This window comes from Lactuca saligna, chromosome 3 (genome assembly GCF_052625555.1).
Source record: "Lactuca saligna cultivar CGN05327 chromosome 3, ASM5262555v1, whole genome shotgun sequence".
In the NCBI taxonomy this organism is placed as follows: domain Eukaryota; kingdom Viridiplantae; phylum Streptophyta; class Magnoliopsida; order Asterales; family Asteraceae; genus Lactuca; species Lactuca saligna.
Genome location: NC_136419.1, coordinates 225,583,334 through 225,655,422, shown reverse-complemented (window position 1 = coordinate 225,655,422; position 72,089 = coordinate 225,583,334). Strand labels below are relative to the sequence as shown.

Genomic DNA, 72,089 nt, shown 5'->3' with positions numbered 1-72,089 from the left:
TTCGGGTGACTATCCGAGGGTCGTTTCAATATTAGTTATATCTCGTATATACGTGTATAGACATAAAGGTATTTCCATATACATGCTTATCAAACACATCATTAGTAAGTTACCATCGGGGTGACGCGGGATCATACTACTACGATTTCTAGATCATCGAGTCAGTTCATTCATGAGTCAATATTCATTACTAAGAGAACATATACAATGATACAAGAACAAGTAATATTTTATTACAAACACACGAATACTTTAACAATTGTGATCCACTGTATGGGTTCATGTCTTAATTGTCATGACCCGGGTTGTAGTCAGAGTCTCTTGGAGGGAGAGCGTTGAGTTTGCGTATAGATCTATACTGGATTGACTATCCTACACCTTTCTGTTAGCTACAGTGGGACCGGCAGGTCTACGGGTGCCAAACGTCATAACCTATTTTTCGACTATACGTTGTCGATGTTACCAGTCAATAGTATGGTGCAACTTATCACACGATACCTTAATATAAACCCGGTTTAAGGTAGTTAGTACCACAGTAGTTCATATAAAAAGAAACTATCGTACTACAAGAATTTACCCATTACATTTTGGTGATAGCCTCACCTAAACTTAAATGTACAAACTATATTTTGTTAAATGATAGTTACACTTGGGAAATTTCACACTTTTACATCAAACGAGCATACAAACTGTTAAGCCTTGGTAAAGGGCTACTTTTTTTTTTACTTTAAACAGAAAATATAGGTTTTTCTGAGAGATTCAAACGTTTACAAACACTTACATACATTTACAACTCATACTTGCGACAGGTTCAAAATGTTTTTGATAAACGAACCTCGACACTAAAATACTTATGAATTCACCAGCTTAATGCTGACAAACTCTTTCAAAATAACTTGTATTCTCAGGTCATCAGTAGACAGGTACCGATGCTAGCTTTTGAGAAGATGGAGCGCTTTCAAGTCTCATCATACTATTTTGATATACATTATATTTTTTGGTGTCTAAAACTGTACGGAACACACTTGTATTAAAATGTTTATATTTAATGCAATGGATGATGTTGTTTGCTTATTTACAATTACTGTGTTGTGATACTACACATGACGTCCTCCGCCCCAGAATGTTTCCGCCATTCTTGGTTCTGGGGTGTGACAGATTGGTATCAGAGCGTTGTTTATAGTGAAGCAAGTATATCAACCCATAAAAGATATACTAAACTATAAACCCATTTGGGATTAAAACACTCTGACCAGGAGTTTATACTTTAAATAGTTAATTAAATATACTAGTCTGCATTCATGCTAAAACCGGTGTCACAATGACAAAAACAAAAGTATTACCATTGTTAAATATCACAGGTAAGCTAGGGGATGTATGGTCAGTCCTGGGAATGGCATAGCCTGATCAACTATGCTGGTCCGAGGAGTGATTAGCATATGCCCTAGAATAGTTGTGATGTGTTAACAAGTCTAAAAACTTACCAACGATGCCACAAAAAGATCGGTGGAACTTAAACTTAAAATACTATAGGCGTATTTTGTGCTATTAACTACATACATACTATATCTTTATACCTCTCTTCTCACGTAGATTTAAATGGCTGGATTCCGTCACGACAACCCGTACTTTCCAAATGAAGGCAACATAGGAAGGCTCGAAGCAGAGTCTGACGATGAACACCAAATTCCGTTGGATGATCATCAAGCTGAAGGCTTCTCAGATAGATCAGACTCTGAGCCTGAAGTCAACAACCTACCACTCGTAGGTCAACCCCCGAACAACAACCCTCGACCAACTTTTCCAGATCCTACTCCCCTATGGGCAAACCACTTGAACCGTTGGAGTGAAGAACAGGGTCAACCCTTACCATACTTTGGGGATCGAAGCTTTCACAACGTCAGAAATGGTGGCTCTGCTGACCGAGCCCTGCCCATCATTATCCGCAGGATAGCTCGTAATGTCGAGCAAGGTAGAGCAGCCATCAACCGAGTCATGGAAATTGATGCCAACTCAGGTGTCAACACAGTCCGCATCCGCCGTCTTGAAGAAGACATGGAACGGACTCGGAGAACCAATGAAACCCTACAGCAACATCTGGTTGCCTCTCAAGCTGAAGTCATGGAACTCCGAACTCGCCAAGGTGCTCATAAACAACACCTTCAAGAGATGGACCGTCAAATGAGAGACCTTAGAGTCCTCCTAAGGAATATTCGTCGCCGTTAGATGATGTCTAGTACATCATTATCTTTTGGGTTAAAGATTTGCCTTTAACATATATGCTCTAAGTAGCACTTGTATGTAAAATATTCCTAACTCTCAGTACTCTAAGTAGGAATCTAAGAACTGTCAAACTTTTCTATGTGGTATGATGTAAGACCTACTGTTAGGTCAATTTTCATTAAGCTCATTACATCAGTAATACCAGTATTATTGAAATCTATCTAAATTGTGGGAAAAATCTATACATTTGTGTTTTCCTACTAACATTTTTTTTGTTGTGATTTCAAACACTCATACAACTGTTGGGCTATGGTTATTTAGTCCATGTATCACTCTCACGTTGCTTACAAATTGATTCTTACCATTTTCTTACCTTTATAAACTTATAGCTGAAGGATGCCTCCTCGCAAATCTCCCAGGAATAATCCTGCACCACCACCTCCACCGCCTCCGGTCATCGATACTGCAGCCCTAAATGCTGCCGTAGCTGCAACAGTGGCAACTGCCATGGCTCAGTATCACTCTTCTGATGCCAGCAGAGGTGGAACCCCGGTGGAATCAATTCCAGTTGAAACCCCTGTGCGCTCGAAAGAGTGCTCTTACAAGGATTTCACCAACTGCAAGCCGAAGTCCTTTCATGGGACCGGCGGAGTCATTGCTCTCTCGCAATGGTTCGAGAAGACTGAAGCGGTCTTCGAAATATGTTCATGCCCTGCTGCGAGCAAAGTGAAATACGCCGCATGCACTTTTGAAGGAAAGGCCCTAACGTGGTGGAACGACCACGTTAAATCTCTAACTCTTGTCGTAGCCAACGACATAGGCTGGGAAACGATGAAAGACCTCATGATTGAGGAATATTGCCCGAGGGGCGAGATCCAGAAACTAGAGCAGGAACTGTGGAGCCTGACCATGAAGGGCACCAATATTGTTGCTTACACCGCCAGATTCAGCGAACTGGTGGCCCTCTGCCCCAATATGGTTCCCACTGAGGGGAAAAAGATCGAAAGGTACATATGGGGGCTTGTACCTCCTTATCAGGGGAATGTCCTAGCATCAAACCCCGCTACCTTCGACAGTGCCAAACAGTTGGCACAACGACTCATTGACCATGGAGTCAAAACCCCTGAAATCACAACCACCCTAGCCATCCTGGAACTCTCCAAACCCGCTGATACGAAACGGAAATACTGGGATGAAAAGAAGAAACAACAGGCGGCCAGGAAGCAGCAAATTGTGGCGATACATGCCGCAATAACCCCTGCTGCTACAACTACTCCGGTGGGTGGGTATGCTGGAAGATCGCCCAAGTGCAAGAAATGCAACTACCACCACAATGGCCCCTGCCAGGAAATGCAGTGCTCTAACTGCCACAGGAGAGGACACACAGTCCGTTTCTGTAAATCTCAGGCGAGACCGATCGCCCAAGTCCCCGGCTCTGGCGCGAGCCCGACATGCTATGGATGTGGCGAAACAGGCCACTATAAAAGGGACTGCCCCAAGACGAAAAACGCTGGCGGAACAGGGAGGGTACTAGCGATAGGCCACGGAGAGGCAGTAGCTGACCCGACAGTAGTAACTGGTACGTTCCTCCTCGATGACTCCTATGCATGCATGCTATTCGATAGTGGAGCGGAGCGAAGCTTCGTAAACCATAAATTCACTCGCATGCTTGCTCAACCACCGCACGCACTCAAAGAACTATTCACGGTGGAAATGGCTAATGGAAAAACCGAAAGTACGAGTAGCATATACCTAGGTTGTACCCTAACTTTAGATAACCATTCATTCCCAATCGACCTCATGCCAGTCTCAATAAAAAGTTTCGACGTTATCATCGGCATGGATTGGTTAAGCCTTCATCACGCCGACATCATGTGCTATGAGAAAGCAGTCCGTCTAAACCTCCCGTCAAATGAAACTCTTATAGTCTACGGCGACAAACCTGGTACGAGTCTTCGCATTATATCAAGTATTCAAGCACAGAAATATCTGTGCAAAGAATACCATGCATTCCTTGCTCACGTCGTCGACACAAGCCTTGAAACGAAAGAGCTAAAGAACATTCCGGTAGTGAGCGACTTTCCCGACATTTTTCCAGAAGAACTACCCGGGTTACCTCCGCAACGACAGGTCGAGTTCAGAATCGACTTGGTCCCAGGAGCTACTCTAGTAGCCAAGTCGCCCTACCGTTTAGCACCAGCTGAGATGCAGGAACTCTCTGGTCAACTTAACGAACTGCTCAGCAAAGGCTTTATAAGACCAAATTTCTCACCTTGGGGAGCACCGGTCTTGTTCGTTAAGAAGAAAGACGGATCATTCCGTATGTGTATTGACTACAGAGAACTCAACAAACTGACGGTCAAGAATCGCTACCCGCTGCCTCGCATAGACGACCTATTCGACCAACTGCAAGGGGCGAACTATTTTTCCAAGATTGATCTGAGGTCCGGATATCACCAGTTACGAGTACTAGAGGAGGATGTTCCAAAGACAGCCTTCCGAACCCGTTACGGACACTACGAGTTCGTGGTGATGCCATTCGGATTGACCAATGCGCCAGCAGTCTTCATGGATCTGATGAATAGAGTATGCCAACCTTATTTGGATCAGTTCGTCATCGTTTTCATTGACGACATCCTGATCTACTCCAGAAGTAAGAAAGAGCTTGGTGATCACCTACGACAAGTTCTAGAGACGTTACGAAAGGAGAAGCTTTATGCGAAGTTTTCGAAATGTGAATTTTGGATCCGGAGGGTCGAATTCTTAGGACACGTGGTGAGCGAAAAAGGAATCCACGTGGACCCATCCAAAATTAGAGCCATTGAGAACTGGTCAGCACCTAAGACACCGACAGAAATTCGTCAATTTCTAGGTCTTGCTGGCTACTACCGCAGATTCATTCAGAACTTCTCCCGAATAGCGAAACCTCTTACAACCCTGACCCAGAAAGGCATGACCTTTGACTGGGAAGAGAAACAAGAAGAAGCGTTCCAAACACTCAAACGAGCCTTGTGCACCGCACCAATACTATCCCTGCCCGAAGGAATAGAAGACTTCGTAGTCTATTGCGATGCATCGAATCAAGGGCTCGGATGTGTCCTGATGCAGCGAGGTAAGGTCATCGCCTATGCCTCGAGACAGTTGAAGACACACGAGGTTAACTACACGACCCATGACCTTGAACTAGGAGCAGTGGTGTTTGCTCTGAAGATCTGGAGACATTACTTATATGGAACGAAGAGCACTATCTTTACCGACCACAAGAGTTTACAACACATTTTCGATCAAAAGGAGCTCAATATGAGACAACGAAGGTGGGTCGAGCTACTCAGTGATTACGAATGCGATATTCGTTATCATCCGGGTAAAGCCAACGTAGTAGCAGACGCCCTGAGTCGGAAGGAATATTCTGGTCGAAAAATCAAGTCATTGTCAATAACCATCCATTCACACTTGTCTAAACAAATTCAGACGGCCCAACTCGAAGCCATGAAACCTGAAAATGTGACGAGTGAATCCCTCAGAGGAATAGACAAGAATCTAGAAGCCAAGGGTGACGGAACCTTATATTTCATGGATCGGATCTGGACACCGAAACACGGTGGTTTCCGAGACTTGGTCATGACCGAGGCGCACAACACTCGGTATTCCGTCCACCCAGGTTCAGATAAGATGTATCTGGATCTTAAAAAGCTATACTGGTGGCCTAATATGAAAGCAGAGATTGCTACCTTCGTGAGTAAATGCCTTACTTGCGCAAAGGTTAAGGTCAAGTATCAGAAACCCTCTGGTTTATTGCAACAACCCGAGATCCCGGAATGGAAGTGGGAGCGGATCACTATGGATTTCATAACCAAGTTGCCCAAGACGATGGGTGGACTTGACACCATATGGGTCATCGTCGATAGATTGACCAAGTCTGCACACTTCCTACCTATCAAAGAAACCGACAAGATGGAGAAACTGACCAGGACATACATTAGGGAAATCGTACGGCTACATGGTGTGCCTATATCTATTATCTCCGATAGAGATAGTAGGTTTACCTCAAGATTTTGGCAATCACTACAACATTCCCTGGGAACAAGGCTAGACCTGAGTACAGCCTACCATCCTCAGACCGACGGACAGAGTGAGAGAACCATCCAAACTCTGGAAGATACGTTGCGAGCCTGCGTGATTGACTTTGGGAAGGCATGGGATACTCATTTACCCCTTGTCGAGTTTTCCTATAATAACAGTTATCACACGAGCATCAAGGCTGCTCCATTTGAAGCCCACTACGGCCGAAAGTGCAGATCCCCTCTGTGCTGGGCTGAGGTTGGTGATACCCAACTAGCAAAGGGGCAAGCTTCCGACGTTACTCTTACCGGTCCGGAAATCATCCGGGAAACGACAGAGAAAATCGTTCAAATCCGTGAACGATTGAAAGCCTCTAGAGACCGACAGAAGAGCTACGCAGATAAACGAAGGAAACCTTTGGAATTTCAGGTGGGAGACCGAGTCCTTCTCAAGGTCTCACCCTGGAAGGGCTTGATACGTTTCGGCAAGCGTGGGAAGCTAAATCTGAGGTACATAGGGCCTTTCGAGATTCTTGCAAGAGTCGGCCCTGTAGCTTACAAACTCGATCTACCAGGCGTACTTCGTAACGTACATTCTACATTCCACGTATCTAACTTGAAAAAGTGTATATCCGGCGAGACTCTCGTAATTCCACTCGACGAAATCGAGATCAACGAGAGCCTCAATTTTGTGGAGGAACCAGTGGAAATCATGGACCGTGAGGTCAAGAGAACAAAACAAAGTCGCATACCCATCGTGAAGGTTCGCTGGAACGCTAAGCGGGGACCTGAATTCACATGGGAACGCGAAGATCAGATGCAACGCAAGTACCCACATCTGTTTCCCTAGTCCACGAGTGTTCTCTTACTTAGAATTTCGGGACGAAATTCCCTCTAACGGGGGGATGATGTGACAACCCGATATTTCAACTCTTTGTAATGACCTAATAGGTCAAGTTTTGTAAACATCTTTGAGTTACTAAAATTAACTTTGATAATAAAATGTCCAAAAAGTTTATGTTTAAATTCTTCCATGTTTAGATATCATCAAACCATGATCGTATGTAAAAAGAACGCCCAAATCCGACTTTGTATATTGAAGTTATGATATTTCAAGTACAGCTTAGCAACAAACGGCTAAAAACTCGAAACGGAGATCGAGCGACATTTGGCCGGAATGACCTAACGAGAATCGAAGGTCTCGAAAATGGTATTTCAACGGTAAAAAGTCTGGCAAAAACCGATGTCAGATAAATAAGTTATGAATTTTTAAAGAAATTCCTTAATTACGTCATTTAATAAATAAATAATAAAAATAATTTCGGAATTTGCCAACGAAATCTAAACGAAAGTTGTAGATCGTAGTCTCACCTTCGCGGGGATATAAAGAACGTCGAAAACGGAGTTCGTATGAAGGAGATATAAATTTTTGAAGTTTGATAAATAATTTATATATAAATTTTATTCAAATTTCGGTATTATCCGAAGAGGAGTCAGCCTAGGGCCGAGGTACGCGCCGCGTACGCTCGTACGCCCCGCATACTCGAATGAAGGGTCTCGGGTCATCCATGTCGCCCTATGCGAAGCTACCGACCCGTCCCATCCGACCCGTCCCATCCGACCCGTCCCATCCGAAGTGCGTAAGCGATGACGTATGGGTACGCGCTGCGTACGCCCGTACGCCCCGCGTTCGGAGGCGGTTCAGCACCCCTATAAAAGGGATGCGAGCCTTTCCGAAAATGTTGTTCATTTCCTCTCTTTCTCTCCCGATCTTGCCTCGATTTCCGTGCCCGTTCAAACCCGAAGCTCTGGTCTTTTTGCTCAAGTCCCGAGGGTCGATTTTACTCCCGAGATTCCCGAGAATCCCGAGAAAAATCCGTTTCGCGAGACGAAACTCTGCCCAGTTTTCGAGCTCGCTATCTTCGAATTTCCAAGTGAGTTCATACCCCTTAATCAACTGTTTTAATTATTCTAAATACTTTTAAATGCTTTATGGGGGGGAATACAAGTTAAACACTTATAGTTATTATTTCGGTCACATGTGACGGCGTTAATCACATGTGATTAATAACCAAGAAACCAATGATTTTATCACCGTTCAAACGGTTTTACTCCAAAATGTTTTACAAACTCTTTTATTTATCAAATGCTTTATTGTAAACTTGGTTTTACTACTTATAAATTTGCATGCCTATATATGTATAGCTGTATAAATAATGTTTAAAGGGCTTAGGAAAGCCACCTATCCTATTTCCTTTTCCTCGATTTGGATGTGGTATGGTGGAATTTCGGGTGACTATCCGAGGGTCGTTTCAATATTAGTTATATGTCGTATATACGTGTATAGACATAAAGGTATTTCCATATACATGCTTATCAAACACATCATTAGTAAGTTACCATCGGGGTGACGCGGGATCATACTACTACGATTTCTAGATCATTGAGTCAGTTCATTCATGAGTCAATATTCATTACTAAGAGAACATATACAACGATACAAGAACAAGTAATATTTTATTACAAACACACGAATACTTTAACAATTGTGATCCACTGTATGGGTTCATGTCTTAATTGTCATGACCCGGGTTGTAGCCAGAGTCTCTTGGAGGGAGAGCGTTGAGTTTGCGTATAGATCTATACTGGATTGACTATCCTACACCTTTCTGTTAGCTACAGTGGGACCGGCAGGTCTACGGGTGCCAAACGTCAAAACCTATTTTTCGATTATACGTTGTCGATGTTACCAGTCAATAGTATGGTGCAACTTATCACACGATACCTTAATATAAACCCGGTTTAAGGTAGTTAGTACCACAGTAGTTCATATAAAACGAAAGTACCGTACTACAAGAATTTACCCATTACATTTTGGTGATAGCCTCACCTAAACTTAAATGTACAAACTATATTTTGTTAAATGATAGTTACACTTGGGAAAGTTCACACTTTTACATCAAACGAGCATACAAACTGTTAAGCCTTGGTAAAGGGCTACTTTTTTTACTTTAAACAGAAAATATAGGTTTTTCTAAGAGATTCAAACGTTTACAAACACTTACATACATTTACAACTCATACTTGCGACAGGTTCAAAACGTTTTTGATAAACGAACCTCGACACTAAAATACTTATGAATTCACCAGCTTAATGCTGACAAACTCTTTCAAAATAACTTGTATTCTCAGGTCATCAGTAGACAGGTACCGATGCTAGCTTTTGAGAAGATGGAGCGCTTTCAAGTCTCATCATACTATTTTGATATACATTATATTTTTTGGTGTCTAAAACTGTACGGAACACACTTGTATTAAAATGTTTATATTTAATGCAATGGATGATGTTGTTTGCTTATTTACAATTACTGTGTTGTGATACTACACATGACGTCCTCCGCCCCAGAATGTTTCCGCCATTCTTGGTTCTGGGGTGTGACATATTTCATGGGGTTCCAAACCCATCGGCTGCAATTCTTGATAAATTTCATCACCTGTTAACTCATGATGGTAAGCTCTTTTAAAGATTTTGTTACCTTCCGTCATAGCATTAGGCACATCACATAAAACATTCATAATCTTTGTTTCAATTGTTTCAAGTTCAGGTTGAGGCTAAGGCTCAACTTCCTTTTCTTCTTCATCTATGAGTTTTCTTTTTTTAGGTTTACACTTTTTCGTACTTGAATTTTGTTCAGGCGTAGGACATACCACTTGAATGTCATCTTCATCATCTATACGTTGGTTCTCCAGTGTAACATCATTACTTGCTAATAAATCATCAACCTCTGAAATACTTTCTATTTTGATGTTCGTAGTCTTATTAAACCTAGCATTTCTCTCCTTTTTTGTTTTAACATATTCTCCTGAAGCTCTATCTCTTGAAAAATACCAGCATTTGTTTAAAGTGGGCCACCTTTTTTGTCTTCAGTGTAACTGCTTCAAGCTTTGACTGTTTAAAAACCCCACAATAAATTAAAATTATTATTAATAACATAATATAAAAGTAAACTAAATACAACCTTGGATGAACACTAACTTTAATTAAGTTATCCCAAACCTGCTCATCTGCTTCAATTAGTTGGGTATCAGCATTCCAAACGAACCTACTCAAGGAAATCCTATTCAACATATCATACCATTGTGAAAAACCAGATTTCAAAGTTTTCAAACGATTTTTTAGGTGACTTTTAGTTAAATTCATGTTAAGTTTCTTATTGAGCTCCTAACTGTATTCGCATATGCTTGAAGCCTATTTCCATGAAGCCAATTTCCTTTTTCTTGTTGTTGTACCATTGCATCAACAAATGCAGCATCCATATGTTCTGTCCAGTTCAAGAGTGACTTCTTACCGGTATTTACAAAAGGTTATTGCTTGTTCATTATTGGATTCTACATAACATAAAAAGAAACATACATTATTATGAAAAGAACATAGTTATAAAGTGTACAAGTTATAAAAAATAACATTAAAAATTTAAATAACACAAATAAATTCACAAAACAATGTTCAATACAAAACCAAATTGCAAATGATGTAATATAACGAAATACTCTTAAACTATGTTGACATATTTATTTCATTGTTTGGATTCAATAAGTAATTAGTCCACATTTGATTTGCAGTTGAGTTCCTCAGTTGCTCTGCCATGCTGTTACCCTCATGCCCACCACTTGAATTATGTCTCACTTCCTCTGTTGGTGTACTTAACACCTCCTGTAATACCTCATCTTCAAGATCATTGTCATGATCTCCGACTATCAAAAATTTATGTAAGATACAACATGCCAAAAAAATGTCTGATTGTGTTTCACAAGAATAAAAAGGTTCCTGTGTACTTCTAATGATAGGGAACCTTCTTTTTAGAACACCAAATGCCCTTTCTATAGCATTACGTAATGATACGTGACGAAGATTGAACAACTCTCTAGCATTTTGTGGTGCCATAGTGGAATATTCTTTTAAATGATACCTAACACCTCTATATGGTGCCATTAATATAGTTGAGTGAGGCAAACCCATGTCTACTATAGCGCCCTATAATTAAATTGTAATTAGGTTTTTAATAATAATTTAAACAAAAAAAATGAAAAGTTGGTACTAGAAATTACCATTTGGAATTACTAGTTTATCATCTCTATTGAGGGCATTCTTCAGTATCCTTGAGTTTGATGCAGTACCCTTCCAATCGGTTAAAAGATACGTAAACTTTAAATCAAATGAACAAGCAGCTAAGATATTTATTGTTGGGTAACCCTTGCGGCCACGATACCTAGGGCATCTTTATTAAGTACTTTGACACGAACATGTGTACCATCAATTGCCCATACACAGTTCTTGAAGTAAGGAAAGGATCTCCTTTTCTCTTGAATTTCTTTGGAGACAACATCACCTTGTGGTTTTTGAATATAAAGACATTCTAATGCTATAATCGAGCGTAAAACTCTATGGAAGCACTTACTCGATGTGGATGTCGAGCCCGATACATCCAAGAGACAAATGTATTTCTCAAATGATTACCTACAATGTGAAAAAATCTTGCAACTTTCTCTTTAACACACATTCGTTGAGTAGGTCAAAGACCACCATCACGCCGTAAGATAACACATAGATTCTTGAAAGCTTGCACACTCATACGGATAAGCTCACGACATTGACTACCATTTGAAAGGTTATGTAACAACTCTTCCCGCACACGTCGACATTTCAAAAGAGTTTCTCTAGTAGGTAAATTAGGATCATTGTTGATGGTAATTTTGTGTTGTGCCAAAATAGCCATCAACAAGCAAATTAGATGAAGAACTTGCATTTGTCTTGATTTAAGAATATGAGCGGGTGAAGGAAGGTCATTATCTATTGAAAGCAATGTGAACTATTTTATGTACAAAATGTGAAGGATTATAAAGAGGGCATCCTAACAGCAGCAAAAACTGTTGGATTAATGTCTAAGTCCATAACTATAATTGGTAAGACTTGACCCGACCCGGCATGGTCCATTTGGGTTGCATACCATCATGCACTTGGATAGACTAAATGAGAGAAATAAAACACTTATGGTTATTAATATATTATAAGTTCTAGTATATTAATAATAAGAATAATGAGATTATTTAATTAGTATTGATCAAGAATTAATCTAGGATTAATTAAGTGATCAAAAGAAGACTAATTAAATATATGGGTTGATTGTGTAAATCATCCATACTTGTATAGTGGGCTAATGCTCCATGGATTATCTAGTTGGGCTAAAACCCATATGATGCTCCATGGATGCTCCATGGTGTATTTGAACCCATGGATCCAAGGAAATGGAAAGTCATGACAATTAGGGTTTACCCTAATTGTATAACTATATAAGCATCTTATTCTTGAGGAAAATCAGCCACTAGTGAGAATAAGAAAGGGCTAGCCGATTTCATGAAGTGTAGAATTCTCTCTAAGTTATTCTAAGTGTTTTGATGATTGTGAACCATTTGAGGTGTCACACTTGGGGCACTAGGCACTCAAGCTTCATGAAGACAAGCACCATCAAAGAGGTATGTATTCTATCTTGTTATATTGATAGTTTTGTATGCTAGTTTAGGATAATACCTTGGATATTCATATTTGCATGTATAATAGAGAAAACATAGATCCAAGGTATTTAGGGTTGCATGTACACTTAGGAGTGTTAGAATGCTCATAACCCAACAATGGTATCAGAGACTAGGCTTGTTTTCTTGTTATACTTGCAATAGAAGCTGAAAAATAGAGTTTTGTTGCTGTCTACCCAGCAGACTCGCCGAGTCCATGAAGGGACTCGACGAGTCCAAGGCAAAATGAATCCAACTCGCTGAGTTGTGTTCATGCACTCGACGAGTTGGACCCCAGACAACATACTTTCGAGGTTTTTGGCTAGAAATGGACTAAGAACATTACCCTAAGTTGTTTTTGAACTAATAAACTTGTTTTTTTGATGTGGTAATGTTCATGCTAATCCATTTTCAAAGATAGTTGTCAATAGATTCATGTTTTGTATTAGTTTAAAGGTTAGACTAATTACATGAAAAAGTTTGATTTGAATTATCTTGTTCTTATGAGTTGCTTAGATTAATAGAAAAGTTGAATGAAATAGTTGTTTTCAATCCAAATTAATCTAAGAGTTGATTCTAAAATGTGTTTTTGTAACTTGTCCTCAAGTTATATGAAAAGTCACATTTAAGTTTCATAAAACTCATAAAAATTGGCAAAGGTTACAAAAAATGAAGAGTCTAGTTCTAATTAATTGGAGTTATGACTCCATAATTTGTCCTCAAGTTATGGAGGACCAAGAGTCTCTTCATTAAATAAATAAATAAAATATGTAACCATAATTAAATCCATAAGTTATAAATATAAAGAAAAGTTAATTCTTTTATTAGATTAAAGTCTTCCGTAAGTTATGGAACTTGAAGAGTTTTTGGGTTCAAACTACTTTAAACACATAAGTTATGGAATTAATTAGTTTTGAATAGTTTCAAAACTTGCCCTCAAGTTTTGGAATTTGTAAAGTTTTCTCTTATGAATACTTTAATTCCAAGTTAGCCCTTAGAATTTTAAAAGTTAAAATTCAACCCTTATACTTTATAATATTATAAGTTAATAATATATATATATATATATATATATATATATATATATATATATATATATATATATATATATATATGTATAAGAGTAAAGTCGGTCTTACCGCTAGTACGCCTCATTCACGAAGCTGGTCTATAAGGTGGGTATAAGGTTGTTGCCTATAAAATGGCAACTTAATGGGTGTCCACTCTCACCCACCGCTTGCTTGACTAGTGGAGGGTCGTTAGCCGAACGGGTTTGACAGGACTATAATTCTCCCTTCATTAAAAGTATTAATGATAAATACTAAGTAACTAAACTCTTAATAATTCCCAATCTTAGTTACTTAGGAAAATGTGAATAAGGTGCTAATCCATGAAATTACACTCTGCACTTTGTTTAAGTCGGTTAGTGGAGCGTGTGTGGCTAACCGGCACACTAACTCGTATTTAACAAGGTAGGCAAAGGGTAACTTAATGTTTATCATAGTATCGATGGAGCGTGTGTGGTTAACCGGCACATCGATTAAGGGGTAAACACTTAAGGGTACCAAGTAATTTGCATGGTTACTTCACACCTTGTTTTGTGATCCTCGGCATCCCAGTCACAAAACCTAAAGGGCACACTCGAGATTGAAACATGCCATTGAACAGTTCAATGAATCTCAAAAAGATCTAAGAGTTTCAAATCCAATTAAAACCTAATAATACATTTCGTTTATCTTGGTGGAAATTGGTGAATCATCATTCACCTACCTTCAAATTGTTTTATAGCTTGGATTACGACATACCTCTTCTAAGTTATAAAATAGTTTGTTGGGTCCTAGCCTTAATATTTCATATTGGGTGTCATATTAAAGACTTTAAGATCAACTATCTTGAATATCTCCCAAAACATGTCGGGTTTAGACATTTATGATCTTCCCAAATCTCTTGAAACAAACTTTCCTAAATGAAGATGATGTCCCTTGGAAATCATACTTCTTTCTCCTCCTCCAATTATTCTCCCTAACCCACAAGTTCTTGAAAAGTTTAAGGTCACTCAAGCCCTATTGGCAAGGCAAGGTCTAGGTGTGATCACATCTTGGAGATGTAGTCACATATTGACAAGCCGGGAGAGAAGGGTGTCAAAGTCTTGAGAAAGTTGGTGGTTCAACTACTTTCTAAGTCACATAGTGAGTTCTTTTGGAACACCTATGAAACAGACTATGACAAGACCCTTAATGATCTTATTTATTTGTTAAGATCCACTTCCTCAAAACTTGATGGACATTGACAATAGTGACACAGGAAATCCAGAAAAACATTCATTTCCCAATGGAAAGGGATCGGCCATAGTCAATTCGGTTGACCAAATGGTAAAGAGAAAAGCTAAGTCTGTGATAGTCCCGTGTACCATTATCAAAGGGTCCATATGTTTATATTGCCAAAGGAAGGGTCATTAGTTGCTAAGCTGCCTAATTTACCTAAGGATGTTAAAGTCAATAAGTTTGACTCTACTTCAGGTAAAGTCCACTATCTAACTCTGTTAAGTTTCTATTCTGAGATTCCTGATACATGATGTGACTGGGTCACATGGTAATGTTTTAAGAATCAAAGAAAAGTAAAGGAACTTAAAGAAAGAACATGTTGAATCTGATCGCATAGATGGATTTCTATCGCGTAGTTTGAAAAATCGGATTCTTGAGCTAATTCTTAGGAGTTATGAGATATTGCTAAGGAATAGATAACAAGTTTTCATATGGGTTGTAAGGATAAGTTTTTCCACATAGTTTTAAAATAAAAGAAAATTTTTGATTTTATTTATTTTAAAATATCCTTACAATGGCATTTGAGGAAAAAAAATTGTTGCTTATATGATTCCATTAATAGCAAGAGTGGAAATATGAAATTGATTCCTTCATTTGTGGTAATGTCTAAATTTACCAAATAAGGAAAGATTCTCATCACCAAGTCTCAATTGGACCGAAACTTGGAATCATGCAAGTTGTATAGCATGATGAATGAGAACTTTCAAGTATTGGAAAAATTAAGACTAACTACTTGTTCACATGGATGTGTGAGTCAAGTAATGGACTAAAGGATCGAGTACATAGTCATGTGCACTAATTAAGTCCACCACAAAAGATGTAAGGGTATTCGTCATAGTTTACTAAAGCTCGGTAAATATGATTATACTTACAAGCTTAAGTGTAACTCTGAGACATTGGAAAAGGCTCCAATGCATGGCAGAGCGAATAAAAAGAATCAAATTAGGCAGAAGGATAAAAGTTCCTCAAATCTGAAAAGATGGGAGAGTACTTTAGTATCAGTTTTGTGATCATCTTAATGATTAAGAAACCATATCAAAATTAGTTCTCTAAGGAAGTCTTAGTGCATTCTTATGACTAAGAAGAAGGGATCTTGAATTGTTGAAATGGTTAAATCAAGAAGATGAGTCATACTTCGTTCCAATACAAGTCTTAGAGTCATACTCCAAGATTATTATTTGAGTGACATGTCTTTAAGAAGGTTTAACAACACTTATCAAATGTAAGAGTAAAAGTTTTCTACTCTTGTACATTTGAAATTGGTAAGTTGTGGTGTTTTGGATAAAACAAAGACCAAGTAAGGCCAATTGTGTGAAGTGTTTGTCTTGATTAGAATCCACACTATCTCTTGGATGATTGACAACGGAGTCTTATAGGTCAAGAGGACAGTGGGAGTCTTAAAGGTCTTGAAAGTCTCAAGAACCAATCAAGAATGAAACCTGAAGTTCCTCACTAGCACACAACTTGAGGTTTATAACCTATCGTGTTGACATATTCTGTGCCCATTCCAGTTAAAGTTAGCTTTGCATATGAGTTCTTAGAGTTCTCAATGTGTTGCACAACAACTTGGAAGCAATGGTGGGCCCTTGAGCTGCCAAGTGGCAAGAAGTTAAGATTGAGTTCAGTCCATATGAGTTCGGATTTGTCATTGTCCTTGTCTTGTGATTATGGTTTTGACAATTTACATGGATAAGAACACATACACCATTAAATCTAAGTGTCATAAGGTTTCTCTCCGATTCATGAAAATGATGGTGAGGAAACACTTTCACTAAGTAGGTTTTAGTTAGATAGCAATTGTGATATTTGCATTCTCAAAGTCGTTAGTGGAGCGTGTGTGGTTTACCGGCACACTAACCTGGACTTGTGAGAAGTGGCAAAAAGGTCTAACCATTATGATTACGGCATCCCTCTTCATAATTGATTAGACACACATGTGAGCTATCTAAGAGAGGTGTATGATTTTGATAAAGTTCTATCAAAACAATCTAGTATCAGAAATCTGAACTTTGGTAAGAAAGTCAATAAAGTATTGATTTCTAGAAGTCCAGCTGATTTCTGAGTACATGTCAATGCTAGTGGGAGCATAAGTGTTATGCTAATAATCATCATGTTAGTGGGAGCATGATAATTATGATAAGTATTGCAAGTTAGCAATGTTAATTATAGAAATCGAAAGTTTTCAATTGGGAAAAGTTGTTTTGCTATATTTAAGGGAGAGGAAATTATACTTCATCTCAAATCTATAAGCTTAGATCGTGAGGTTTTAATCATTTAGTCAAGGAAATATATACGAATTTCATGTTGGAATAGCTCAACATAAGGAAATTCTGTATATGAGTCCATTATTTGCGTTCTAAAATTCTATTATGATTACGACATCCCTTTTCATAATCTGAATTATGAGAACTTGGCAAATACAATTGGAAATGTTATAGCAAAAGACTGGTTTAGTCTTTATGTGAGACATCATGAATCGTGTCCCATATGCTTCGGATATAGGATCGATTACATGTGCTATATTCATCCTTTCTAAAAGTTTCCAAATGCCTGGGGCATTAAGAAGGGAAAAGGTTTAGAACTGGATATGACTAAAAGAATTAAACAATTATCGAGGACAATCTAAGGTTTACCAAAGATTGGTTGCTCAAGGACAGTTGGAAGTATAGTGATAATTCTGGAAGGACCATATTGACATAATCTGTAAGGAGGCAACTCTTGTTCAGAAGTGATAGTCAAAATGAATCTGGAAATGTTTCAAAGTTAGAAATTTCAATCTGTGTAAGATTAAGGAAACTTAATGCAAGAAGGATGTTTCCAAGGAATTGATCTCCTTTGGAATACTTTGTAATGATTTTTGCCAAGTCTTTATGACTTTGTGCATAATCATTACAAGAGGATCAATGCATATAAGTTTAGAATCTAACAGATTTTAGTAAATGACATGAATTTGGAATTCTTGTATTTACAGTAAGGATTTGGGAGTGTGAAAAGAAAATCATTGAAGTTATGTTCAATTGATCTAGTTCACAAAGTAAAGATCATAGACAAACATAGTATGCATACTTGGTGTCTGGCATGACTAGTGTTTAGAAAACATAGTGTACATGCTTGGAGCATGGGACAACTATTGTTTTAAATTCAAGAATAAAGTTGATAGCTGAAACAGTATACAATGAATAATGTGTAATCATATGGTGATAAATAAAAGGTGTTTTATTTATAGGTTTTGATACCATATTGGATTTAATTATTCTTGTGTTTCATTTAGCATGTTTTGACTTCCAGAATAAACTAGGTTATTCTTCCGGAATGACTAAGTTATTCAAACCATCCACAGTCGGTCATATGTTGGAAGTAGATATGAATTAAGACTGTCATGGGTTGGCTTGTAGAGGTCTAAGTTATTGGACAAAGGGCTACAACACTCATGAGTGCTCATAAGTTCTGAGTATTGGATTCAACCCACGCTCATTGGAATCACTTCATGGATTTTATCACGAGTGATCATGAGATGATAATATCTTATATTCTTCAAACCTAGAGATATGAGTTGTTACTATGAGTTGATAGTACATTGATTTCACGAAAACGCATTGGTAACTCGATGTTATAAAACGTGTCTTTGTGTATGATTCAACAAGTAGTAGAACAAGCCATATGAGTCGAAGTTTATCCATTCCTTTTACCTTCGGGATAAAAGCGATATCTGTGGGCCCCTCGATCATTTGATGATGACAAATGGAAGTGCTCGGCCGGGACAGGACTGATTTGATTTGTTCAATTAGTCAGTCGTCATAAATCGGAAATAGGGAAACAACTAATGGACAGAGAGAATGATTATAATCCATGTCTCAGTCCATATGATATCTAGAATGGAGGAATATATGATCCCTTATCTAATGAACAAGTCATTGACGAGATCAGAGTTCATCGACAAGGTCAGAGTTCGACAGAAGCTTTTGAGAGCTACGATTGCCAGTTGGTTCCTGAAGTCATACGCAATAATAGTTTTAGACTTATCCAAGTGGGAGACTGTTGGATTAAGGTCTAAGTCCATAACTATAATTGGTAAGACTTGACCTGACCCGGCATGGTCCATTTGGGTTGCATACCATCATGCACTTGGATAGACTAAATGAGAGAAATAAAACACTTATGGTTATTAATATATTATAAGTTCTAGTATATTAATAATAAGAATAATGAGATTATTTAATTAGTATTGATCAAGAATTAATCTAGGATTAATTGAGTGATCAAAAGAAGACTAATTAAATATATGGGTTGATTGTGTAAATCATCCATACTTGTATAGTGGGCTAATGCTCCATGGATTATCTAGTTGGGCCAAAACCCATATGATGCTCCATGGATGCTCCATGGTGTATTTGAACCCATGGATCCAAGGAAATGGAAAGTCATGACAATTAGGGTTTACCCTAATTGTATAACTATATAAGCATCTTATTCTTGAGGAAAATCAGCCACTAGTGAGAATAAGAAAGGGCTAGCCGATTTCATGAAGTGTAGAATTCTCTCTAAGTTATTCTAAGTGTTTTGATGATTGTGAACCATTTGAGGTGTCACACTTGGGGCACTAGGCACTCAAGCTTCATGAAGACAAGCACCATCAAAGAGGTATGTATTCTATCTTGTTATATTGATAGTTTTGTATGCTAGTTTAGGATAATACCTTGGATATTCATATTTGCATGTATAATAGAGAAAACATAGATCCAAGGTATTTAGGGTTGCATGTACACTTAGGAGTGTTAGAATGCTCATAACCCAACAAAAACATCCACACACCCAAAATAAAAGCAAGGGCAAAATAGTCCAATAGGAAAGATCTTGAAATATAATAAAATAACCTATGCTTAATTTTGATTATGTAAATTAGATGTCAACTCTAAAACATAATTAGTTACCTTTACAACCTCCACAAACAAATTCTTGGTATTGTGGTACACATAACAAGACTTTTTTTTCCTTCCTATGGTAAGTGATGTACATACAAGAAAGCTCCTCTTTATAATTAATGGGTTCACTGATTTCCGTCTTTCTTTGAATGTAATTTTGAGAATTGCATTGACTCACAGTTTATGCATTGACTGATAGTTTATGCATGTATTTGCTATTGAAAGGAACAATCACATAATGTTTTTGACATAAACACCTCCTGTTTAACTTCATATTTACTTTCGTATAATTAACATTCATATTTACTTCTATATAATGATGTTCTAAACCTATAATCACAGGTAACCTAACGAATCAGTTCAAATTTAAACAATAATGAAGAAGAAACAAATCATAATGAACCAGAAAAAAGGTTGTAATATATATTGTGAACACGATTTCACAAAAAAAATACAAAAGGAGAAGAATGGAAGAATGCAACCTGATGGATGATGGACCGATTTGAACAATAAGATTGAGCAGGGTTGTCGTAGCAGCAAAGTCGTCGAAACAACAGGAAGAATACTGATCTTTTTTGTATGTTGTTAATGATAACGTGATCTTATATAATCGTGTGTTATTATCGTTATCATTGATTGTCTTTCTCTCCTAATGTCTCGAATTTGGGAGGAAGATTAATTAGGAGGGAAGATTTTCCTATGATTTCCTTTCGTTTTTTCCTAAATCATTCCAAAAAAAAAAAAAAAAAAAAACTAGGGAAGACGATGAACTACTCTTTCACTCCGATTCCCCCCTTTCTCTCCACTTCCCTCGTTAAGTGACACTCGGGAACAGGGTGTAAGAGTCGCTAGGGACAATTAGTAAACTAAAAATAAGCCTTTTTAGTGTATGACATTGATATGTAGATGCATACAAATAATTAAAAAGAATGAATGAACAGATTAAATTATATCCTAAAAATTAATGGGAAATGATAGTGTTTCCATATAGCTGCCTGGGTTGTCTTCCTTTCTGACAAGGATGCGAAACTTATCCTAGTTACAAAACTACTCCTACTTCTAAATCCTTGGATGATTCTCCCCCACTTAGATTCAACTAACGTCATACTGCACACTATATTGGAAGGATTCTCAATCCTTCTTACCATTATATGCACAATCTGTTGAAAACCACGCTTACCATTGCTAGTGTTCCAATACTAACCAGTCCAAAAGATCACACCACTTCCAAGGACCCGAATACATCTCTGGTAATAACCCGCTAGAAACGGAAGCTCCAAATCCCAATTGGAGACCTCAGAAACTCACACTGTATCACGACTCCTATCTTAGCCAGAATGACTAGAATACCCTTCTGATTGACAAGATACCCAAGCAAATGCACCTCGTACAAAAAGAACTCACATTTGGAGTACTTTGCAAAAAGTCTCTATGTCCTCAAATTCTCTAGCACCTCCCTCAGGTGCTCCTCGTGCTGGAATATAACCAATCTATACCCGAACAACACCTTCCCGAAGGTAGTGAGATGCTACCGAGTCTCACACATACTTGCTACCGCTACTGCATCCGAAGTAACCTGCCCTACAAGGGACATCCTCCAACTATCATTCTAAAATCCAAGATATGTAGATGGAATATCACTAAATCACAAGTAGGCCACAAAATTCCGAAGTATCATTATCATTATCGATGTAGAACCTTTACAATAGAATTATTACAAAAAGGAGAATTCAAACGACATACCTGCGATCTAGTGCGACTCGATCTTGACTTCCTGCGGGACAATGGGCACCTGAACCTAGAATCTCTCCATCACCAAAACAGGACATTAAGACTTGAAATGACCAAGTTGGTGGCAATGAAAACATATATGATCCTTCTTACAATCCCGATACGCATGCCCCCTTTCCCCGCACTTGAAACACCTAAACTTGTGAAAAGCAAACCCATGAGTTCCTGCACACTTACCACACACGTCAAGGTCCACCCGAATTCCAACACCCAAGTCAGATGAGTATGACTCCTCATTTCTTCCCAATTGTCCTGAAATAAGTGTTCGCTTCCTTTTACCGCGTTGTCCATCCAAACCAATCTCCTTCTCCCGAGCTACCTCGACTACCTCATTAATCGAATGAGTAGTCATTGTTTGAACCTAAAACTAAGCTGTTAGCCCAATATTTTCGGATAGTTCTTCACGTACTACTTGTGACTCCACTACAGGCAACTGAAAATCCCTGCTTCCCACCACAGGCTCCTTTACTCGTCCCTAACGGCCGTCAGTGATCCTCGAAGCTGCAGGGACATGTACTATCATATGTACTGCCGGAAGTAAACTTGGTCACTGGGCCTTCCTGTGGCCCCACTGACTGCAAAGGAAACATATCAGATATAATCCCTGAGTGGTGGTAACCATACAATCTCGGCTAAAATGACAAGTCCGGCCGCACCTGAAGCATCCAGAATCACCACCACTATCACTCCTACACGTACCCTTGTGCGTCCTGCCACATTTTTCGCATCGGCTGTGAATATGATAATCCTTTGATCTCGAATCTGACCCCTTGGGCCATTTTCCCGAACCCGTGGTTATCTGAACCTCATCCGCCTTCCTCTTCCTGATCTGCTCCAGATCAATCTCCCTCTCTCTGGCCCGAGCAATCATATCCTCCAGCATTTTGTAGCTCGACCTTCTCACAAATAGCCTGATTTCATATCTTAGCATTTCATGATATCGAGCTTTCTTCATCTCCTCATCCACTACATACTGCGGAACCAAGAGAGCCCGCTCCCTGAACTTGGTGGTGATCTCCATCACTGTCTCAGTAGTCTGCTGAAGATCCTGGAACTCTTGTGTCAACTACTGAACCTCAATAATTGGTGCAAACTTAGCCCTTAACGTAGCCGGGAAATCACTCCATGACAGCACGTCCAACGCGGCATCATCCCCCAAGGCTTAAACAACCTCCTCCCACCAATACCGCGCTCTTCCTTTTAGAAGACAGGAGGAGAGTCTGCCTTGTCCCCCTCCGGACACTGGATTGTTCGAAAAGTGTTGGCAACATCTACCAACCACCTGCTACTAGCAATGGGGTTCCTTCCCCCATGATAATTTGGTGCTACTCTCGAAATGTCAACGTATACGCTCCTATCAAAGCCATCATCTCTGCACGAAAAGGCTCCAAGCCTCTCATCCAAAATCTCTAGTATACCCTCCTTGACCGTGCCAAATATCACATGAGTTTGGTCTAAGATATTGCACGTGATCTCAATTGATACAAAATCTCTCATACATTCCTCGAGCTACTCGGTCCCTGAACCCGAGCCTGATCCCTCTCCGATGCCTGATCCACACACTTGCCTTTCACGCAACGTCACCATGATGAAAGCATATCACAATAACTATCAAAATCTATTTCACTGCTGAGGGATTACACATACATACTACAAGTTCCCTGGCTTTGTCTTGGCCCCTCTTGAATCGAGTACGGATCTTCTGCTTTTAGTAGTACGGGCCCACACCACCTTCCACATCTATCCGTACTTTCCTTAAAAACTGCCTTGACCCTACCAAGAACCTTCTACTGCTACTCTCATCCTAGGCTTGCCCTAGGGAAAATCTCTAACTCCACCCAAACCAGTCCTCAGCTGCAGAAGGCCTCCTTGTAATGCTAATTAGCCATCACCTGAATACCATCATATGTGATGAGGCTTAGATAATCCTTCGAGTAAAAGACTCTTCCCTACAACGGTTAGACTCAGACGAGAGCTGCACAATAGGCCAAATCCAACACTGTGAGATTATTCAACCCTAATCACATGTGATGTGGCGTATTCACCTAATAGGTACCTCCCATCACTCAGAGTCCCACCAAACACAAAGCAAGTAGCATTTAGACACAGGAAATTACTCATGCAAATCTATCCTCATAACAAGAAACTGTACTAGCATACAATGCTAAGCTCACACTATCAGGCATAACTTAAACATGCTATCCTACTACTGTCTACTCAATACTTTCATGCAATTCTCATAAAGTTGGAACACATATAGCATGCACATAAGGCATCCTCCTAGATCCTTAGTCCTATTCTAGCATGCCGTCCTACTAAAACTGAAACTGATAATCATAACATAAACTTGTATGGGTAAATTGGGAGTACTTACTTGAGCTCGACTGATTGCATGCACCACACCCTTTTCTCTTTTCAAAGTTCTTTTCTTTCGAAAAATTCTTTTCGCTTTTTCTAAAACTCTTTTCTCTTTAAGTTTCTTTTTCAAAAATTTCTTCCGAAAGTGTTTTTATTTTGAAAACCTCATACCATTTCCTTAGTTTGAGTTCAAACACACCCGAAAGTGTGTCTGAATCCCTCAAACCAAGGCTCTGATACCAACTTGTAACATCTTAAAAATACAATTTAAAAATTTCGTTTAAAAAACATTACATAAACCACGATTGTCAACCGATAACATAAATCATAACATAAAATCAAAGTGTTATTTCAAAACATATTCTTATTATCAAAGTAAACTATCCCAGACTGATTAACTATGGTGTATGCCATGTGATCATCCCGAGCTTCTCCCTTTGCTACTAGAAGTACCTAAAACCAAAACTGAAAACTGTAAGCATGAAGCTTAGTGAGCTTCCCCAAACTACCACAACCATACAATAACATATAAAGCACATAATGGGCCTTGCCTACTGCATCAGACTGAGGTTCAGACTAACTGGGGCCTTGCACCCTGCATCATACCGAAGTCCGGACTAACTTGTGTTGGATTAATGTCTAAGTCCATAACTATAATTGGTAAGACGTGACCCGACCCGACATGGTCCATTTGGGTTGCATGACATCATGCACTTGGATAGACTATAATGAGAGAAATAAGACACTTATGGTTATTAATATATTATAAGCTCTAGTATATTAATAATAAGAATAATGAGATTATTTAATTAGTATTGATCAAGAATTAATCTACGATTAATTAAGTGATCAAAAGAAGACTAATTAAATATATGGGTTGATTGTGTAAATCATCCATACTTGTATAGTGGGCTAATGCTCCACGGATAATCAAGTTGGGCTAAAACACTCATGAGTGCTCATAAGTTCTGAGTATTGGATTCAACCCGCACTCATTGGAATCACTTCATGGATTTTATCACGAGTGATCATGAGACGATAATATCTTATATTCTTCAAACCTAGAGATATGAGTTGTTACTATGAGTTGATAGTACATTGTTTACACGAAACCGCATTTGGTAACTCGGTGCTATAAAACGTGTCTTTGTGTATGATTCAACAAGCAGTAGAACAAGCCATATGAGTCGAAGTTTATCCATTCCTTTTACCTTCAGGATAAAAGCGATATCTGTGGGCCCCTCGATGATTTGATGATGACAAATGGAAGTGCTCGGCCGGGCCAGGACTGTTTTGATTTGTTCAATTAGTCAGTCGTCATAAATCGGAAATCGGGAAACAACAAATGGACAGAGAGAATGATTATAATCCATGTCTTAGTCCATATGATATTTAGAATGGAGGAATATATGATCCTTTATCTAATGGACAAGTCATTGACAAAGGTCAGCGTTTATCGACAAGGTCAGAGTTCGACAGAAGCTTTTGAGAGCTACGATTTCCAGTTGGTTCCTCAAGTCATACGAAATAATAGTTTTAGACTTATCCAAGTGGGAGACTGTTGGATTAATGTCTAAGTCTATAACTATAATTGGTAAGACTTGACCCGACCCGGCATGGTCCATTTGGGTTGCATGGCATCATGCACTTGGATAGACTATAATGAGAGAAATAAGACACTTATGGTTATTAATATATTATAAGCTCTAGTATATTAATAATAAGAATAATGAGATTATTTAATTAGCATTGATCAAGAATTAATCTACGATTAATTAAGTGATCAAAAGAAGACTAATTAAATATATGGGTTGATTGTGTAAATCATCCATACTTGTATAGTGGGCTAATGCTCCATGGATAAGCAAGTTGGGCTAAAACCCATAGGATGGTCCATGGATGCTCCATGGTGTATTTGAACCCATGGATCCAAGGAAATGGAAAGTCATGACAATTAGGGTTTACCCTATTTGTAACACTATATAAAGATCTTATTTCTTGACAAAATCGGCCACTAGTGAGAGAAAGAAAGGGCTAGCCGATTTCATGAAGTGTAGAATTCTCTCTAAGTTATTCCAAGTGCTTATGGTGTTGTGTGAACCATTTGAGGTGTCACACTTGGGGCACTAGGCACTCAAGCTTCATGAAGACAAGCACTATCAAAGAGGTATGTATTCTATCTTATTATATTGATAGTTTTGTATGCTAGATTAGGATAATACCTTGGATGTTCATATTTGCATGTATAATAGAGAAAACGTAGATCCAAGGTATTTAGGGTTGCATGTACACTTAGGAGTGTTAGATTGCTCATAACCCTACAACTTGGGCCTTACCCACTGCATCAGATCAAATTCCGGACTAACTAGGGGCTTGCTGTTGGATAAGGTGTCTAAGTCCGTAACTATTTCTGGTATGTGCTTGACCCGACCCGACATGGTCCATTTGGGTTGCATGGCACCATGAAATTGGATAGACTAAATCAGAGAAATGACACTTGGATGTTATTAATATATTATAAGTTCTAATATATTAATAATATTATTTGATTTGTAACAGCCCGAAATTTCAGGTATTACTTTAAATTATCTTGGGGAATATTTAGGGGGGGGGGGGGGGGACTCGGCGAGTTGATGCCTGACTCGCCGAGTAGGACCATGGTCTTAGTCACAGACTCGCGACTGGACTCGACGAGTCCATTAGGGACTCGGCGAGTCGACGCTGTTCAGCTGAAACCCTAGCCGTTTTGATTCTGGATCGTATATAATGCCTTTAGGGCCGTCATGTCTCGTCTTTTGGCCGATTGAAGATAACCAAAAAGTCTGTGGGCATCTGGAACAAGGGTGAAGGCTAGTGGAAGCTTGAAGAGGTTGTTAGGCAAGGAGAGGCAAGGTGGTGATCAAAGGAGGATCAAGGGGTCGAGCTCTGAAGGTTGGGGACACAGGGAACACGTTTTCCAGGTAATCCTCGGATCATTTCTGTAGTTTTGGTGTTGTACACGAATCTAGGGTTTAGGAAACCCATTTAAGGATTTGATAGATTATAGTGTTGTTATAAGTGTTTAAATCCCAGTAATAGAATGTGTAAAGGTCCAGGAAGCCCCATATTTATATATTACGGAATCATGCGAATTACAGGAGGCAGTTGATTGACTGCATGGCGAGGACTCGCCGAGTCAAATGATCAGACTCGGCGAGTAGCTTGAAGATTCACTAGGACTCGCCGAGTTGTTCTTCAGACTCGGCGAGTAGCTTGAAGACTTACTGGGACTCTTCGAGTCGTTCTTTAGACTCGGCGAGTGGAGTCCGGGTGTCTAGACTCGCCGAGTTGCCTTTGCACTCGACGAGTCCGGTCAAGTTGACCGTTGACCTGTATGTAATTTAGTAGGGTCAGTTGTCTTGTTTGATAAGATCATTAATAAAGGTATGTGGTATTATAGGGAGCCTACAGATTAGCGGATCGAGTGCAAGTAGCTCGAAGGGTTTATAGCTTGCATACTACGAGGTGAGTCTTCTCACTATACTTCACCCGGAAGGGTTTGACTGCGTGACCGGAAGGTCGTATGTGTTATATTTATGCTATGTCTAGAAAGGTAGATGCTTTATATGTGATGTATGCTTATACGGGCCGGAAGGCGAGACTTTATGTGATAGAAAGAACGGTATGACGTATGACTTATGTGTTATGTGTGATATGTTATATGTGTTATGTTTTATACTATTATGGGCCGGAAGGCAAAATACTATGGGCCGGAAGGCAATTTAATACGGGCCGGAAGGCGATATGTTATGGGCCGGAAGGCGATTATGTTACGGGCCGGAAGGCAATGTTATGTGGACCGAAAGGTCCGGGCCGGAAGGCGTATGTGGGTAAGTTGTATACTGGGGAACTCACTAAGCATTTATGCTTACCAGTTGTGTTTATGTTTTTTTTTAGGTACTAGTGATGACCGTGGGAAGGCGCCGGCTTGACACGTACACACTGCCATTGTCGAAGATCTTGGGGGATTCGTTATTTATATTTTTGCAATAAACTTGGAATAAATTCTTTTGTCGAATAATGATGTTTTATTTTAAATGAAAACTTTATTTGAAAATTTGAGCTGTTACAATTGGTATCAGAGCCTTGGTTTGAGGGATTCGGGTGTACTTTCGGGTGCAACTGAACTCAGACCGGGGATTTGAGGAAAAACTTTTTAAAATAATAAGGACACAACATTTCATAAATGGTAAGGCGGTAAAACAAGATTGGAGCAGTGTGTACGATCAGCCAGCGCCCGAACGGTAAAGATCCCCAGAATACCTTACAATGTTATGTTATGCACTGAATTATGAATTGTTATGCATGCTAGAAGACTAGGTATACATGATAGGACTAGAATTGCCTGTTTTGTGATGCCTTAGTCTAGGGAGATTGTTTATATGAGATATTTGGTAGCGTGCAAGTAGATAGTGCATACTAGAGGTAGAGTACTCATTATTCGGGATTTGGGGAGGAAGATTTGGGACGAATACTGATGCGGTGTGGTCGGTAGTATTGCGCCCGTACTACCGAAGACACTGGATCGGTGGAAGACCCAAGTAAGAATCCCTGGAAATCGGAGACTGAGTAGGCCGCGTATCGAGTACAATTGTACTTGGTGGAGTCTCTGATGATTTTATGTTATATTTCAGAGACATCATGGTCATCACACGCAATGGGGCGAGTTCGAGCGGTGCGAGTGACGAGGAGATTCGTCAGATTATTCAGGAAGAGGTAGCTGCGGCGGTTCGGGCTGAGATCCCGGAGATGTTTGGGTCTATTAAGACCACTCTGATGGAGGAGTTTGAGGAGCGGTACGCCACACTTACTGAAGCTGCAGTCGCTGCCGCTACCGCAGCTGTGGCTGCTGCTAGGCCGCAAGGGGGTGATTCATTGCTATTCAGGGAATTCAGCAACACGAAACCCCCTGAATTTGATGGGACGCAGGATCCGATTGCGGCTATGAGGTGGATCGCCGACATTGAGGGGTGCTTCTATACTTGCTCATGCCCGGAGCACCTGAGGGTACGGTTCGCCTTTAACCAGCTCCGTCTGGGAGCGAAGGATTGGTGGAAGTTCGTGACGGCGAACTTCACTCAGGCAGAGATTTCAGCGGTGACATGGGAGAGGTTTACGGAGATGTTCAGGGACGAGTACGTTCCCCCGGTGGAGAGGGAGCGATTGATCCAGGAGTTCTTGACCCTTAAGCAGGGTACTGATTCCGTGGCGGTGATCACGCGGAAGTTTCATGAGAGGGCAATGTTCTGCCCTGAGCTGGTATCTACAGAGCAGTCGCGGATGAGCCGGTATTTGGGCATTTTGAAGAGGGAGATCCGGGAGTTTTTGTCAAACTCCACCTATCGTACTTTCACTGAGCTTCAGGCGAACGCCAGGAAGCGCGAGATCGAGTTGGAGACTCAGGCGAGGGAGGAGGCTGAGTCTCGGCAGGTGGATCGGCGGCCGGCTCAGTCTCAGCCGGCAGCCAAGCGGACTAAGTTCGCTGATTCGAGGATGGGAGGCCCGAAGGGTCGCACTTGCGTGAAGTGCGGCAGGAGTCACGAGGGGGTGTGTCGAGCTGGTGGTTGCTACAAGTGTGGCAAGGAGGGACATATTGCCAGGGATTGCCCTAAGGGGTTTATGGTTTGCTTTCACTGCAACCAGACAGGCCATCGGAAGGCCGAGTGTCCGCAGCTTCGTCAGGGAGCTACACCTACTACCAGGACTACTGAGACCCGACCGGCGAAGGTCGAGGCCCCGAGGGCTCGCGGGAGAGCCTTTCAGCTGACTGCAGAGGAGGTCCGCGCTGCACCCGACGTTGTGGCAGGTATGTTATCATTCACGTAATTACTTAAGGGTTGAAATGTTATGCTTATGTTAATGTATGTGTAGGTACTTTTCTTGTGAACTCTATGCCTGCTCTAGTGTTATTTGATTCGGGTGCGAGTAGATCGTTTGTATCGTTAGCCTTTAGTCAGCATATCGGCATTAGTAGTGAGCCGTTAAGTCGGCCTTTGAGTGTTTCTATTGCAGCCGAGAGGGTGGTTTGTGCTACGGAGGTTCTTCGGGGATGTGTGCTAGAGATCTTCGGGGTCGCGTTCCCGATTGACCTAGGTCCTATTGCGATGGGGGACGTCTGTGTCATCGTGGGCATGGACTGGTTGAGCCGATTCAGCGCTGTCATCGACTGCGAGCGTCAGCTGGTGACTATACGAGACCCTAGTGGGGGAGTTCTTACGGTATACGGCGAGGGTACCCGTTCAGGATCAGCTTTTTGTTCGGCCGCTAGGGCAAGGCAATGTATACAACAGGGATGTAACGGTTTTGTGGCGTATGTGATGGATACGCGGGAGACTGCCGAGAGGCCGAAGACAGTGGAGGAGGTGCCAGTGGTGCGCGAGTTTTCGGATGTTTTTCCCGAGGATTTGCCGGGAGTACCTCCTGCGAGGCAAGTAGAGTTTGGTATCGATCTAGTTCCGGGGGCTGCGCCTATTGCGAAGGTGCCTTATCGTCTTGCACCTCCAGAGATGCAAGAGTTGTCCTCGAAACTCCAGGAATTGTTGGGAAAGGGATTTATTCGGCCGAGTAGCTCGCCGTGGGGAGCACCGATTCTGTTCGTCAAGAAGAAGGATGGTTCACACCGGATGTGTATCGATTACCGGGAGCTGAACAAGGTGACGGTCAAGAACCGCTATCCGTTACCGAGGATCGATGATCTATTCGACCAGTTGCAAGGGGCATCTTGGTTTTCCAAGATTGATTTGAGATCAGGGTACCATCAGGTAAGAGTGCGGGATGAGGACGTCCAGAAGACAGCATTTAGGACGCGGTATGGGCATTACGAGTTCGTGGTGATGCCTTTTGGGCTCACCAATGCTCCAACAGTGTTCATGGACCTCATGAACAGGGTATGCAGGCCGATGCTGGATCGGTCTGTGATTGTATTTATCGACGATATTCTGGTGTATTCGCGGTCTAGAGAGCAGCATGAGGGGCATTTGAGGGAGGTTCTTGAGGTACTGAGGTCGGAGAAGCTTTATGCAAAATTCTCCAAATGTGACTTCTGGTTACGGGAGGTCCAATTTCTGGGGCACGTTGTAAATAAGGCAGGGATATTGGTTGATCCGGCCAAGGTGGAAGCAGTGATGGGTTGGGAGGCACCGAAGTCACCTTCTGAGATCAGGAGTTTCCTTGGGTTGGCGGGGTACTAACGGAGGTTTATTAGGGACTTCTCCAAGATCACGGTGCCGCTCACCAGACTGACCCGGAAGGGTGTTACATTTTCATGGGGACCCGAGCAGCAGACTTCCTTCGAGACACTTCGTCAGAGACTGTGCGAAGCCCCAGTATTAGCTCTCCCGGAAGGGATGGAGGACTTTGTCGTATATTGCGACGCATCGATTTCGGGGCTGGGTGCAGTGTTGATGCAGAGGGGCCATGTGATAGCCTATGCATCGAGGCAGCTGAAGCCTCACGAGGCGAGGTATCCCACGCATGACTTAGAGTTGGGGGCGGTAGTGTTCGCCCTCAAAATTTGGCGCCACTACCTGTACGGGGTTCGTTGTACCATATACACGGACCATAAGAGTTTAAAGTATTTGATGGATCAGCCCAACCTAAATATGCGTCAGAGGAGATGGTTAGATGTGGTTAAGGATTATGACTGTGAGATCCTGTACCACCCAGGCAAGGCTAATGTGGTAGCCGACGCATTGAGTCTTAGGACGGAGAACACTCCATTGCGGGACGTATGTTTGAGATTGACGGTGATGACTCCGGTGTTAGATGTTATTCGTGGGGCACAGGCCGAGGTTGTGAAATCTGGGATGCAGAAACAGGAGCGGGTCGTCGGGTTGATTTCAGAGTTTGTTATGGATGGACGGAGACTTCTGACGTTTCAGGGTCGGATCTGGGTACCATTCGTGGGCGGTACGCGTGTTACTTTGATGGAGGAGGCACACAGATCGAAATTCTCGATCCATCCCGGTGCTACGAAAATGTATTTGGATTTGAGAAAGGAGTACTGGTGGCCTTGCATGAAGAGAGACGTCGCCTGGTTCGTTGAGAGGTGTTTGACCTGCCGTAGGGTTAAGGCCAAGCACCAGAGACCTCACGGTAAGTTGCAACCCTTGGAGATTCCTGAGTGGAAGTGGGAACAGATCACGATGGATTTCATCACTAAATTGCCGAGAAATGCCAGGGGAGTCGATGTGATTTGGGTGATTGTGGATAGGCTAACAAAGAGTGCACACTTCCTTGCCATTAGCGAAAGTTCATCAGCAGAGAAGTTGGAAGAGTTATACGTGAGAGAGATAGTGTCTCGGCATGGGGTACCGATTTCGATTGTTTCAGATCGCGACGTACGTTTCACTTCCAGGTTCTGGAAGAAATTTCATGAGGAGTTGGGTACTAAACTGCATTTTAGTACCGCATACCATCCCCAGACCGACGGTCAGAGCGAGCGGACGATTCAAACATTGGAAGACATGCTTAGAGCGTGTGTGTTAGACTTCGGGGGTAGCTGGGATGCGCATCTGCCGTTGGCTGAGTTTTCCTACAACAACAGCCATCATTCGAGCATTGGTATGCCACCTTTTGAGTTGTTGTATGGTAGGAGGTGTCGGACTCCCATTTGCTGGGGAGAAGTGGGACAGAGAGTGATGGGCAGTACAGAGATCGTACTTCAAACGACCGAACAGATTCAACAGGTGAGGCAGAGGTTATTGACCGCCCACAACCGACAGAAGAGTTACGCGGACAGACGCCGGTCCGAGCTCGAATTCCAGGTTGGCGACTTCGTTCTCCTAAAGGTTTCTCCTTGGAAAGGAGTGATTCAGTTCAGAAAGAGGGGCAAATTGGGGCCTCGGTTCATAGGACCATTTCGTGTAATTGCAAGGGTAGGTCGGGTAGCGTATCGGTTGGAGTTGCCAGCGGAGCTGAGTCAGATTCACAATACCTTTCACGTATCACAGTTGAGGAAGTGTATAGCCGATGAAGCGACAGTGGTTCCGTTAGAAGATATTCAGGTGGATGCGAGCCTGAATTACGCCGAGAGACCAGTAGCTATCAGGGATCGGAAGATCAAGGTTCTACGGAACAAGGAGATACCTCTGGTGTTGGTTCAGTGGCAACATCGGAAGGGATCGGAGATGACTTGGGAGCCGGAGAGTGAAATGTGGGAGCAACATCTGGAGTTATTCGCAGAATGAGACTTCGAGGGCGAAGTCTAGTTCTAGTGGGGGAGAGTTGTAACAGCCCGGAATTTCAGGTATTACTTTAAATTATCTTGGAGAATATTTAGGGGGGACTCGGCGAGTTGATGCCTGACTCGCCGAGTAGGACCACGGTCTTAGTCACAGACTCGCGACTGGACTCGACGAGTCAATTAGGGACTCGGCGAGTCGACGCTGTTCAGCTGAAACCCTAGCCGTTTTGATTCTGGATCATATATAATGCCTTTAGGGCCGTCATGTCTCGTCTTTTGGCCGATTGAAGATAACCAAAAAGTCTGTGGGCATCTGGAACAAGGGTGAAGGCTAGTGGAAGCTTGAAGAGGTTGTTAGGCAAGGAGAGGCAAGGTGGTGATCAAAGGAGGATCAAGGGGTCGAGCTCTGAAGGTTGGGGACACAGGGAACACGTTTTCCAGGTAATCCTCGGATCATTTCTGTAGTTTTGGTGTTGTACACGAATCTAGGGTTTAGGAAACCCATTTAAGGATTTGATAGATTATAGTGTTGTTATAAGTGTTTAAATCCCAGTAATAGAATGTGTAAAGGTCCAGGAAGCCCCATATTTATATATTACGGAATCATGCGAATTACAGGAGGCAGTTGATTGACTGCATGGCGAGGACTCGCCGAGTCAAATGATCAGACTCGGCGAGTAGCTTGAAGATTCACTAGGACTCGCCGAGTTGTTCTTCAGACTCGGCGAGTAGCTTGAAGACTTACTGGGACTCGTCGAGTCGTTCTTTAGACTCGGCGAGTGGAGTCGGGGTGTCTAGACTCGCCAAGTTGCCTTTGCACTCGACGAGTCCGGTCAAGTTGACCGTTGACCTGTATGTAATTTAGTAGGGTCAGTTGTCTTGTTTGATAAGATCATTAATAAAGGTATGTGGTATTATAGGGAGCCTGCAGATTAGCGGATCGAGTGCAAGTAGCTCGAAGGGTTTATAGCTTGCATACTACGAGGTGAGTCTTCTCACTATACTTCACCCGGAAGGGTTTGACTGCATGACCGGAAGGTCGTATGTGTTATATTTATGCTATGTCTAGAGAGGTAGATGCTTTATATGTGATGTATGCTTATACGGGCCGGAAGGCGAGACTTTATGTGATAGAAAGAACGGTATGACGTATGACTTATGTGTTATGTGTGATATGTTATATGTGTTATGTTTTATACTATTATGGGCCGGAAGGCAAAATACTATGGGCCGGAAGGCAATTTAATACGGGCCGGAAGGCGATATGTTATGGGCCGGAAGGCGATTATGTTACGGGCCGGAAGGCAATGTTATGTGGACCGAAAGGTCCGGGCCGGAAGGCGTATGTGGGTAAGTCGTATACTGGGGAACTCACTAAGCATTTATGCTTACCAGTTGTGTTTATGTTTTTTTTAGGTACTAGTGATGACCGTGGGAAGGCGCCGGCATGACACGTACACACTGCCATTGTCGAAGATCTTGGGGGATTCGTTATTTATATTTTTGCAATAAACTTGGAATAAATTCTTTTGTCGAATAATGATGTTTTATTTTAAATGAAAACTTTATTTGAAAATTTGAGCTGTTACATGATTAGTTTGATCAAGAATTAATTTAGAATTAATTAAGTGATCAAAAGATAACTAATTAAATATATGGGTTGATCATGTAAATCATCCATATCTTGTATAGTGGGCTAAGAGGCTCCATGGATTATCAAGTTGGGTTCCACCCATAGGATGCTCCATGGATGCTCCATGGGAGTTACAAACCCATGGGTCATGGAAATGAAGAGTCATGACACATTAGGGTTTACATGGTGTAACCCTAGATGTGTCAACACTATATAAGGATCTCATTCTCCACCAAAATCGGCTAAACATGTGAAACAAGAGGGCTAGGCCGATTTCAAGTAGTGTGCATTCTCTCAAAAGTCTTTCCAAGAGCATTTGGTGTTGTATGAAGCATTTGAGGCATCACACTTGGGGTGCTAGGCTCACAAGGTTTCACGGAACATAAGCAACAACAAGGTAAGTTATTCTATATATCATTCAAGTTAAAAATTGTTCCCCATGTATGCTAGATAGGAATATATCCTTGGAATTCAACTTTGCATGATAATTAGACAAACATAGATGCATGGTTATTAGGGTTGCATGTACACTTAGGAAGTGTTAGAATGCTCGAATCCCTTTAGTGGTATCAGAGCCTAGGCTTGTTTGTTTGTTATTTGTGATAAAAAGTTGAAGAAAGTCGAAAAACTTGTTGTCTGACTACTGGACTCGTCGATTCCATGGGGAGACTCATCGAGTTCACTTGTATCTTCAACCTACTCACCGAGTAGGTTAATGCACTCGGCGAGTAGGGTCGACAGAGTGTATATTTTCGACTTTAGTTGCTGGAAATGGATTAGAAACATTACCCTAAACTGTTTTGGTACTTGAAAACTTGTTTTAGATGGTGTAATGTCTTTGCTAATTCATTTACAACAACTAGTTATCAAAATTACAAAGTTTTAAGTGTAATTTTGATTTATGAAAGTGTTCATATTCATGTTTTTGTTCTTATGATGTTTAGATGATCATAGGAATTATTTGTAACATATGTGGTAGATTAATTCTTGATCATAATGTGTTTTAATGGAGTCCATAACTTGTCCTCAAGTTATGGAAAACCAAAAGTCACTTGAATTAAAACCATTAAAAGAAGACAAGAGTTATAAAAATGAAGAGTCTTCATTTTATTACTCTATTAAACTTATAAGTTACAAGAAATGAAGAGTTTTGAAAGTTACAAAACTTGCCCTCAAGTTTTGGAACAAGTAAAGTCTTACTAAAACTTTAGTTCCAACCCTTAGAATTTTAAAAGTTAAAATTCAACCCTTATACTTATATTATTATAATTTAATAATTATATATATATATATATATATATATATATATATATATATATATATGTATGTATGTATAAGAACAAAGTCGTCTTACCGCTAGTACGCCTCATTCACGAAGTCGGTCTATAAGGTGGGTATAAGGTTGTTGCCTATAAAATGGAAACTTAATGCGTGTCCATTCTCACCCACCGCTCGCTTGACTGGTGGGGGGTCGTTAGCCGAACGGGTAGGACAAGAACTTATAAATTCTCATTAAAAGTATGATGAATATTATAAAGTAACTAAATGTTTATTAAATTCCCAATCTTAGTTACTTTAGGAAAAACGTGAATAAGGTGCTAATCCATGAAGTTACACTTTACACTTTGTTTAAGTCATTGGTGGAGCGTGTGTGGTTAACCGGCACACTAACTTGGACTTAACAAGGTAGGTAAAGGGTGACTTAAGGTTTATTATAGTATTGGTGGAGCGTATGTGGTTTACCGGCACATCGATTGAGTGATAAACTTTAAGGGTACCAAGTGATTTGCATGGTTACTTCACACCTCGTTTTGTGATCCTCGGCATCCCAATCACAAAACTTGGAGGGCACACTCGAGATTGAAACATGCCTTTGAAAAGTTCATTGAATCTCAAAGAATCTAGGAATTTCTAAGAACCAATAAAAAACCTAATATCTAATATTTCAGTTTTCGTGGTGGAAATTGGTGAATCGTCATTCACCTACCTTTCAAATATGTTATAGCTTGGATTACGACATACCTGTTCTAAGTTATAATATATTGTGATTGGATCCTAGCCTTAATATTACATTTGGGTGTTTTATTAAGGATTCTCTTAATATCTAAAGTAATCTTGTCCTCTTCCTTCAGATGTCTTCAAACAATGCTGCTTCTCGCTCTAATCCTAATGGCTCCTTTACCCTTATGAACTTGTGTAGGAAAGTCACTTTTCATGGATCCAACTTCAATGAGTGGATTAGAAACATCAGGATGATTACCCGCTATGAGGACAACGAATATGTCCTTGACAAGGAGCTTAAGGAGATTGATGAGACCACTGCAACTCCTCAGGAGATCGCTGACTTTCAGGCACATGAAAGGGATGCTACGAAAGTAGCATGTATCATGATGGCCACGATGACAACGGAACTCCAAAAGTCCTATGAGGATTTCTACCCTTATGAAATGCATCAAGATTTGATGGAAATATACCATCAAAGTGCACAACAAGAGAGGTATGAAATCATCTGCTCCATGATAACAACCTTGATGAAGGACGGGGATTCCGTCACGAGCCACATGCAGAAAATGCAAAGGTATGTGGATCGATTGCTAAAGCTTAATGTGAACTTCCCTGAGGAGCTTGCAATAGATATAATTTTGCGCTCCTTACCATCGCGCTATGATCAATTCCGCATGACATATCACATGAATAAGGAAGAGGTCACACTCAGCAAACTTCAGGGACTTCTCAAGACCGCAGAATCGGGAAAAGTCGAGGGAAGAAGAGAAAGAGTTCTTCGAAGGGTACCAAGGTTAGGACCCTTGATGGCACTTATTCAAGTGGAACCAAGAAAGGTTTCGTCACTCCTTCTTCTGACCCAAAAGAGGCTGAATGCTTCTATTGCCATGAAAAATCACATTGGAAGCGAAACTACCCAAAATACCAGCAAGATGTGAAGGATGGAAAAGTTAATCCCAACCATGCAGGTATTTACACTATCATTTCTAATAACTCACCCCATTCTAAATCTTGGGTCCTTGATACCGGTTGTGGTATTCACATTTGTTGTGACTTGCAGGGACTAAGAAGAAGTGAGAATGTGGAGCAAGGAAGAATAAACTTAATCATGGGGAATAGGAAAGTTACACCTGTCACCAAGATTAGAGTTTATACTTTGTCGCTAAGTAGTGGGTTAAATTTAGATTTGAATAAATGTTGTTATTCGCCAGAAATGGCAAGAAATATTATTTCCTTTCATGCATTGTATAAACAAGGTTTCACCTTTTCATTTGATAATGAAGTTGGTTCGATTAATGATTTCTTTAATAATGTTCTTTATTTTAAAGCATTACCTTGTGATGGTGTGTATGAAGTTGTATCTGTTATAGATAACTTAGGAAATAATGTTTTGTGTATTGATTCTCTTAATAATAATAACTTGGATAAAGCATCATTATGGCATTGTCGTCTTGGACATATAAGCAAGAAACGCATAGGCCAACTCCAAAAGGATGGAGTCTTGGAGTCGTTTGACCTAAAGTCCAAATGATAGTTGCGAATCATGCTTACTTCGAAAAATGACAAAGTCACTCTTCACAGGCTCGTGTGAGAGGGGTGAAGGTTTGTTGGACCTTGTACACACGGATGTGTGTGGACCATTCAAACATGCCACAAGGGATGCTAATCGTTATTATTTGACTTTTACTGATGATTACAGTAGATATGGATATGTCTACTTAATCACGCATAAGTCAGAGACTTTCGAAAAGTTTAAGGAATTTAAACAGGAAGTCGAGAATCAATTGGGCAGGACACTAAGATGCTTCGATCCGATCGAGGTGGTGAGTATCTTAGTTCAGAGTTCCTCGACTATCTAAGGGAATGTGGGATTGTCTCACAATTGACACCTCCCAGGACACCGCAGCTGAATGGTGTGGCTGAGAGGCGTAATCGAACCTTGTTGGACATGGTTTGTTCCATGATGAGTCGAGCTTCGCTACCAATCTCATTCTGGGGGTATGCCTTAGAGACTACCGCCCATATCCTTAATCTAGTCCCTACAAAGAAAGTTGCCAAAACTGCTCACGAGATGTGGACTGGTAAAGTACCCAAACTAGACCACATCAAGATTTGGGGTTGCGAGGCTTTCATGAGACACGAGACTCATGATAAGCTCGAACCTCGAAGCGAGAGGTGTATTTTCATCAGCTACCCACAACAATCCTTTGGTTACCTCTTCTACAGACCTAGTGATAATGTGGTCTTTGTAGCAAGAAGAGGAGTCTTTCGAGAAAGAGAGTTTATAAGCCAAGGAGACAGTGGGAGGCAAATTGATCTTGAAGAAATTCAAGAGTCAAGTGGTGAAGGAACTTCAAATACTAGCCCTCAACTTGAGGAGGAAACTCCTGTTGAGCCAATTGACGAATCTGTACATATGAGGCGTTCCACGAGAGTTAGGAGTGCACCTGAGCATTACTATGGATTCCATATTACTGCAGAAGGTGAGACACTTATTAGTGATGGGACACTTGTAAGTCAAGATGACCCTAACAGCTACGAGGAAGCCATGGCAAGCCCCGAGTCTGCTAAATGGAAAGAGGCTATGGATAGCGAGATACAATCCATGTATGACAATCAAGTTTGGAACTTGGTTAAGAATGTACCAGGTCGTAAGACAGTAGGGTGCAAATGGATCTTCAAGAAGAAGACCGACATGGATGGTAATGTACACACTTATAAGGCTCGACTGGTCGCAAAGGGATTCTCTCAAATTCCTGGAGTGGATTATGATGAGACCTTTTCTCCAGTAGCCAAAATTAAGTCTAATAGGGTTATGTTAGCCATAGCTGCATTTCATGACTATGAAATTTGGCAAATGGATGTTAAAACCGCTTTCCATAATGGAAAGTTGGCTGATGATGTTTACATGAGTCAGCAAGAAGGTTTTGTCAGCAACGAGTACCCTAATAGAGTGTGTAAGCTTGAGAAATCCATTTAGGGATTAAAGCAAGCACCTCGCAGATGGAATCTTTGCTTTGATGAAAAGGTCAAGGAATTTGGCTTTTCTAGGAGTGAAGATGAATCTTGTGTGTATGTCAAGGCTAGTGGGAGTATAGTTAGTTTTTTGGTATTGTATGTGGATGACATACTACTCATAGGAAACGACATCCCAACCCTACAGGAAGTAAAGTCCTGGCTTGGGAAGTGTTTCGCAATGAAGGGCCTTGGTGAAGCTGCCTATATTCTAAGGATAAGGATCTTGAGAGATCGGAGTAAAAGACTAATTGGACTTAGTCAAAGTACCTACTTGGATAAGGTGCTGAAGAGATTCAGCATACAGGACTCCAAGAAAGGAGAGTTACCCATCCAGAGTAACGCCAAATTGAGTAAGACACAAAGCCCTAGCATTGAGGCTGAGATATTAGAAATGAGTCGAATACCTTATGCTTCGGCTGTAGGATCGATCATGTATGCTATGACGTCTACTCAACCTGATGTAGCCTTTGCCCTGAGCATGGTTAGCAGGTATCAGGGGAACCCTGGCAAGGCACACTGGACTGTGGTAAAGAATATCCTCAAGTACCTACGAAGGACTAAGGACTGGGTCCTTACCCTCGGTGGGAGTGATGACTTGAGAGTTGTAGGGTATAGTGATGCTAGCTTCCAGACTGATAAGGATAATTTCTGCTCTCAGTCGGGCTAGGTCTTTACCCTAAACGGGGGAGCAATTTCTTGTAAGAGTTCCAAGCAAGAGACAGTGGCTGATTCAACTTGTGAATCAGAGTATATTGCAGCGAAAGAGGTGGCAAAGGAGGCTATATGCCTAAAGAACTTCATCGGAGACCTTGGAGTTGTACCAGCTATTAAAGAGCCAATGGAAATTTTCTGTGATAGTGAAAGCGCTGTTGCCTTAGCCAAGGAACCAAGGGATCACGGGAGATCCAGGCACATCGACAGAAAATACCATTTTATTAGACATCAAATAGAAGCAGGACTCCTCGTGGCAAAGAGGGTATCATCGGATGAGAACCCAGCAGATCCCCTCACGAAGGAACTGACTCGGGTTAAGCATCTTCAGCATGCTCAGAGCATAGGGTTGAAGGATGATATTAGATTTAGTAGTTAGGTAACCTCGAAATTTGTAAAGTGTAATTGACATTAGATGATAAATAAAAGGTGTTTTATTTATGAGTAAAGTGTTGCTATCTCTTGTCAATCGTTTACTATATTTCTTTTGCATGTTTTGACTTCCAGAATAATTTTGTTTGGTATAACATATTATTCAAACCTCCACAGTCAGTCATATGTCGGAAGTAGGTATGAATCAAGACTGTCATGATTGGTTGCAGAGGTCTAAGGTGTTAGACAAGGCTACAACAATCATGAGTGCTCATAAGTTCTGAGCATTGGACTCAACCCACGCTCACTGGAATCACTTCATGCAATTCTATCTCGAGTGATCGTGAGATGGTAATATCATATAAGTCTTCAAACCTAGTGATATGATTTGTTACTTAAAAGTTGGTTATGCATTGATTGTACGAAAATGCATTGGTAACTCGATGTTATAAAACGCGCTTTTGTGTGTAATTCAATGAGTGGTAGAACAAACATATGAGTCGAAGTTTATCTGTTTCTTCTTGGATTAGAAGCTGATATCTGGGCCCCTCGATGATTTTGTTTTGACCTATGTACCGGGCCCGGTAAGAACTAAGTTGATGTGTTCAATTAAGTTCTTTGTCAAACAAATCGGAAATCGGGAAACAAACTGTTGGACAATAAGTAAGACATTGTTCCATGTATTTGTCCGACTGATATCTAGAACAGAGGATTATATGATCACTTATCTTAAATGGCGTACCATCATCTTCTTAGTTCCGAGAAACCTTGAAAAGAGCTACGATTTCCGATCGGTTCCTAAAGTCATACTTGCAGTAATAGTTATTAGACTTATCCAAGTGGGAGACTGTTGGATAAGGTGTCTAAGTTTATAACTATTTCTGGTATGTGCTTGACCCGACCCAGCATGGTCCATTTGGGTTGTATGGCACCATGCAATTGGATAGACTAAATGAGAGAAATAACACTTGGAGCTTATTAATATATTATAAGTTCTAATATATTAATAATATTATTTGATTAGTTTGATCAAGAATAATTTAGAATTAATTAAGTGATCAAAAGATAACTAATTAAATATATGGGTTGATCATGTAAATCATCCATATCTTGTATAGTGTGCTAAGAGGCTCCATGGATTATCAAGTTGGGTTCCACCCATAGGATGCTCCATGGATGCTCCATGGGAATTACAAACCCATGGGTCATGGAAATGAAGAGTCATGACACATTAGGGTTTACGTGGTGTAACCCTAGATGTGTCAACACTATATAAGGATCTCATTCTCCACCAAAATCGGCTACACATGTGAAACAAGAGGGCTAGGCCGATTTCAAGTAGTGTGCATTCTCTCAAAAGTCTTTCCCAGAGCATTTGTTGTTGTGTGAAGCATTTGAGGCATCACACTTGGGGTGCTAGGCTCACAAGGTTTCAAGGAACATAAGCAACAACAAGGTAAGTTATTCTATCTATCATTCAAGTTAAAAATTGTTCCCCATGTATGCTAGATAGGAATATTGCCTTGGAATTCAATTTTGCATGATAATTAGACAAACATAGATCCAAGGTTATTAGGGTTGCATGTACACTTAGGAAGTGTTAGAATGCTCAAAACCCATCACTTGCCCCCTGCATCGGACCCAAGTCCGGACTAACTTGGGCCTTTCCCACTACATCGGTCCGAAGTCCAAACTAACTGGGGCCTTGCCCCCTGCATCGGACTGATGTCCGGAAACTGACTGAACACATCATAACATAATCATAACTACTAGCATAAACATATATACTACATACTACATCGGACCAAAGTCCAAAACATATAAAAACAAAAACATGCTTGAATCACAAAGACATCAAGTACACTGAACTACTGCATTGGACTGAAATCTGGAACTACTGCTAACTAAAAGAGTCGTCATTATGGCCGTTGACTCGTTCCTATTGGAGGGAAACTCACCTGAACTGCTGAACTCTGTTGATAATCATCTGGCTGCTAATCGACTATTCTCTACAGCGCTGCTCTCCTAGATCACCGAGCTACCAACACCAAATAATAGAACTTAGCTTAAACTGTCCTCCAAAGGTCAACTAGTCAACTCTGGTCAAGGTCCTGGTCAAATTCAAGTTTCCAGTTGACCTGACTTGCCGAGTTGTTCTATAAACTCATCGAGTCCATGCCCCTCTATCTCCAAAACAACCCTGACTCCACTCGTCGAGTTTGGAAATAACTGGACGGGTTCTCCTTCAACTAACACTTCGGGACCATCTTCAACCGACTCGCCTAGTTCATCTTCGAACTCGTCGAGTTCATCATCATCGCATGAAAGTCTAGGCTTTGACTCGCCGAGTTGTATGAACAACTCGTCGAGTTCATCTTCATAACTAAGAAAATTGTCTTGGACTCGTTGAGTTCCTCATTGAACTCGTCGAGTGCTACGATCTTCATAACTATTATGGGTCCTGACTGACATAATCCTCCTTAACCCCACTCACTAATCCGACTTATAAACATAAGGATTTGGGTTTGCGACCCGACTCACCGAGTCCATGAACTGACTCGCCGAGTCCTCCTTGTGACATCTCTACTCTGTTGATTTTAGTCCATCTCAACACCTCCAACTCATAGATCTGGACTCCTTATGCTAGCATTGCACGTAAAGTTGCTAACTTTACGTGCATGCATGGTGTTATGAGGCTAGAACACCAAATCGAAGCTAATTATGAAGATGAAGGTCAAGAAATGGAACCCTAACTAGATAAAGCCAACCATTTTGAGCTTCCAAAGCTCAAAAGTGTCCAGATCTGCTGTCCAATCCATCCTCAAAGGCTTATCACCCGAATTCTACTTAGAAATGGTCCAATTGTGACAAAAAGGAAAAGCTAGAAAGAGATCTATCAATTGAAAGCTCAAGATTCAGACTTTTACCTCCTAATAGTTGCTAAATCGATATGGAGGTTGGATCTGCTCTTCCTTCCTTTCCCTTTTCCTTCCAAGCCTCCAAGATGCACTCCATTGGCCCTTGAACTTCTTCAAAAGCTCAAACAATGGAGTTGGGTGGCTAGGGTATTGGGTTCTGGACGAGAGAGGTTTAGAATGAACCCTAGGGAAGAGAATAAGATGCTTAAATAGTGTACCAAGTCCTGGAATTAGGGTTTCCCAACCCAGACCAGACTCGCCGAGTCCACTCGCCACCTCGTCAAGTCGGTCACTTACTTTTCCACACGGAGCCCGCTCCGACTCGTTAATTTCTTCCTTGAACTCGACGAGTTGACTCCTTATGCTAAGGGCTTTCCTTTCCTTTCTTGGTCTTTCGGATTCTGGGTGTTACAAGGGTTGCATGAACACCTTAGGAGTGTTAGAATGCTCAAAACCCTTCAAAATCGTCAACAGAAAAGCCATATCGGTGGATGATTTCATCAAAGAAATTAGTCGTCAGTAACCACAACCCCACTCTAAAGATTCAAATTGGGAATCCGACCTTCCCCGACAACGGCTGATAGATGAGCTGCACTCCATGCTCCATCCTGAAATCAAAACGTAGCTGCAAAGACTCAAACTCCTCCAGAGTTGGCTCGATTCCAAATCGAACAATCACTATTGTTGTTTTAGTGCAAACACGAGAGAGAAGAAAGAGGATGCAAAGAGAATTCAGAAGCAGTTGAGAACGAAAAGGGGAGAAGAAAACCGCTCTTAATGAGATAGGTTTAAATGAGGAGCGGGAATATTGAATTATCCTCATGATAAATCCATTTGCGCTAACGGTTCCATCATAATAGTCGAACATCCAAACTAGATCATGTTGCGCCAATGCCTACACCTACTAGCCTAGGGGACTTGTTAACGTATCCCTCTAGGAATACGTTAAAGATAATAGAGTTGCTATCTTTAGGATGACCTAGCTAAAGATTAGTAACCCGCCTAATGTCATACCCTCACCATCACCCTCACGGCCTCGCACTAGGACTCTTGTGCTTGGCGCTCTCACACGTAGGTCCAACTCCAGATGACAATCTCTAGTCCATAATAAGCTAAAACAAAATCAACCACTCCCTAGGGCAACAAGTGTAATGCTTAGAGCTTTATCCTTTATTCCAATTACACCAATATCAGAGATGAATACTAGTGGTGGATGAATCACCAATGGGACTTCCCTACATCCTATTGGCCCAGACGGGACAAAGGAAACCGTTAGGATCTAGATCAACAAATGATTGGTATAAAAGGATTCATTCTCCTTCAGAGAGGAGGATGACCTCCTTATAGCTAAAAGCCTTACCTTTGTATTCTATCGTACACACTCACACTTACTAGATCGGTGGAGCTTCGTCCCGGGACCACCTCCCGGACATCAACTGATGCTGCCTCTTCATTGTTGTGATGACAGGGTGAACTCAGATTGAACCACCACAATACATTGTTAAGCCAGGGCAGATAACGCAACACAAAGATTTTTATAGTATAATATCCTAATAAGTAACAAACTGAAAGTACAATACAACAATTAGGATTTTCAAAGTAAAATATCATAGTAAGAAACAAAATTTTAATATGATTTTATAATGTTTAGTTTTTAATCTAAGAAACAAATTCAACTCTAGGAAAACATCTTTTATTTTAGTCTAATCTAGTCTTGTGCCAAGTACAAAATGCTACCTTAATTGCTTTCTAAATATTTATGAAAATTCTAACACTTTAATTATTCATAAATTTCATAGAATTAAAGATTTTATGACATCTTAGAATTAGTTAGTATATTTTGAAACCATTATAATAAATCATATTGACCAAATTTCCCTTAAATATAAAAAAACATTTCACATAAGATAAATTGACCAAATAACCCCTAACCCTTGAAGAAGATCATGTATCATACATATGACATCATTACTGCTTTCAACAACAAAGTATCAGACATAACAACAGAGCATCTTACATCCCTTTAAAAATATTTACATCTAATTCCTACATAATTGAAACAATAATGGATATTGAGGACATATTAAAATAACAATCATATAGTAAATATTCAAAATATCCCAGTTATAATCACTATAAACTGTAGCCAAATTGACAGTGTTGTTTTCCTTTTTTTGGACAACAAGAAAAATCTTATTAAATGGCAACAACCAACAAGACACTAATTGAAAACAACATTACAAACAGTTTTTGGATCTAAGCACCAAAGATCACAAGACAGATTCCTACGTTATTTATATCTATTCTAATCCAATTATAAGAGAACATTTGGATCTAATTAAAGAAGATATGTGTCGAGTTCACCAAGCCTTTGTACAACATGTTGTTTCTTACACGCCATAATACCCATATGAAAGTGAGTATAATCACACCAATCTCCATTATCAACCAATAAAATCAATAGAAAAAATTATAAGAGTATTGCATTAAAACATTATATCACCTTCCATTAAAATAGGATCAGAACAATGCTAGTGATACTCTCGTTAGCATTAATGAAACTTAATGTTGCCTTGCATTTAAACATCTAGATGCTCCTTCAATTGGAGACTACATATAACTGAAATCGAAAGAAAAAATCAAATAGTTCCAACCTGGTGTAAGAAGAAACGTAAATGTCAAAACTCTACTTCTACATCAAAATTACATATTCAAAAGAATTCCATTTAAATAAAATCTCAAAACTAGGTCATACACTATATCAAAATTCTACTAATTCTATTTTTACATGAGGAAGTCTTGTATCTTCTAAACAAAATTTACAAGGATGGAGGAGTGAATGGGAAGATGAGATGATGACCTTGTGTTCAAGGTGAGGAGGAGAGAAGTGGTGGCATGGGGAAACCAGTGAAAAAGAAAGAAAAGAATCAGTATCGGATGATTAAAAGTGGAAAAGTTCTTTCACTCCCATTTATTTCAAAAAAACGTTCACAAAAATCAATATAACCACATCTAATATGGATTTTTTTAATAACTGCACTACATTTAGTATACCCTATTTTCTGTTTTCTTGTAGTGACACGTATCAGAGTGGAACACACTAGTGGCGACACTAAAACGGTAGTCGCAAAGATTTCTTGTAATGGTGCTTCATATTACAAATATGGAATACAATTCAATATACTTTTAATAACTAGACCACAAATATCAAAAACCAATTCATATATAAATTAAATAGTTAATATTTCTCCAACTAACAATTATTTGGATCATCTATAAATATATAATAACATCTGTGCTTCATGTTAACATTTCAGCATCAAGACATATAACTATGCGCAACATCTAGATATATATAAAGAATTTTCCATTGAAATTTGAGACGGAAATTATAGTTAAAGTTATATTTATAACTTTATGTTAAAACTTTTTTAATATAGAGTAAATTACACGAATGGTCTTTATAAATTATAGTTAAAGTTATATTTATAACTTTTTGTTAAAACTTTTTTAATATAGAGTAAATTACACGAATGATCTTTATGGATTGGGGTAATTTGCGTGCTTGGTCCCTAACTTATTTTTTAAACTTGAAACGTCTGTGGTGTTTGTTTTTTTCATGCGTTTGATCCCTGCTGTTTCCTTTTATTACGCATTTGGTTCCTATCTTATTTAAAAGAATATTATTTAAATAGAAAAAAAATGATGGATATGTAAGGTAAGGTGGCCATTTGAGGGTGAGGTTGTGTTTATTTAAATAAATAAAAAAATCAATGAAAATATTGTCTTTTTAGGTAAGAAAATAACCAAACGCGTAACAAAAACAAATAATATGAATTTTCCAAGTTAAAAAAATAAGTTAAGAACCAAATGCGTAAACTACGAAAACCATAGGGACCATTTGTGGAATTTACTCTTTAATATATTAGGATCTTAATATAAAAATAAGCAATAAGAAAATCAGTCACGTGAGATTTAATGAGTCAATGTAATAAATATACGCAAGTGTAGTTTTTCATTAATATATTTAGAATCTCCCATTAACAAATGGATCTATTATTTAGAGCCGCCAAATTTGAATGGTGATGTTTCCTAAACAATAAAATCCAATACCCAGTAGCGTAAGTATGTCATTAAATTTCGCAACTCTTGGACTATAAATAAGAGGTCAGCCAACCCCAAAGAGCATCACCTGGTGAACTAATCAATCACTCATACATAACTTCTCTCTAAAGGTCTTTCTTTTTCGCATGCGATTTATGTTATTGTAATTAATTCTATCTATCTTTAGTTTACATAGATCTCACAATACTTTCGATATTTGCAGGTTAATCGTCTATCTACAACATGGGTGCAGGTGGTCGAATGTCAGACCCATTTGATGACAAAAAGATTTTGGAACGAGTCCCGGTTGATCCGCCGTTTTCGTTAAGTGATTTAAAGAAAGCGATCCCTGCCCATTGCTTCAAACGATCTGTCATACGTTCATCTTACTATGTTGTTCACGACCTCATTGTTGCCTACGTTTTCTACTTCCTTGCAAATACATATATTCCTTTTCTTTCTACTCCTCTAGCTTACTTAGCTTGGCCAGTTTACTGGTTCTGTCAAGCTAGCATCCTCACTGGTTTATGGGTCATTGGTCATGAATGCGGTCACCATGCCTTTAGTGAATACCAATGGATTGATGACACTATCGGCTTTATCCTCCACTCAGCTCTCATGACACCCTATTTTTCATGGAAATATAGCCATCGAAATCACCATGCCAACACAAATTCACTTGATAATGATGAAGTTTACATTCCTAAACGGAAGTCGAAAGTCACGTGGTACTCAAAAATTCTTAATAACCCACCTGGTCGAGTATTCACTTTAGTTTTTAGGTTCACCCTAGGATTTCCTTTATACCTCTTAACTAATATTTCTGGAAAGAAATACGGAAGGTTTGCCAACCACTTTGATCCCATGAGTCCAATTTTCACCGAGCGTGAGCGAATTCAGGTTCTGCTATCAGATATTGGCCTTCTTGCCGTCTTTTATGCAATCAAGCTTGCTGTAACAGCAAAACGAGCTGCTTGGGTAATGTGCATATATGGAGTTCCGGTGCTAGGAGTTCATATGTTTTTCGTTATTATAACTTATTTGCACCATACTCATCTATCATTGCCTCATTATGATTCAACCGAATGGAACTGGATCAAAGGGGCCCTGTCAACAATTGATAGGGACTTTGGATTCCTAAATAGAGTTTTCCATGATGTTACACACACCCATGTTTTGCATCACTTGATTTCATACATTCCACATTATCATGCAAAGGAGGCAAGAGATGCAATCATTCCAGTTTTGGGTGAGTTTTATAAGATCGATAGGACTCCAATCTTTAAAGCCATGTGGAGGGAAGCTAAAGAATGCATGTATATCGAGCCTGACCAAGCTAGCGAACACAAAGGTGTTTTTTGGTACCATAAAATGTGATCAATTGCTGAATTCATTTTCCGTTTAACATTTTATATATGTATCGTATGCGTAAATAAACTACCTCAAATCAAAGTTTGAGTTGTTTTTACCGAACAATGTATTTCACGTAAAGATGGGTCTTGATGTATGGGATTTGCTTTTTATATCTTTTTTATTAAAATAGAGTTTGAAGAAAAAAATTTGCATTATTTTATACAGTGAGAAGAGACAATAAGACTTGTTCATATATTTTATTCCTTTGGACTTGGAGCGGTGAGTCGCCTCAACTTTTATTGAACTTTCCTTAGGCTTACTAAAAGTATCCCAATCATGAAAAGAATGATTAAATTTAACCTTGTAAGACTCACAGTGAGATGGAATCACACTACTAGAAAACTATTTTCGACGGCCATATCCGTCGGAAATTCATCGGTTATGCCGATTTCGGACTGAATACAGACAGAGTTAGATCTATTGGAAAAAAACAATGTGGGCATTATTTGTGACGGATTTTCGACAGAATTTGTAACGGATTACCGATGGAAAATTACATCGGGAATAAGATTACTGATGGAATGTTCTTTGACCAGGTTTGACCATATTTTCCAATGGATTACGGACATACACTATTAGTGACAGATTACCGATGGACTCTTTTAGTGACGGATTACCAATGAATGTTTTTTACTTTTCGTGACAGAAATTTCCTTAAGCCTTCAATAAATTGATTTTTGGTTTAAAAAAGCAGTAGAATGTTTTTATATATTTTTTCCCAAAATAAAAAAAAAAAAAAAAAAAAAAAAAAAAAAAAAAAAAACTCATTATATTTAACTTCAAAGTATCAAGTAAATTACAAGTGTTTAACATGTTCCGATAAAAATTGTTTTCCAAAAATAAACACTATAATAAACATTATCTGTACATTCAAAGTTCCAAATACATTACTAAGTGTTTAAAACATAAAAACTAATAATTATTTCACGGATTATCGTGGGGTTGTTGAATACTCTTATAAAAGCCGCCAATTACTCTTTAAGTGGTATTTGTCTTCATTGCATTTCTATTTCGCATCTCTTCATCCGTTTTGAACTTGTTCCTACAAATCTTACACCAAATTAACGCCTTGTTCCCAAGTTTCATTAAACGAAAAAAAAAGAAAGGGAAGGAAAATATGGAGAGAAAAGAAAGGGAGCGGAAGGAAGTGATTAACTTTTTCGTGTTCCCAAGTCCGAAGGAAAGGAAAGGGAGTTTTTTTTCTTTTTCTTTTTTTTTTTTTAAAATGTGTTACCGAGTTCGATCGAAAAGAAAAGAAAAGAAAGCTAAATAACAGCATTACAATCTTATCTTTTTTTTTTTTTGTCTTCACATTCGTTTACACATACATATGTATTTTGCAAATACCACCTACTTATAATATTAAATTAAATTATCAATGAGTAGCAAAACATAAATAATATTAAAATCAAAACACTTGTGGATATCTTTTAATTGCATTTGTCTATTTGTAAAGAAGCCAAACTATAAAAATCATCCAAAACAATGCAATTTAATCAAACTGCGATTCCAAAAACCATAATTCAATTCGTGAAGCAAAATAAAAAGTCGAACAAAGAACCAAGAAATAAACATCTATTCTCCCAATTCATCATTTACCTGCGCCCATCATTGTTTTTAGTAGATCTTTCCGTATGTTCATTAGACAAGTAAACAACATCCTCGCATCTGCTTAGTTACGACCCAAATACATGAGAACACCTGGTATTTCATTGGGTTTCAAACCCATCGGCTGCAATTCTTGATAAATTTCATCACATGTTAACTCATGATGGTAAGCACTTTCAAAGATTTTGTTACCTTCCATCATAACATTAGCCACATCACCAACAACATTCATAATCTTTGCTTCAATTCTTTCAAGTTTAGGTTGAGGCTGAGGTTCAACTTCCTTTTTTTCTTCATCTATGAATTTTCTTTTTTTAGGTTTACACTTTTTCGCACTTGAATTTTGTTCAGGCATAGGACATACCACTTGAATGTCATCTTCATCATCATCATCTATATGATGGTTCTCCGGTGTAACATCATTACTTGCTAATAAATCATCAACCTCTGAAATACTTTCTATTTTGATGTCCGTAGTCTTGTTAAACCTAGCATTTCTCTCCTTTACTGTTTCAACATTTTCTCCTGAAGCTCTATCTCTTGCAAAATACCAGTATTTGTTCAAAGTGGGCCACCTTTTTTGTCTTCAGTATAACTGCTTCAGGCTTTGACTATTAAAAAACACCACAATAAATTAAAATTATTATTAATAACATAATATAAAAGTAAACTAAATACAACCTTAGATGAACACTAACGTTAATTAAGTTATCCCAAACCTGCTCATCTACTTCAATTAGTTGGGTATTAGCATTCCAACCGAACCTACTCAAGGAAATCCCATTGAACATGTCATACCATTGTGAAAAACCAGATTTCAAAGTTTTCAAACGATTTTTTAGATGACTTTTAGTTAAATTCATGTTAAGTTAATTATTGAGCTCCTCAACCATATTCGCATATGCTTGTGAAGTAAAATTTCCATGAAGCCTATTTCCTTTTTCTTGTTGTTGTACCATTGCATCAACAAATGCAGCATCCATATGTTCTATCCAGTTCAAGAGTGACTTCTTACCGGTATTTACAAAAGGTTATTGCTTGTTTATTATCGGTTTCTACATAACATAAAAATAAACATACATTATTATAAAAAGAACATAGTTATAAAGTGTACAAGTTATAAAAAATAACATTAAAAAAGTTAAATAACACAAATAAATTCACAAAACAATGTTCAATAAAAAACCAAATTGCAAATGACGTAATATAACAAAATAATCTTAAACACTGTTGACATATTTATTTCATTGTTTGGATTTAATAAGTAATTAGTCCACATTTGATTTGCAATTGAGTTCCTCAGTTGCTTTGACATGTTGTTACCCTCACGCCCACCACTTTAATGATGTCTCACTTCCTCTCTTGGTGTACTTAACACCTCCTGTAATACCTCATCTTCAAGATCATTGTCACGATCTCCGACTATCAAAAATTTATGTAAAATACAACACGCTAAAAAAATGTCTGATTGTGTTTCACAAAAATAAAAAGGTTCCTGTGTACTTATAATGATATGGAACCTTCTTTTTATAACACCAAATGCCCTCTCTATAGCATTACGTAATGATGTGTGACGAAGATTGAACAACTATCTAGCATTTTGTGGTGCCCTTGTGGAATATTCTTTTAAATGATACCTAACACCTCTGTATGGTGCCCTTAATACAGTTGAGTGAGGCAAACCCGCGTCTACTAAATAATAGCAACCTATAATTAAATTGTAATTAGCTTTTTATTAATAATTTAAACAAAAAAAAAATGAAAAGTTGGTACTAGAAGTTACCATTTGGAATTACTAGTTTATCATCTCTATTGAAGGCATTCTTCAGTATCCTTGAGTCTGATGCAGTACCCTCCCAACCGGTTAAAAGATACGTAAACTTTAAATCAAATGAACAAGCAGCTAAGACATTTATCGTTGGGTAACCCTTGCGGCCACGGTACCTAGGGCATCTTTATTAGGTACCTTGACACAAAAATGTATACCATCAATTGCCTCTACACAGTTCTTGAAGTAAGGAAAGGATCTCCTTTTCTCTTGAATTTCTTTGGAGACAACATCACCTTGTGGTTTTTGAATATAAAGACTTTCTAATGCTATAACCGAGCGCAAAACTCTATGGAAGCACCTACTCGTTGTGGATTTCGAGTGCCGATACATCCAATAGACAAATGTATTTCCCAAATCATTACCTACAATGTGCAAAAAATCTTGCAACTTGCTCTTTAACACACATTCATTGAGTAGGTCAAAGACCACCATTACGTCGTAAGATAACGCATAGCTTCTTAAAAGCTTACACACTCATACGGATAAGCTCACGACATTGACTACCATTTGAAAGGTTATGTAACAACTCTTCCTGTACACGTCGACATTTTAAAAGAGTTTCTCTAGTAGGTAAATTAGGACCATTGTTGATGGTAATTTTGTGTTGTGCCAAAATAGCCATCAACAAGCAAATTAGATGAAGAACTTGCATTTGTCTTGATTTAAGAATATGAGCAGGTGAAGGAAGGTTAATACCTATTGAAAGCAATGTGAACTATTTTATGTACAAAATGTGAAGGATTATAAAGAGGGCATCCTAACAGCAGCAAAAACATCCACACACCCAAAATAAAAGCAAGGGCAAAATAGTCCAACAGGAAAGATCTTGAAATATAATAAAATAACCTATGCTTAATTTTGATTATGTAAATTAGATGTCTACTCTTCAACATAATTAGTTACCTTTACAACCTCCACCAACAAATTCTTGGTATTGTGGTACACAAAACAAGTCTTTTTTTTCCTTCCTGTGGTAAGTGATGTACATACAAGAAAGCTTCTCTTTACAATTAATGGGTTCACTGATTTCCGTCTTTTTTGAATGTAATTTTGAGAATTGCATTGACTCACTTGATTGATAGTTTATCCATGTATTTTCTATTGAAAGGAACAATCACATAATGTTTTTGACATAAACACCTCCTGTTTGACTTCATATTTACTTTCGTATAATTAACATTCATATTTACTTCTATATAATGATGTTCTAAACCTATAATCACAGGTAACCTAACGAATCAATTCAACTTTAAACTATAATGAAGAAGAAACAAATCGTAATGAACCAAAAAAAGGTTGTAATATATATTGTGAACACGATTTCACAAAAAAAATACAAAATGAGAAGAATGGAAGAATGCAACCTGATGGATGATGGACCGATTTTAACAATAAGATTGAGCAGGGTTGTCGAAGCAGTAAAGTCGTCGAAACAACAGGGAGAAGACCGATCTTCTTTTGTATGTTGTTAATGATAATGTGATCTTATATAATCATGTGTTGCTATCCTTATCATCGATTGTCTTTCTATCCCAATCTCTCGAATTTGGAAGGAAGAATAATTAGAAGGATGATTTTCATCTGATTTCCTTTCGTTTTTTCCTAAATCATTCCAAAAAAACTGGGGAAGATGATGAACTACTCTTTCACTCTGATTCCCTCCCTTTCTCTCCACTTCCCTCGTTAAGTGATACTCGGGAACAAGGTGTAAGAGTCTCTAGGGACAATTAGTAAACTAAAAAATAAGCCTTTTTAGTGTATGACATTGATATGTAGACGCATACAAATAATTAAAAAGAATGAATGAAGAGATTAAATAATATCCTAAAAATTAATGGGAAATAATAGTCTTTCCATCTAAAATCTTCGAAACGCCAAAAGCAATGATTTGTGAAGAAATGCACAAACTTAATACATGACTATGAGTACTTGAATGACGACAATAAATTTACAGTTTTCTAACTAAACCAAATAAGTTAGCCATGAGAATGAGGCATGATTCATTAGTCATTACAAGTATTTAGCATATATACTAACATACAATTCTCTCTACAAAGAGTTTCGTAATTTACTGAGTTTAGTGACTGCAAATTCAAAGGAATGAAAATTCATGATAAACTCAAGACCAACTTAAAAAAAAATGAAAGTATTATACTCATATATAACATTATACATTAAGAACCAAAAATGCACATTTGTGAAAAGAAGCATTGTTTAAAGATCCAATTCCTGGTGTTTTATTAGAAAAGTAGCGGAAGCCCCCGTGCCATTTGCGCAAGTTTGAAAACCAAAATGATTCGAGACTACAATGATAAAAACTTCCAAAAATGATCATTCTCTAATTGGATCGTTGATATTGTATTAAGTAAAAAGAAGCACCGCTCGAGTAGCAATAACAATGTTGAAAAATTGTAAATCATAATAAAAAGAAAAGACAATTAATAAGAAACTAGATGGTTATTCCCCGCTACACGGGGGGCAGAGGTTTCGTTTTTAGCATCTGTCTTATTTTTATGGCTTCTGAAATAAATAATATTTATTTGACTGCGTTTGAACCTATTTTATATCTTTGTTAAATGGAAAACTAAGACTATCTGTATATGTTTATATTGATTTGGTTTTCTAACGGATAAGTATACAAATAGACGACTGATTATGGAAGAAAAGATATTTATTTATTACTGGATGATTACGTATCGGATAACAGTAGGAGTCATGTTATACGGTCGCAAAAAACTTGTGATTTTGATTCGTCATGCTTCTGGGTGGTGTTGAGTGATTGTCTTGCATACATCGATAGCTGCTGTCATATTCTGTTGCATCATGTCGACCATATCGAGCATGAGGACTGTGTCATTGTCGAGATTGGCGTTCACAGTGTTGGTGATGATACCATGCATGTATGGCAGTTATGTTGGAGCATCATGCAGCATGTTCTGTCTGGAATTGTTGATAGTGGTGTACGTCGTTTGGACATCTGCCAAGGACAACTTCATCGTTTGGAGTTGATCGATGGGTTTCTACATGACGATATTCATGATGTTTGTTTGCATTTTTGTAGAGGTATTAGTTGGTTTCTAGTCTGCTTTTAAAAGTGGTAGATAGGGTGGCTATGAGGTTTGCTTGGCTGATTTCGTAGATAGAATCGTTGACCATGGATTTGGTAATTAATTTGATGGCTACTGTTTGGTGGTTGGATGTGATATGAGTCAGAACACCTGCCCAAATATTTAAGTGAATCTAGTATAATTTAAGTGGTAATTTATGTAAGTTTATAAGTAGTGATCGTAAATATTCTTTTGTTATGCAATGTGTTTGCTAGGATGTATGTATCTGCATTTAATTGCGTATTAATAATAGTTGTTACCGTAATATATTATTAATTAGTGGATAATTTAAACGGATTATTTATTTAAATCGGTATGTGTGTGTTCATGTTTTAGGTAATAGCTATCATGCATGTTATAATGTAGGTGGTGCGTTAATTCATAGAAGAAAAGAAAGTGTTCGTTCTTTTTCTTGTGGAAACATCTATGAAATTTAGAAGAAGAGTATTGATACAAAGAGAAGTTATTTGTTATTGTTTATAGTTATAGGGGGTCATCATGATACGTTTATATTAGAAAAGAAAGTGACAATGGTTCAAACAAAAGGATCATGATGATATATTTATATTACAAAAGATAGTGATATTGGTCCAAACAAAAGATCCATTTGTGGTGCTTGTCTATGATGTCTGCTGTTTGAGTGTCCGCTTTGCATTTTTTCTTGGTGCAGATTCTGTTAGACATGAATTGAAAATTGTTAGTATTTTTTTTTTTTGTATTTTTGTTTTTGAATTTGATTTTGTTATTGGGTGTTTACCTTGGGGATCGTAGGTGAGAGTATGCACAACATGTTCAACAGGTGTTGATGGCTCTGGTGTTGTGTCAGTTGGTCGCATTCTTGTCATTTGTGGTTGAGCTGGTGTTCCTGGCACAGACGTTTGAGCCCTGGTTGTTGCCTCTTCAATATCTATTATTATGAAGCGTATATTGTTGAGGGTTGATGCTCTAAGCATTTGGATCGACATCTTTTTTGTTTGTTCCTTGTGGTCAGTGATGATCGGAGGTAGGGTGTTTCTGTTTATGTGTGGGTTATTGGATATAAAGTTCTCAAGTGATGACTTTAACAGTTTCCGACATGATGTCTCGGATATTAGTGCTGATATCGTATCCGTAGCATCAGTGATGGTTACTGTTAATTTGTATCTATGAATGGAAAATATTCATAAAGACTTTTGTTAGAAAATAATGATGATTTATTTAACTCAAAAGATGCTTACATGTAAGTGGGCTTTTCGATTAGTCCATGTGCACTGCAGTACCAGCTTTCACCTCTTTTGAAGATGTGATCTTTACATATTGGACATATTGTTTGGAACCAACTGTTTTGATAGTGAAATTCTTTGATTGAAGCCTGTACGATGAATGTTTTATCCTGTGGATATAAAAGAATTGGATGTGGATGTCTGAAGCTAATGTTATTTGTAAATAGAGATATTATTAAGTTGATGTTACCAGAAGATCAGATTTGTTTTTTTTCTTCATGTCATATACGGTTGATGGTGTTCCTGATAGTGGTGGTGCTGGTCTTGAAGGTCCTGTAAATCTGATGTCATCTTCTTATTAGTAGGGAAAGTTTATCATACGGAATAATTGATTTTAATGTAATTTATGACTCACAGATTAATGAGTGCTGTTGTTTCTGGTATGTCCGGATTCACATAGATATGTGTAGCATGTGATGAACCATAACGTAATACTCCTATAGAAAAGTGATTTGTAGATTGAGTGCATGACATAACATTATATGACAATGATAATACCGATATATAGAGGGCTGAGTAGAAAAAAAGTACCATTGTATATGGATGGTTTTAGGTTCGTGACGGCAACAACCGTTGTCGCGGGTGGTTGATGCAAGGAGTCGCGGTTGAATTTTTCTGGATTGGTTATACATTCTTTCCATAGATTGATTGCAAGTTCACTACCACTAATAAAATTGAATTTTTTTTTTGGTGTTAGATAGGTATGAAGAAATTGATAACTGTGATATGCTTTTTACTATGTATACCTTTCATCCATTAGTATGAGCAAGACAAATGATTCCCTGCTTGCTTTGGTACACTCTCTGATCTTTGATAAGACACCAATGTAATATGTTTAGTAGTAAATGTAAATGTGTAAGAAACACCTATGTAATCAGATATTTCGGTATTATGATTACCTGGATAGTATGGTGGTCTTTCTCCGAGGTCTATGAGATGTGATTTTGATACGAACCGAAACCAGGTTTTGGGTATTGTTGTTGTCTCTCGAATTGGTTGTATGATGGACTTGAGGCCAACATCGATGTAGAACTCATTTTCAAGGAATTTTTGATAGTTATCTAATTGAGGACAACTATAATCTGATATGGTGTAACACTGTGAAACATGGAGGACAGACTCAATGTAACTCTGATTTGTTCGTTGTCCAAGAATTTGTATAGCATCTGCCTGTAAAAAGAGATTGTTATATGATTCGATGAATGTAGTTTCTCCATCATGCTGTTAATAAGTTGACATTAGATATGTTTTTATTACAAATAGGGATATTTATGATTTACGGATTATGACATATTATATACGAATATACCATTTATTAAAGAGATGAGTTTTTTGAAAATAACAAACTCGATGCTTTTATAAACATAAAATAATTGTTATTAATAATTTTGTTGTAAGAACTTTTATTTATAGTTTCTGTAAATAATTTATTTTTTGTTATCAACATACTTTTTAATATTTAAAGAACATCGAAATATAAAATTTAGAACCTGATTTTGTTGTAATCTTTTCTGGTGACTACTTACAAATCTATCGACAGCAAGATACCAAGTCTCGTATCGCCGGACATCATGTTTCCATTTTCGCAGTATTCTAACTTGTAGCGGGCCTCCAATACCATCAGTCTTCAAGTCAGAAAGGCTCGTCATGAGTTGTTTCCGTTTTCTAATAGAAAGAAATGTGTGAAAATCAGTGTTATATTCGGAAAAGAATAAGAAATTTTATAGATATGTAAATTATGTGGAAGCAGTCAACAGCAGAAGCTATTTCAAAAAGTAGTAATGGTCTTTAGAAAAGTGTTCACGAAAGGTATGACAGGTAGTGATACTATAGATCTCTGTTGAAGTAAGTTTATGCAATAAATCTTTGAAGACAACGTTTTTGGTTTGATTCTCTTCCACTGTGTCATTGGTCTTTATTAGTATTTTTATGGAATCTGGTGATGTTGCTCGGGATAGTGCTACATAAGGTTGTCCATGTGCGAAGACGGGCTGTGACAAATAGATGCTTATTCTACGCAGTGACTGTCCTTGACTCTTGTTGATAGTCATCGCATAACAAACTTTCACTGGAAACTGTTTTCGTGAAAACGTGAATAGGAAATCCGATGATTTGTGTATGAATTTTATCCGTGGTATATATGTATGTTTTCCAATGCAAGTGCCGGTTATGATGGTTGCTTCGATAACGTTTGGTAACAATTGGGAGACAATGAGTCGGGTACTGTTACATAAACCTTCCCTCTGATTTATGTTTCTTATTAACATTATTGGACAATGTATTTTAACTGTAAGCTCATGTGGTGGTATTCCTGGAATGTTTAGTTGGTTTAGGTATTCAATTGGATACAAGCCTTCCATATCTGATGTATGCTTTCCATTTGGTTCCATGATGTCTGTACTATTGTATGTTCTATCACTTGTTCTCACGATTTTTAAAATGTGGGTGTTTATTTCGTCGGCTGTCTCATTTGTAGGAGAAACTATTGCTCTTACTGAAAGATCTGCAGCAGTGGGGTCGATAAGTATACCGTCTCCATAAACAAAATCTATCAACGTCTGTAGAGAGTTTGGAGTGGCAGATATTAGGAGTGAGGATGGAATTTGTACCCAAGTTGAATCACGTGGGTCATCTTTGTCTGGTATACTTATGATTCCGTCTCCAATAGCTAGCAACCATCTTGCAAAAGCTGATGTGGACATTGAATTTTGAGTTATTATGTCAGATGATTGTAGTCTCATGTTTGTATGTAAAATCCAAACCGTGAAATATGGCTATAGGTATGAACTCGGTAAAGTTAGTGCAATGATTTCCGAACATGTGCTTTTTGGTACAACGGGAAGAGTCTGGTGGAAATCACCACCGAGAAGCATCGATATCGGTCCAAATGGTTGTTGATCACAATCTAGCACATCTCTAAGTGAGCGGTCCAAAAATTCAAAGCACCTTCTGTCACTCATTGGTGCTTCATCCCAAATAATGAGTGTTGTATGTTGCATAAGTTCTCCAAGGAAGGAGCGTTTTTTAATATCACATGATTTTTTGTCTGTTAAGTCGATAGGTATCTTGAATCTTGAATGTGCTGTTGTTCCAGAAGGTAGCAAAAGTGACGCAATTCCAGAAGCAGCAACAGCCAATACAATCTTTCCTATGGATCTGAAATAGGAAAGAATGGTTGTCCATAGGAATGTCTTGCCGGTACCCCCATGTCCATAAACAAACATCAGTATTTGTTTTTTGTTTTCTATGGAACTGACGACTGTATTATAGACTGATCTTTGGTCACTGTTTAATTTTGGCACCAGCTCATTGTGCTCTTTCATCAGCCCTTCCCTGTCGTACCTCAATTCTTCGAGTAGAAGACGATTTTGTAAAATACCAATGACATCAGCTGAAGGAACCGGAAGGCCAAAATCACCCATTGATTTGGATGGAACAGCAGAACGGAGCATATTATCTAAATCATGAAGCAACTGTTGTTCAATTATGTCAGCAGTTGAACCAACATTCTTATCTGGTATTTAGAGTTTCAAGGTATGTAGATAGTCATCTTTCATCTTATCACATGCACTATCCCATAGTAAACGTGGATTGCTGACCTCACAAAAAATCAATAGGTGGCAGAAAAGGGATCGTAACTGTGATGCAGTTGCCCAGATGGAAGCTTCTGTGAAACATGTAAGCCATTCAATGTCATCCCCTATCAATCCAAGTGCATTGCAAGCAGCCCGAAAGTTTGGGTAAACGGTACCTCGTACAGTGCGCAAATCTTGAAATGATGTACATCCCTTTTGGTGGCAGAGTAGCATCCGTAAGTTAAATAATTCGCCGGATGTAGGATGTACGAATACAAGCCGACCTACTGTTTTTGACGAGTCATAAATTCTTCGGCTCCATGACTTAGATGAGTTTTCCCATTTGTAAGATTTTGGATAATCCAGGTATGTCAAATCACGACCTGTTGCATCTCTTGCATTACTTTCAAACCACGCAAGTAGGGTGGTAATATTACTGTTCGGATTTGATAGTATTTCAGGTATTGTGTTTTCTCCATTGAACAACAATTGTTGCATGTTTTCCTCATGTACAGTTAGAATATGTACAGCTAGATGACGTTGATGTATACGGAAGTCTAAAATTCGCCATGCTGCTTCGTGTGGGCATATGTAGCGCCCATCCAAAAATTTCTGTACCTCGTTTACAGCACATATATCTTCATTTTCGGATCTGTTATGGCTAGTAGTGGGCAGCGCTGCAGATGACTGATTGGTTGATTCTGCCTTTTGGAGTGTGTATCTTATGCGATCAGCTCCTTTGGAAATATATTTGAACATGTACTTAATCATCATATTCCAGCCACAGTATTCAACATTGATGTGTGCACGGAAACGGGAACAAAGCCTTTTATTGTAGGGCACCACATATCCATTGTCTACAACCTGTCCATATCGGGTAGTATGATGTGCATCTACGCTACGTTTGTACCGTACATATCCCTCTCTGTCAAAGAATGTACTGTCAACAAAGGGTCGAGGGAAATGTTTAGTACATTTACCATCCCTCATACATGGAGCCTTTTCATTAAGCGGTCCACACGGGCCATGAATCATGCAACTTGTTATCGTCTCGTACAATTCTACCTCGTTAATTGGATCCGGCAACTCTGCTGTAATATATTTGTCAATATCAATTGGATTTTTTATTTTGTCTGAACTGTTTACCCAGAGTAAAGTATGACAATGCGGAAGACCTCTCTTCTGGAATTCGATAGTGTACAAATCTGTAATTATGAAGAAATTTCAAAATATTAACATTTAATATTTTTCTATTTCTAAATAAGTGTGTAAGCATACATTGAAGTTAATATCTAAACATATACGAAACTGAAAAGATATAATATTTAATGGAATATAGATAAAAAAAACTAATAATAATAAAAAAATATTAAAAAACATACATCTTTCAGATTGATATGGAATCTAATGTAGACCTGTTATAGTATGGAGAGAAGCGTATGTGAGCATAAAGTAAAAGCTCTCGTGAGTGGCAAAGAACACCAAGATTTTATGTCTACCAAATTATAACTAAAAAAACATTAAGAAACACACTTAAAAACAAACTGTAGTAAATATGTTAACAATTTGTTACCAAAATCGAAAGACAAATGGTAGTAGATATAGAAAGCTATATGAATCAAATAAAATATGGATACGGTGAACAGTCCCATACTATTATAACATGACATCTTAATGATTTCATGCTAAAAATAAAAGGGAGATACAAAATTAGCATAAAAAAGATACCAATATATTAACAAATTTTGAAAAAATTCAATCAAATATACTTTTGCTAAATAAGTGAACCAAATATTATATAATATGGAATGTAATAGAGTGTGTTAAAAAAGTAACAGATACAAAAAGTCAGAAACAGAGCGAAAAAAAGGGAAAAAAGAAACCAATAAAAACTGAAAATTATAATGTAGAAGTGTAGGAAGATATGGAATGTAATGTATAGCTGTTATAATATGGGGAAAAAATTACAGTTAGAACTAAAAAAAAATGAAGTAAACAAAAAAAGAGAAAAAAAAAAGTAAACTGTCAATCGCATAATTTATATACTTTGAATGTAATATACCATGTGTAGGAAGATATGGAATGTAATATAAAATAAAATCTTCAAGAATGAACTAAAAGCTTTTATTGCAGCCAAATAACAGGAGGATTCAATATGTAACAAATCATAGCAAAAAAATTATTATAAAACACACCTAAAGCAAACACTAAAAAGTATGTTAATCATTTGTTAGTGAAATTCAAAGACAAACGGTAACATATGTACAAAGGGGTACCTTTGGAAATGATCTTTAATACAACTTATGTTTGCAAAGACATATAGCCGAATATGAATCAAATAAAATATGAATCATTTAAGCATTGGAATACTGAAATCACATCACGTCTTAATGATTTCATGGTAACAATTTCATGGTAACAATAACATTATATTTAAAATATATCTCAAACGAAGACAAAATGCAAAACATATTATCTTCAGCCTCACCAACTGTTTTGTTCTGTTTTAGAAACCGAACAAACTCATGAACTTTGATATTGACGACTAAAGCAGTCATATGTGTTCTACTGTGGACATGTCTTTGCATATGTGTATGCACGTACTCTGTTATTTCTGTCCACTTCACATTACATGTAAAACGATAAACCATTGTGGTTTGACATAAACTCTACATATAGAAAGCATATGAATAGGGAAATGACAGAAGAATTCAATTTCTACCAAATTATAACAAAAAAAAAAACAATAAAAAAGAATGTTCAAAACAAAGGGTTAAAAATGTAAAAAACAAAATTGGAATACCAAAATGACATCACGTCTTAATAATTTCATGGTAAGAATAACATTATATTTAAAATATATCTCAAACGAAGAGAAAATGCAAAACATATATCGTTCAGCCTCACCAAATGTTTTGTTGTGTTTTAGAAATCTCTTTGCATATGTATATCCATGTACTCTGTTATTTCTGCCGACTTCACATGACATGTAAAATCGATATACCATTGTGGATAGCCATGGACCCTACATATAGAAATCAGATGAACAGGGAGATAACAGAAAAATTCAACTTCTACCAAATTATAACAAAAAAACCCACTAAAAAACATTGTTGAAAACAAAGGGTAAAAGATGTAAATAACTATATTAACAAACATATGCAAAAATAAATATAAAAAAATATGCTAACCATTTATTATAAAGTTGGAAATACAGATGGCAACATATCTACAAAGGGGTAGATTTGGAAATGATGATTATTATGATTGATATCTACAAAGATATATATTCTACATGAATCAAATAAGCTATGCATTATGTAATCAATGCAACAGTGTTATAATATGACATCATAATGATATCATGATAAAAATCACATCATATTAAAAAGGTAGAAATCCAAAAAAAGGTGAGAGGTACAAAACCGTGACAGATTGAAAAAAAAACAGAAATAAAAAACTAAATAAATAAATAAAAACCAAATACTATTATCTACGAATAAAAAGGAATGTTTTGAATCTAATATACCATTTCGATCCAGATATGGAATGTAATGTATAGCTCTTATAGTATGTAACAAATGTGAGAGCTAAAAGCATAAAAAAAATGTAATGACTCATAAAAGCATTAAAAAAAGTAAAAATGTAAATTACTATATATGAGTAGATAGGTGTGCTTGAAAGCATCAACTGATCGAGTACATTGGGAAACATGTGTGTTAAGTGAAATATTCATGGATAAGAATGAAACCATATGATAGCGTAAAGTAAACATTTTTATCAAATGATAATAACATGGAACTTGAAGCTATACGAAACGATAACCAAAAAACATTAATAAACATAGGTAAAAACAAATATTAAAAAATATGGTAACCGTTCATTACAAAAATTGAAAGACAAATGGTAACATATCTATAAAGAGGCGGATTTGGAAAGTATTATCTGTATGATAAATAACCCGTACATGAAAGGAATATGAAATCGAAAACATACATGCTTCAACCTCGCCAAAGGTTTTGTCCTGTTTTAGAAACCGAACAAACTCATGAACCTTGATGTTGAACACTCTAGCAATGATATCAGCTCCGCTGTGAACATCTCCTTGCATATGTGTATCCATGTACCGAGTTATTTCTAGCCATTTCACATTACATGTAAAAGTAATAACGTATTGTGGATTTCCATACACCCTACATATAGAAAGTGCGTCTTGATAATGACTATACATGAATCGGGGACCACCGGTAAATGATGCTAGTAAGAATACACGTTTGCCAACAACACTTGCCTCCCTATCTCCCTTCAAAAGCGCATCATACAGGCCGCTAACATAATCAAACCGAAGATTAAATTGATGTTTTACAATGTAATAAAGACGACATTCTTCTATACATGTGTATGCATCAACCAAATATTGTTGAAAGAGCCGAGATGAGTTTACAATAGGAGACCAGATATGCTGATGGGCATGAATTTGATAGGCATAATACATATTGACGGTAAGATTTCGAGCTGTTGCACCAATCCTATTTCCAATTTTCAAACGGGGTGACCAACCTTCTTCACCATATGGAAACAAAAGCGGGTATTGTAATGGCATATAGCTTGGATGCAGCTTACTGATACGTTGGGGCCGACCCGATTGCGAATAGATAATGATGTCATATGTTGTAGAGATTGTGTCATCATCAGTTACTATACAACCCAAAGACCCAGACGAAGGCAAATCATACCTACGATCCGCAACATTGTTAAAGAGTCGTACCGCATATGACTGTAAATTACTTTCTTCTGCTATTTGTTTTGCAGTCTTGAAGGTGTGCACATATTCGTTATTAGCCCCCAAAAAGTTGACCAGATAGCTGACAATGTTACAATCTAAATCGCTCTTTGAAGGATGATCAAAAGGACTCAATCTGTTCTCTACTTCGTTCCCAGTATCAAAGAGGTATAGTTGCAGAAACCTCGGACCCTTTATAGGATCCGGACAGAGGGACCCAATCTTGTGGCTAATCTGACCAGATATCTTAAAAACATAAGGACCACGGTCATCATTCACATCCTCATCTACGTTTGCCCCAAAAGAAGTCATAGAAAACTTGTTGTTATAAGCCCTAATATCCCTTAAAAAACCCAAATTTTGATACAGAGCAACAAAGTCGGTGGGAAACATGGAAGGATAAGGAAGTACAACATCTCCACCTCTACAACAATGATTATATCTAGGAGGATCAGCTGTAGATGTATTAACGAATCTCTCAATGTACCAGAACAACGCACCGCAGTAGGCACAAACACATGTACAGTCACCACAATCCATGTAGTCAGGAAGAAGAGATAATGGTTGTAACGTTGAGACCTGCACCGACAGCCGACAGAGGGAGGAACAGACGATGAACCACCGTCATCAGCTCTCCGTTTCGACGGAACAACCATGACAAAATAAACACACAACACAGCAACAACACCCGGAACGAAAAATCACAGCAAAAGAAGCAAACAAAAAAAAACAGAAGAATATTACCTCAAAGAGAGAGCAGGAAGGAGGCAGAAGAATGAAAGTGAAGGATAAAAGAAAAGGATTCACATACGGATAAAAGAAAGGGATGCAGATACGGAAAATAAAGAAATATCTAGAAACCAAAAAAAGAAATGAACAGGAGAAGCGCATATACGACAAAGAAGCAATAAAATGAGAAACAAACCAAAACATAAGGAAATGCAAAGAACCAATACAAGAAATGGAAGTACAGGGACGGCAACAGACAAAAATTGTGATATTTTACTATTCATAAGATACAATATCCATAATATATATATAATAATTACTAAGCACACACTACTAGAAAACTAGGGCTTTAGCTACGGCACAATCCGTAGGTATTGCGTATCTATACGGTGATACCTACAGAATTGCTACGAAAAATGCTTTGTAGCGTAAATGCTCGTGGGAAAATTATAGCTACTGATTTACGACGAATTAGATACATATTAGCTATGAATTTTTTCATAGCTATAATAGCTACAGAATTAAATAGCTACGGATTTCATATGGATTATAAACATGATTCAAGTTCGATTTTTTCCTACAGAATAGCTACGAATTTACTATAGATTGTCAACGGGATTCAAGTTTGACTAAAATTGACTTTTTCCTACGGAATTGCTACAAATTTACTACGAATTAGTGACGGAACTCAAGATTGACTAATTACCTACACACCAATTTAGCGACGGAAATTCGGTTGCTATTCTGTCGCTATTTACGTTTTATTAAAAAATAAAATTTAAAATTTTTAAAAATTCCCATTTGTATTTTTGTCAAATACCGTATTTAATTTCTAATACCATACAAAGTACACCATAAAATGCCCATCATACTAACTTTTACACATTTCATTCATTTCTTTTGACAAAAGAGACTACTTAAATATATAAGGATTAATTGTGTAAATCATTCATTCTTATAATGTGAGCTAATGATCCATGATTCCTTATATTGTGCTTAACGCATGTGGTGACCCATGGATGCTCCATGGAGGTTAAAACCCATGGATCATGAGGAATGTGGAAAGTCATGAGTTACATGGTGTAACCCTAATGTGCACACTATATAAGAAACCCTTTGGTTTAAGAAAATGGATCCCTAGGGTGTTGACATATAGAGGCTGATTTTTGTGAGCATCATAGTTCTCTTCCAAGTTTCCAAAGTGTTGGCGGTGATTTGTGATTCCACTTGAGGCATTCACATTATTGGTGCTAAGCTCATAAAGCTCCAAGCAATAAGCCACAACAAAAGGTATGTTTCCTAACTTGTTATATTCACTATGTATCAAAGTTTTGTATGCCAGTTAGGGTAATACATTGGAAACTTCAAGTTTGCATGTATAATAGTGAAAAAATAGATCCAAGGTATTTAGGGTTGTAACATCCCAAAAATACAATCTAAAAATTTCGTTTGAAAAACATTATTTAAACCACGATTGTCAACCCATAACATAAATCATAACATAAAATCAGAGTGTTAATTCAAAGCATATTGTAACATCCCAAGTCAGAATCAAGAGTTTAGGGGGTAAAGTGTAAGTTTGGAAAAGAAGGACTCGGCGAGTAGTAGCTTCAACTCATCAAGTCGAAGCGTGTGTCAGGCTCATGTTAAGTAACCGGACTCGTTGAGTCGGTGGCTAGACTCGACGAGTCTGTGCTGGAATGAGAAACCCTAATCCCCAGGGTTTGTACCCTAATTAAGGAGCCTTAATCCCCCATTTCGGCCCCTTATTACTCCTTTGAGAATCAGAAGCCCTAAAATCATAAGTGAGAGCCTTGTGAGCATTTTGGAGCTTAGATAAGTGGATTTAAGAAGGAAATCTAGAAGATTTAGAAGCTTGGATCAAGGAGGCTTTAGGAGATTTGGTTTACTCTTCAGTTGGAGGTTGTTTTAAGGTAAGGATTCATCATCTTGGCTTTATTCCTTCTAGATCCACCTTTCATGGAGCTTTAGGGTTTGTTTCGAAGAATTTATGATGAGATCTTGATGCATGAGTTGGATCTAGAGTTGATACTCCAGATCTGAGTTCTATATGAATTCTATGTGAAGAAAGTCCTTTGTTTAGCTATGGCAAAGCCAGCCCTAATGAGTTAAGTTCCATTTTAGTTTGGTTTTTGGTGAATGGGTCATGGAAGCACGTAAAGGTAGCAACTTTATGTTGCTAATGAACCATAAGGACCCTGATCTATTGTTTGGAGCAAAGGAGAAGCTCTGTATCTTCAGATTATGGAATAACCCGTGTGGACTCGGCGAGTTTGGGAGAAGACTCGGCGAGTCGGGTAGGGTTGGTCTCACTAGTCCCGGGTGGACTCAGCGAGTTGAAAAAATCACTCGACGAGTTTGTTGTAGATTGCCTTGGACTCGGCGAGTCTGTTCTTGGACTTGGCGAGTCTGGTCGTGGAACCTTAGCCTTTTCTCGTTAAGCCGTCAATCGGCGAGTCTTGAGGTGACTTAGCGAGTTGAGTTGAGATTTGGGAGTTTCTGAGTATAGGGACTCGCCGGGTCAACGGGTTGACTCGGCGGGTAGGGTCAACCAGGAAGGTTGACTTTGACTGAGGACTTTGACTTTGACCAAGAGTTGACCAGTTGACTTCCAAGGGTATTTTGGTAATTATTGGTTTTTATTGGATTTGGTTATTTGGTAATGTTCAGTGGCTGAGTTCGTGTCAGTGGACGGAGTAGCATGATCTTATTTCCTCAGTCGGCAGTTGCAAGTGAGTTATCCTCACTATATCGATAGGGTCTAAGGTACCAAGGCCGGCCCTTTATCGGATAAGAATCCGGGTAGTTTTTTTTGTTATATTATTGCTTTGCTATGTCTGCTTCCTGGTAGCTAGGATGGTATATGTTAGTGACCGGTTAGGTCGGTATCCTAGTTAGGATGTTGCTATATTATGTGATCTGCTAGATCGGCTGAATAGTTGAGAATTGTTTTATGATTATATGTTTATGTGTACATGGTTGTTGGACTGGGGTTCGGTTGAGGCGGGTTCTGCTTTGTGCTGTAGGCCAACATACCCAGGGCGGACCCATTAGACCGAAGGCTCGGCGAGCGGTTCGGATAGGCTGTAGGCCCCAAGAGGGTGGACCAGATGTGCCGAAGCTCGGAGAGTGCACCAGACAGACTGAAGGCCCGGTGCGGCGGACCAGTCATACTGTAGACTCAGAGAGTGGACCAGGTAGACTGAAGGCCTGGTGCGGGCGGACCAGTCATACTGAAGACTCAGAGAGAGTGGACCGTGTGGACTGAGGGCATGGTGCAGGCGGACCAGTCACACTATAGACTCGATATACATGGTTGTTCTGTTTATGATATGATATGATATGTGTATGATACTGTGGTTCGTATTATGGGGGTAACTCACTAAGATTTCAGACTTACAATTTTAGTGTATTGTTTCAGGTACTTCAAGAGACCGTGGCAAGGCAAATGCGTGATCGTACCGCTCCTCAGTTTTATGTTAATGTTATAGGATACTATGATAATAAAAGAATTGAAAACCTTTTTGTAATAACTTACTGAATATGGGTTGTTTTTTTTTTTGAAAAGTTTAAATTGGTTGTAAATTTTTGGATGTTACAAGTTGGTATTAGAGCCTTGGTTTGAGTGAATTGGAGGAACATTCATGTGAATCCAGTCTCAAATCAAGGAGAGTTTTCAGAGTGAAATTGAAATGGTTTTCAAAAAAATAATAATAAGTAGAGGAGGATGCGAAGGTACGATCAGCCAGAGCTAGTAAGTAAACCCCAAAATACCGTACGAGTTATTTGATTATGTGATATGTTAGAATAGCATGTTAGTACTAGGCTAGGGATCTCCAGGAATTGCATGATAGAATTGCTTGATTATATAATGTTTGCTAGCTTAGGGTTCTCTATTATGTGAGGTACTTAGGAGTTCCTCTCGAGGTGAGGATTGAGTGTTGCCATGTATATGTTTATCGCTAGGGTGTTGTGGTGAAACTTGATATAAATATGGGTATGTGTGGAAGGTAGTATGGGCCCGTACTACTGAAAGCATAGGACCTATATGTGTATAAAGGAAGTCATAACCCCTAGGGTCGGGTTGGAAGTTGGTTCCCGGGTTACTGGGAAAGCATCTGATTTTCTTGCAGTGTATTTTCAGTATGGTGGTTACGAGGCATGATGGGGGTGCCAATCAAGGTCATTGGTCAAATGACTATGGATGAGTTGGATGCCAGGATTCGTGAGATCCTGCATGATGAGATTAACGGAGATGTTTGGGTTAATCAAGACCGCCATGGTTGAGTATTTTGATGAGTGTTATGCGACTCTTGCAGAGACGGCTGTCGTGGCAGCTGCAGCAGCTGTATGTAACATCCTCGAAATCTCAGCCAGAAAAGACCGGTTTCATTTATGCTTTTTAAACATTTTCAGAGTAAATCCTTTTGATTTTAAAAGAGATGCCGAATTTGTTCCCAAAAACAAAACATGATAAAATAGATTTTTATCAAAACATTTCATAAAGAAATATAATTTCATTTCATAATAAAAAATCGGGATGTCATGTTCCGATACAGACCATAAAGCATAAACGATAACAATACAATCCATTCAACAAATATATACATATACAAACTTGTAAACAAAATAAGTTGATGATTCATCCATCTTATGCCCTTGCGCCACTTCCTGTAATACAAATAAACTGAATGGGTCAGGCTTGGGAGCCTGGTGAGCATGTAGGGTTTTCAACCCACAATAAATAATTATATTTAATTCAACATTCAACAATAACCCGATTACCCATTCCCGTTATCCTCACTTTACGTCCCTAAAACAACATCTATTATAAGGAACTTAATTTAGGATTTTTCATCGGGAAGGACATTACTGCAAAGGGGCTTCCTCAACAATAAGTGTCCTAAAGGCAACCATGTGGGGGATAGAGTACACCGGTGAACATGTCGTTGACAACACCTACAGGTTATGAGCCTGCTAGTGTTCCACAGGACTGTCTACAATAGTCTGTGGTCATCATCCATACTCTACTGAATGACTAGAATAACACCAATAACATCGAGGCCTCTCATCTGTTTATTACACACCAACTATCTACCCATGTTCTACCTAACATATTAGTAGATAAAAATATACATTTTTATACATAGTTTAAAACCTGTATAACATGCGCGATCAATACATTTTTTTTCCAAATAACAGATGAGGCACACACACATAACACTTATTTCATTGAGAATAAATCAGATCTATGAGATAGAAGAAAGTGAATATACATTCACACATATAATCAACAAAGTATACACGTAACACGTATTTCGTATAAAATACTTCATAATATTGTGTTAGAAGAAAATGACTACACACTCACCTGATCAGAAGATGATCGGGTAGCACTATGGCTTGCAGAAGTAGTGTTTCTCCGTAGATCTGGAAGATCATCACAAAAACCGGGCTCCTTGCGGGCAGAGCTTCGGCTCGGGAATAACGCTCTTTGGGATCCTTAGGGCTTCAGATTTTGCTTCGGG

General features: G+C 38.6%; 1 protein-coding gene and 1 pseudogene across 2 annotated transcripts; one reads left to right on the top strand and one right to left on the bottom strand.

Annotated features, from left to right (window-relative positions):
• Positions 1-48,269: 48,269 nt before the first annotated feature.
• Positions 48,270-49,739, top strand: LOC145037870 (delta(12) fatty acid desaturase DES8.11 pseudogene; annotated as a pseudogene). The gene is made up of 2 exons (XR_013679029.1): positions 48,270-48,363; positions 48,456-49,739. The product of XR_013679029.1 is annotated as a delta(12) fatty acid desaturase DES8.11 pseudogene (transcript).
• A 10,488-nt stretch (positions 49,740-60,227) lies between these two features.
• Positions 60,228-66,351, bottom strand: LOC145036410 (uncharacterized). Its single transcript, XM_078984856.1, has 6 exons — positions 65,025-66,351; positions 64,033-64,053; positions 63,661-63,746; positions 62,333-62,336; positions 61,053-62,233; positions 60,228-60,926 (listed from the first exon to the last, which is right to left on the bottom strand). Exons 1-6 carry the CDS (start codon positions 66,349-66,351, stop codon positions 60,228-60,230), a joined length of 3,318 nt encoding a protein of 1,105 aa, XP_078840982.1.
• Between the last annotated feature and the right edge of the window lie 5,738 nt (positions 66,352-72,089).

Bases quoted from the DNA above. Each gene is read 5' to 3' on its own strand.
- LOC145036410 (XM_078984856.1), bottom strand. From the start codon at position 66,351: ATGGATTGTGGTGACTGTACATGTGTTTGTGCCTACTGCGGTGCGTTG. The intron at 64,054-65,024 runs GTATGTTTTCGA...TTCTATATGTAG, and splicing joins CTTTGGCGAGGTTGAAGCAT to GGTCCATGGCTATCCACAAT. The intron at 60,927-61,052 runs GTCAGCAATCCA...ATTGAACAACAG, and splicing joins ACCTATTGATTTTTTGTGAG to TTGCTTCATGATTTAGATAA.